This window comes from Arvicola amphibius, chromosome 2 (assembly GCF_903992535.2).
Source record: "Arvicola amphibius chromosome 2, mArvAmp1.2, whole genome shotgun sequence".
Lineage (NCBI taxonomy): Eukaryota > Metazoa > Chordata > Mammalia > Rodentia > Cricetidae > Arvicola > Arvicola amphibius.
The window spans coordinates 96,299,889-96,371,977 of NC_052048.2; positions in this window are offsets into that span (position 1 = coordinate 96,299,889).

The following is a 72,089-nucleotide window of genomic DNA, read 5'->3' on the forward strand; positions in this document are numbered from 1 at the left end:
AAAAACAGTCAATCAAAACTTAACTAACTTATGTATGATCTATAACAAATATTCCAATTCTTTTCTTCTACTGAATGAGTGCCATTTTCACCACAGTGTGCCAAATTATTCTTACTTACACCACTAGCTCAGCATCAAATAAGAGGTCTTTTTACTGTTCTAATGATTATTTTTCTCTCAGAACATGTTTGCACAATGACTAACATTGGCTTACCAGAATGTTTTATTTGTAATCAGTGAAAAGATTTTGAAGAGTATGACCTATTGTCTGTTCACAAAATGTTAATTATATCAATAATTCATTAAAAATACATAATATGTCATCAAGTTATAATAGCACACTCATGTTTTAACAGTCCTGGGAGGTAGAGACAGGAAAATCAATAGTTTAATCCAGTATTCACTGCAGAGCCAATTCATCTTGGGCTACATGAAACTGTTCCTCAAAAAAAAAAAAAAAAAAAAAAAAAGCTGAAAGATAGAGGACTTGCAGAGCATGCACAAGGAAGGGAATCTATCTGATCCTCACTATCAACATTTTCAAATTTAAGTATTTTTTAGATGCCACTTAAAATTCCTTCAAAGGGCCGGGCGGTGGTGGTGCACACCTTTAATCCCATCACTCAGGAGGCAGAGCCGGGTGGATTTCTGTGAGTTCGAGGATAGCCTGGTCTATAAGAGCTAGTTCCAGACAGGCTCCAAAAATACAGAGAAACCCTGTCTTAGAAAAAGAATTCCTCCAAAAGACTGTGGTTTAGATTTTGAAAGATCATAGTTAAGAGTAGTTAGTGTAGAATGTCAATTAATCTTCCAAAGAACATCAAAAATTAATTTTTGAACTTTGACAATAAATTGAAATTCATATGAATTAAGAAACTTGAAAGTTCCTAAAAATGTGAACATTATAAAGACATTATGATACCAAATATTCACAGATTTCTGATACCTTCAACAAAAACTATACACAACAGTCTGGGCAAAGTCCATAAGGCAACTGGGCATCCTGGCATTTCCTACAAGGTTTTAGGAAACATCTAACCTGATTTGGGAATGTAGAGTGAGGTTGCTACACATCTGTCTTTATTTTTCTTAGAAATAAGTATGAGAATAATTTGTATTAAGAAAACTCTCCACTACAGAAACACAGACTTAGATTATAATGCCTTATAATCAGATACTATTAAAAAGACTATTCTATGAGGTTTGTTTTTTAATACAAAGTTATTTACAATTATTTTGTGAACAGATTTAATTTTAGGGCAAGTTTAGATTTATATAGAAATCATAAGAAATATAAATAATACAAAATTTGCATGAAAAACCTGGCCTGATGAAATAGCACAAAAGATAATTGAATTTATCTTGTCACCAAGCTTCATTATATCAGCTCAGCCCTTAGGAATGTCTCCTGTAAGTTGTCCTCTTATGTCTCCTTTCTCATCATGAAGTAAGGACATATACAAACAATATAAATAAATAAATAAATAAAAATTAAAGAAACAAAGCCACTATTACATTGCCCTACAGAAGACCTTTAAGGCCTTAAAATTACTTTATGATCACTATGATTCTCTTTAGCATTCTTTCCTCTTTCCATGCTTAAATAACTGGGGCTATGATTGCTGGACTATAGGGTAAGATTATGTTTTGCTTTATTGCCAAACTGTCTTATAATTTGGCTGCAATTTTTGTTCCTGGCCTGGATGAACAGCTTATGTTGCTCACACCCTTGACAGAAATTTGTGTTCCCAACAATTCATAAAGTAGCTGTTGTCATTGCAATAAGAGTTGTCCCCTATAGTCTTGAGTATTTGAACACTTGGTCCCCAGCTGGCAGTGCTGTTCAGGGAGAGGTTTAGGTGGTACAAGTTTGCTTTTAATCCTGTTCTGCCATTGGGAATCATTTCATTTTTAATTTTACAATTTCCAATTCTGCTGTTTCAAACTAGGTTTCCAGAAAAGGAATGACTTCCATTGTTCAGCATCAGAGATATCTTGAAGAAGAAATTTAACTCTGGAAGACAGTCTGGGCAAAGTCCATAAGGCAACTGGGCATCCTGGCATTTTTTTACTAGGTTTTAGGAAACATCCAACCTGATTTGGGAATGTAGAGTGAGGTTGCTACACATCTGTCTTTATTTTTCTTAGAAGTAGTAAGTATGAGAATAATTTGTGTTAAGAAAACTCTCCACCACAGAAACACAGACTTAGAGCATGTTGATTGTTCCAGTTTCAGAAGGCAATATGGCAAGTAGGGCTGGGTGCACAGACACAGATAATACCACCAATAACCTTGGCAATACTGCTTGGTGCCTTCAACTTCTCTATCCTCATTTGTAAAACAAGGCTTTCTACACTTCACTTACAGCATTTCAGAAACAATTAAATCAATCCATGCATTAAATCATCTGGTAAATATTAAGCACTCAGCATGTTTCTGCATTGAGGGTTTATATGAGGTATTTAATAGCTCCCTCTTTTACACGTGAATTCCTAAATGAAGATGCTTACCTCATTACCAACAAGCCCTCACAAAATGTTCATTTGCTTTCATCAGTGCAGTCCTTAGCACAGAGCTAAAACTGTCTTTTCTTTCTTAAATCTTTCTTTTCAACAAGATATTTTATATTCTGAAGTCTCATGGGTAATTTCATAAAAATCAAGGTGAGAATTCACCCATAACTCCAATGAATCAAAGCTTAGAGAAGTTTAGGGCTGATTAACCATGTAGAAAGACAGTGCATGAAGCTAAAGGAATTCTGTGATATATAAGAAATGGTGGCTGTTTAACTGTGAAAGTTACAACCATCTAATATTTTTTTAAAATCCATAAAAGATAACTATTTATCACCAATAGTACTATTTAAATAGAATTCTTCCAATTGAAAATGAATATATACTATTATGTTCTTTTCCATGAACCATGGTGTTAACACGGCAGGTCACTGGATCAAGAGAAAGAAGTGTGTGTGTGTGTGTGTGTGTGTGTGTGTGTGGCACATTTTTATATTATATATGTGTGTGTGATATATAATATATGATAAATTTATTATATATACACATTTACAGTAAATTTACATATGGTATACATGTGATATATATACATAGCACATTTTATATATGTTAAAATACACAGTGTTTAGAAGCTGATGTATTTAATTTATCTAACTATTCAGTTCAAGATATATGATGGCATTCAGTGTACAGCTCAGGGGAGTACTTGCTTAGCATGCAAGATGCCCTGAGTTTGAGCCCCAGTGAATTAACAAAATGAATAACAGTCAGTGAAGTGGGAAGTAGGAAGAGAAGCATGAGGGAACAAGGCATGCATTTATTTCCTATTTATGAAAAAAATGAAAAAAAGGAGTATTGAAATTTCTTTCCTGTGACCTTCTCTTTTTCCCTTTCTCTTTTCAAGACAAGGTTTCTCTGTGTAGCTATAGGTCTTGCAACTCACTCTGTAGACCAGGCTGGGCTTGAACTCAAGGAGATTCACTTGCCTCTGTCTCCCGAGTGGTGGGAATAAAGGGATGCACCACCACTGCCAGGTAAGAAATACTTCCCTCTTTAGGCAACTTAAAGTATAAAAGTTTAATTCAACCTAGGTGTATATTTATACATGCATATTGTAGAAAGAAGCAGCGGGGCTGCGTCCTGCCACCCGGCTGCTGGCTAGCTTTACACCCGAAATAATTACACAGAAACTGTATTCTTTTAAAACACTGCCTGGCCCATAGTTTCAGCCTCTTATTGGCTAATTCTTACATCTTTCTTTAACCCATATTTAGTAATCCATGTATCACCATGAGGTGTGGCTTACCAGGAGAGATCTTAACCTGCGTCCATCTCAGAGAGGAGAATCATGGTGACTGCATATCGCGACTGCCTGAAGCCTCTCCCCACTGTCTGCGACCCAGCATTCTGTTCTGTCTACTCCGCCTACCTAATTTTCTGTTCTCTTAAAGGGCCATGGCAGTATCTTTATTAATAATGAAATTAACACATAGACACTCCTCCATCAGCATATAATAGTATTGCAGAAATAAATTAGGGTAGAAACTCTAGTTATGAACCATAAACTTTAGGACACTCAACTTCTAGAAGCCTACTGGGATAAAAATAGATTTTCATTGTTTAGTTCTTATTTTTCTTTTCTTCTATTGGTTTAGTGTCACTCACCTTCTTGTAGCCTAAATACTGCTTCTGTGAGATTTAGTCAGATATTCCAACAAATACATAGTGTTCATCCTATGACCTCACCAGGCAGGCCCCAGATTCCATCCTTCTACTAGAAAATGATTAGGAGCCAAATATGAGTTCTAAAGTTTTATCTTCCCAAGGACCCTGTATAGTTATATTTTACTTATGTTTGATAAATAAAGCTTACCTGAAAACCAGAAGATAAAACTAAACCACTAGCAGTGGTGTCATACACTTTTAACCCCAGGATTTGGGAGACAGAGGCAGATGGATCTCTATGAGTTCAAGGCCACCCTGGGTTATACAAGATCAATACAGAAACAGTTCCAGGTGGTGGTTCCGCACACTTTTAATTTCAGCACTAGAGAAGGATATGAGTCAAGAAGAGACAGGAACTTTCTTTCTCTTTCAGTCTGAGGACTGCTTTGTTTTTCTGATCTGCAGGTTGAGTTCCAATGTCTGTCTCTGGGTTTTTATTATTTGTGCTACATTTGGCAACAAACATTTGGGGTACAATTTCATGAAAAAGCCATTTGTCTGAAACAGTTTAGCCACCACCACAGGCTAGAGTTTCAGGTGGGGCTCCTGCTGAAACTACATGAGGTGTTCCAGCCCCACCCAGGCTGGGTTTCTTTTCTTTTTTCCCCCAAGTCTTGAGGGAACGTTTAGGATTCTCCTGTTGTAACTAGCATCTCTGAAACAGTCTCCAGCTACCATCTAAACTCCAGAAGCACCTGGGCTCCAAATTAACTGGTTCTGCTTTCATCCAGCCCCCTGCCTGGAAATCCAGTCAGGCTTTTACAGCAACATTAACCCTCTCATCTTCATCCATATCAGCAGCAGACATTTGGTAAGACAAATGGGAATTCTTAAAGGGAGGAATTTCTTAAAAGAGAGCTTTTTTTTCCCCAGATGAAAAATAGGAAAACTATTTTAATGGAGGGATTGGGTGTCTGTGTGATAATATGCTAAACAGTTTGAAAATGGAATGATCAAATGAGAGTATATCTAATTTAGTTGGAACGAATGTAATATCAATTGTAAACATTATCAGCATTATCATTTTCGTCTTATCACTAAAAAAGTTGGTTAATCAGAAGGCTAAGATAAAGGCCTTAGAAAAAGCTAATAAAACAGATCAAATACAGACAGATGAATTTAATGTGGTCAATTTTAGCATTGCATTATAAGAATAGAGAGGAACAGCCTAAGGTCTTCAGACAACCAACTTTAATATACCCAGCAACCTTACAGGAATTGCGAAATGGCAGAGGCTCTGTTACAGCTAACGGGACTCATATGCCATTGTTAGATTTAAGAAGGTTCAAGGAAGCAATAGTCTCATATAGCATGCATTCACATTTTGTGAAACAAATGTTAAACTCATGGTCAGTTTGAAATAGAATTACCACTAAATACTGGGTAGATATGATTAAAGGTGTTTTAAATCCTGATCCAAATTACAATGGAGTGCCTGGTTCAAAGTAGAGGTTAAGATTATTGAACAACAAAGTAAAGCTAGAGGTAGGGAAATATCCCAAGACCAAATTTTTGGAGAAGACTAAGCTACTATGGAAAGGAAGTATGTATATGATGATCACACCCTGGATTTATGCCACACAACAGCTTTAAATTCTTGGGACAGAATTGGAGAAATAGGAAAGAAAATCGAATCATTTACTAAAGTTATTCGGGGCCCAAAGGAAGCCTTTACAGGTTTCTTACAAAGATTGATTTCAGAAGTAAATAGAGATAACAAATTCAGAAGCTAGACTAATAACAATTGAATCTATGGATTTTAAGAATGACAGTTCTCTATGAAAAGGGGAAATTAGGTTGTTAAAGGCAAGGTTGGTACCTTTGGAGAATGGATCCAAGATAAAATTAATATTGAATCTCATGAATGATGATGCATGGATAGGAGAGGTGATTTCGAGAGGTTTGAAGAAAAATTGAAATGTTAAATGTTATAATTGTGGCAAACAAGATTAACTTAAAAGGGATTGCAGACAGGGCATTCCTAGAAACAATTATTTTTCCAAGAATAATCCATTCAGAATGCCCTTCCCTTCTGAATTATAGCAAATGTATGGCAAAGGTAGGCATTGGACAATTAATGTAGGTGAACAGGAATATCCATGGTAATCCTTTTCCATAAAACTCTGTGAGGGGCCTCTTGTAGGAACCTATACCAAATCCAGTTCAGTCATTTCCTGCCAGCATAGAGGAAACATTTTCCCAGAGCGATTAAAGAAACTAATTCCTATTATTAAAAAAAAAAAAAAACATACTGCTCTCAACAATAGAACAGCTATTGAAAAGAGAACAAAAATTCAGGGGAAACCATAAAGTGAGTATTTTGACAAACTTCTGTCAATGAATATAGACCAAAACTAAAAAAATATGAAGAAAAGACATTGTCATTGAAGGTCTGATAGATACAGGTGCAGATATAACAATAATTTCACTAGAATCTTGACATTTAAATCAGCCTCTTCTCTAGGGCCAGGTTTCTGGTAACCCCAGATTGGCTCCCTCAATCAAGATATATCTCTCCTTGCTCTCATCTCTGTCCTTTCTCCATATTGACCATCCCATTCCCTCAAGTTTTCCTCTACCCTCTTTGTTTCCCTTCCTCTTCTCCTCCTTCCCTCCCCTCCCCTCCCCTCAGGCTATAGAACAGCTAGTACAAGAGCAACTAGATGGTCAGCATATTGAAGGATCAACCAGCCCTTGGAATTTTCCTGTATTTACTGCTAAAAAGAAATCTAGAAAATGGAGAATTTTCAGATTTAAGATCTTTTAATAAGGTGATTCAGCCAATGGGCTCTCTACAGTCTAGCATTCCTTTGCCTTCTCTATTACCTAAATGATGGCCTCTCATAGTTATTAATTTAAAGATTGTTTCTTCACTATGCCTTTACAAGAAAAAGAGAAAATTTTGCCTTCACAGTGTCTATTTACAATAATTCACATAGTGCTAAAAGATATCAATGGAAGATTCTCCATAGGGAATGTTAAATAGCCTCACTCTGTGCCAAAATTTTGTTAAGTCAGCAATTGGAAATGATACATAAGCAGTTTCCTGAATCTATAATTTACCATTACATACATCACATTTTGCTATCTGGCACAAATGTAAACACTTTAGAAAGAATATTATAAGAAGTAAATAAAATTCTGCCTTTTGAGGGATTAAAAATTGTTCCTGAAAATTACAAAGAGGAAATTCTATTAATTATTTATGTTATAAAATTGGTTTAAAAAATAGACCACAAAAGGTACAAATTAGGAGAGACTAATTGTAAACTCTAAATGACTTCCAAAGATTGCTATGAGACATTTCCCATTTATGGCCCACTATTGGGATAGGTTTTGATGACCTGATTGATTTAAACAAAAATCTTAGATGGTGACAAGGACTTAAATCATCCAAGGGAATTATCAGCTAAAGCTGAGAAAGAATTGATTTTGATAGAAGAGACATTACAGATGGCAAATGTGGATCATGTAGATCTGAATCTTAACTGCATTTTGGTCATATTACCCTCCATACCTTCCCATGTAGGAATTTTCATGCAGAAGGAAGATATTATCTTAGAATGGTTCTTTTACCACATAAACCAAGTAAAAATGCAAAATTTATGTCTCTAAGTTAATTCTAAAAGTGAAATTGAGGCTTTGTCAATTAACAGGAATAGGTCCAACAGAAACTATAATACCTTTTAATAATGATGAAACTGACAAATTATGGGAAGAAAGTGAACCCTGACAAAGAGCTTATAGGAGAGATTAGCAAAAAGTATCCCTAAAGCAAAAAAATTCAACTTATAGAGAGGAATAGCTGGATCCTTCCTTGCATTGGTTTGTACAGGACACAATAACTGGAGCCCCTACATTCTATACTGATGCAAATAAATCATGAAAGGCAGGTTACAAGTCAGATAATTAAAATAAAGTGGAACAAAGCCCTTGTAATTCTGTCCAAAAGTCAGAATTATATGCTATTATCATGGTACTAATGTATTTTAAAGAACCTCTCAACATGGTTACTGATTCATAATATGCAGAAAAAGTTGATTTGCATAATAAAACCACTGAATTTATACCAGATGATGCATTATTGACTTTATTATTTTTAAATTACAAGATAAAATCAAGACTAGGCACCATCCCATATACATAACACACATCCAATCCCATACAGGTCTGCCAGCTCATTCAGCACAAGGTAATGCAGAAATCAATCAATTATTTATTGGAAATGTTCTGAAGGCTTCTAATTTCATGAAAAACATCATGTCAATAGCAAAGGGTTAAAGAAGACTTTTCCATCATGTGGCAACAAGCCAAGGAAATTATAAAGGAATGTCCTACTTATTCTTTGTACAACTGAACACCACTACCTGCAGGAAGTAATCCAAAGGGTATTCAAAGGAATGAAATATGGCAGATGGATGTGTTCAATTTTTTAAAATTTGGAAAACTAAAATATGTACACCACACCATTGATACCTACTCTGGTTTTCAATGGGGAACTGCTTTGAGTTCAGAAAAGTCTTATTTGGTAATCACACACTTGCTAGAAGTTATGACCATTATGTATGAATAAAGACAAACAATGTTCCAGCATATGTCTCTAAGATGCTTATTATAAAAAAGGCATATTACAGATATATTACACAATCCTACAAGACAGGCAGTTTTAGAAAAATCAATCAAACCCCATAGGATATGCCAAATAAACAGAAAGAAATAAAAAATACCTTCAGAAATAAGTTGAATAAAAGAGATTAGACACACAGTTCTTCTTTTGAAAAGATAAAAAGCAGACTACATGTATGGTAAGAAAAAAGGGTAAAATCTGCTTTGAAAAGAAAAAAGGGATGATATAGATAAAATATAGAAAGGTAGATTATTGAATCTATCTTTAGAAAGAAACTACAAGTTTTAAATGTTTTACATTGGATTGGACTTTTGTATTTTGCATACAAAGTTTGTATACTGACACAAATTTGATATTAATTTTGTTAGAACATACTATACATACATTTCTACTTTTGTTCTGAGGTATTGTATCTATATAACTCATTTAACAATGCAATACAAATTTATAGTCATTAAAAGTTATTACCAATATGTAAGATAATAATGAAATATAGGTTAGTAATTAGTCACCTATTACAATTAAACTTGTAGTCACATTTGGTATGTTTTCAAGGTCAAACAAAGGTATATTTTTTTTTTTTTTTTTTTTTTCGTTTTTTTTTTTTTTTTAAATTTCCATCTCCTTCCCTCCTCCTCACCCCTCCCTCCCCTCCTTCTCCCCTTTCTCTCCCCTCCTTCTCCCCCTTCCCTCCCCTCCCCTCCACCCATACCTCCCCTCCCTCCCTCTCAAGGCCAAGGAGCCATCAGGGTTCCCCACTCTATGCTAAGACCAAGGTCCTCCCAACTCCCCCCAGGTCCAGGAAGGTGATCGACCAAGCTGAGAAGGCTCCCACAGAGCCCGTCCATGAAGAACAATCAGAGCCCAGAGCCATTGTCCTTTGCTTCTCAGTCAGCCCCCGCTGTTGGCCACACTCAGAGAGACGGGTTTGGTCGCATGATCCATCAGTCCCATTCCAACTGGAGTTGGTGATCTCCCATTAGTTCTGTCCCACCGTCTCCATGAGTGAACGCACCCCTCTCATTCCTGACTTTCTCCCTCATGTTCTCGCTCCTTCTGCTCCTCATCGGGACCTTGGGAGCTCAGTCCAGTGCTCCAATGTGGGGCTCAGTCACCTTCCCCATCTGTCGCCAGCTGGAGGTTCCCTCACGGTCCTGACTTTCTTTCTCATGTTCTCTCTCCTTCTGCTCCTCATCAGGACCTTGGGAGCTCAGTCCAGTGCTCCAAGGTGGGGCTCTGTCATTTTCTTCATCTATCCTTTCTAGCCATGATTAAAGGACATCGAGCCTATAAGTTTGGGATCCTTGAGAAGATAATAAGAAGGTGAACTCCCAAAAAAGATATAGTAATCCTCCTGGATATTGGAAGTAGACACGATCGCCAGGCAAAATTGGGAACTTGAGGGTTGGGCAAGACTGGGCCAAGGGAAGATGGGGAGAGAAAAGTGTGAAGGGGAGAGCGGGGGGAGCTCGGAGGAATGGGGTGCTTGGGATATAGGAAGGGTGGATATGAGAGCAGGGAAGCATATATCTGAATTTAAGGAGCTACCTGAGGGTTGTCAAGAGACTTGACCCTAGAGGGGTTCCCAGGTTTCCAGGGAGACGCCCCCAGTTAGTTCCTTGGGCAGCTGAGGAGAGGGAGCCTGAAAAGGCCAGTTCCTATAGCCATACTGATGAATTTCTTGCATATCACCATAGAACCTCCACCTGACAAAGGTATATTTTATACAGACAGGTCATCTTCAAACACTTCAAAGATCTACAGAATATAGCATTTAAAGTGTTTTAATAACACAGTTTTTTTCTTTTATTATTACATGAATACATGTCTGCTTCTAGCAGCCCCAATATACTTCAGAGAAGATAATGGGCATCAAAGAAACTCCACATGGAGTTTGCTTTCTTTGTGGCAAAAGTAAGTCACTGGCCAAGGAAGTGTTCTTACTTCAACTGCTGACTTATGCTGTCCTAATGGGACAAGCAGTACACAAAATATATGAACTGTCAAACCTAGCCCAGACAAGGCAGGATGGTTCTTCAAAAACCCTGCTTTTCAGGATTGTAGGCTGGAGATGGATGCCCTAATGTTGCAGAGGAACTTTGAGTGATTAGCCAGGTAGTCAGCTGTCTCTGTCATTTCTCACATTTTTGAAAGTTGCTTGATTACACTTCCTGCTTGTTTGGTTAATATTTCCTTCTTGGGTCTCTGAAGTAGTTGAAGAATAGATAGTTATAGTTTTCATTGTTTACAAGACTCATAAAAGATATTCACTAAGTGTAGAAGGAGCTGCGGGCAGGCCTGCTTTTCATCCCACCCAGCTCCCGCATAGCTAGCTTAGTCCCAGAAATAAAAACACATAAACTGTATTCATTTAAACACTGCCTGGCCCATTAGTTTCAGCCTCTTATTAGCTAATTATCATATCTTGCTTTAACCCATATTTAGTAATGTGTGTAACACCACAAGTGGTGTCTTACTGGGAAAGATTCAGTATGTCTGACCCAGAGAGGAGAGGCATGGCGATTGCCTGAAGCGTCTTGCCTCACTCCCAGCATCCTGTCTGTCCACTCCACTCACCTATGTTCTGACCTATTGGGCCAAGAAGTTTATTTATTAATTAACCAATAAAAGTCCTCCATCAACTAAGGAAATGTAAATATCTATGGTTAACAGTTATCAAAAGATATTTTTGGATGGTAATGCAAGCTATGATAGAAAGTAAATTATGAACAAGATGTTGGACTCACCAAGATAAGGTAGATATGGAATATTTTCTCTGAATTTGTTAAAAGCAAATGGACTAGACATTGTTGATATATTTATTGCTTGTATGTTGTATATAGTTATTGTGCTTATCTAGTTTTTCTTATATTAGTTATAGCCTTTTTATTTTACATTTTTATTTTAAACAAAAAGGAAATATGGTATTTTACTTATGTTTTATAAATAAAACTTGTCTGAAAACCAGAAGGTAAAAGTAAGCCACTAGAGGACAGGCAGTGGTGTCACACACCTTAAATCTCGGGATTTTGGATACAGAGGCTGATGGGTCTCTGTGTGGTCAAGGTCACCCTGGACTACACAAGATCAATGCAGAAATAGATTCATTCAGGTGGTGGTGTCTCACACCTTTAATCCCAGCACTAGAGAAGAATATAAGTTGGGATAAGACAGGAACTTGCTCTCTCTTTCTTTCTGAGATTTCTCAGTGGTAAGAATAATCTAGTGACATGAATGCTTTGCTTCTCTGATCTTCAAGTTGAACCCTAATACCTGTCTCTGCATTTTTATTATTTGTGCTCCTACACCCCTGAGACTTCTTCTGTTCTCAATATTTTCTTTCCCTCATTTTGTGAATCCCAATCTTTACATGTCATTACCACCAACAGATATGCACCATTCCCAGCAAGCAAAGGCAGCTAATGTTACAAAGATGCCTTAACCTAAGGTCTCCAACATGTCTCTCCTTGTTTCTCCAACTGAGGCCACAGTCTAATTCCCTGAACAATAGACTCAGGGCAGGTATTTATGATTTTTAAATTATGAATTCTAGATGCCTTTACTGATTTGGAGTAAGCTAACAAAGGAAAGTGTGTGAAAGACTGAGAATTGTAGAGCAATTTCTGCAATTAATGTATGTTTTCTAACTCTATTGCTGGTTAATAGAAAATTAACCTATGAACCACTGAAATGTCAGAAAAACTATATAGAGTCTGTCTGTTATTTATCATTTTTATCAATTATCTATCTCTATCAATTTTCTTTTTTCCTCTGTATATAGCAACATATCCTTTTTATGGTGTAGAGGAATTGTCTATATTCTGTCAATCATGTTGTAAATAAATGCTGGTTGGCCAGGCAGGATGTATAGGTGGGAAAACCAGACAGGAAGTAGAAATGATGTAAGGAGAACAGGAAAATTCTGGGAAGGAGGAAGTTGATTCCTCCTAGTTCTGCATAGATCACTGAGGAAGCAGGATGTGACCTGTCAGCTGAAAAAGGTACCTAGCCAAATGGCAAAAATAGATCAGAATAATGGGTTAATATAAGCTACAAGAGCTAATAAGTAGCCTGAGCTAATGGGCCAATTAGCTTTATAACTTATAGAGATCTCTGTGTGATTTTCTTTGGGGCTTGCCGGCTGTTGGGTACCGGACAGGATAGAAACCCTAACAAGCCGGGCCCTCGTGTTTCATTTTTATGGATTGGAGAAAAAAAGAAAACCTCTTTTAGTATGACTCTGCCTTTATCACAAAGAATCAAATGTATTTCTTAGCTTTTATACATAAATTACACACAAATCACTTCCAGAAGAGAGAACCCAACACTCTACCAACTCATATTTCCCAATACAGATAACAACTGAAACAAAAAGTTTAGGAACCAACATTACCTTTCACATAAGTACATGTGACACTGGTCTATATGCAGGTGGCATCCAACATGCCAAGATGAGAAGCAGTTATTCAATTTCCCTCTCTGGTAAGAACTCCTATGATTTATCTCTGGCTGTTGGAAACTTATCTCTGATGTCATGGCATCAGTACCTTGCCCTTGCTCTTTTATTGTGTGAAGTACCAGCCATTTTAGGATGTATTTAGATGTACAGACCCATTGTAGTTATACCATGGAGGTCCTATGCATTATTATTATTATCATTATCAGATTATGTCATTTCTAAAAGATTCTGTATGTAAAGATCATATCTATTAATGGGTCATTTACATATCAAGACTATCTCAAGTTTCTAATTGTCAACAATTTTGACCTGCACTTAATGTCTCTTTGGCAACACATTTCCAGGAACAAACAAAACAAAATCATCACTCCCTCTCTGAGTTTTGACAAAGGCAGTTTTAAGGTGTGTCCACTAATCCTTACTTTCTTCTATTATACTAAACAAGTTAACTCATCTTCAAAGTACTAGACTTTTGTTTCCCTCTTTCATAATAAGGCCATGCCTAGTTCTTGTTCTTCAATGTTTGTAATGTGATATACTGCCCATTTTCTATTTCTGTTGCATGCAGGAGGTCCTGTGCTCACTCTACTAAATGAAAAGTAAATAAATAAGGAAGTAAAATCTGTCTGTGAAAATTGTAACTGTTTTCATCTTTCCATTGCCGTCTATTGGTTCAGGTGTCTCACTTAGATTGAGTTTCCCTAATTTTCATTGCAGCAGCTGACCTTTAATGGAAGCCTTCCTATTCTGTTTATTAAGCAATGGTTCCCTTGGTCTCATTACAGATTTATTTTAGGATGTTATTGCTGACATTGTTCCATGAAAAAAAGGGTGAGATACTTATCCATATTGTTATGGAAGCCAAAATAAGGACACATCTCCCATTAATCAGACTCTGCTCCCTTAAAGACATGTATCTCCTGCTGTTTGTGAAAAGATTGGACTTTAAGATGCTCACTCAGGTAAGAGGAACAGCAAGGGCTAGCAGAGATCCTCTAGTGGTCTATGTTGACAGAGAGTCTTTCCTACATTGCTACTCTGTCCATTGGTGAATGTTCTGATACTATTAGCTCTCAGTGCACACTTCTCCTGCCAAAACATCGACAGATCTCCTGTTGCCACCACCTAAGAGTAAAGGCTATGATCCATCATGTTCTCTATTGACATAGGGAGGAAGATAGTTCATTACCACTCAGCATAGATATGACTTTCAGCCTCTACATTAGCTTCTACCTAGTGCTATGAAGTAAGTCTTAATGCCCTTCCAAATGTCAAAATCTCAAAGCTTATACAAGGATCCAAATAAACATGTGAAATAATTTCTTAGAATCTATTCTTTCTGTTGGAGCTTACTTAGGAATTCCAAGCCACCATAACTGTCCCTGTTGTTCTAAATTCAATTATGAACTCCATGCTTTGACCTTTAACAAGCTTGTGGAGACATATAAAAACAAGAAAACATTAATAAGTTAAGAGAACTGTGTTTATCTGCAAGGAAGAAATATCCTTCCTTTTGTTTACATACCTTCTGATATCATGCTTCATATAACACCAAAGGTAATATTATAGTCCCTTAACTCCAGATGATGTTTCCTAGGGTTCTGCCTGAAACACTTGGTCATCAGCTGCTTCAGCATCTGATCCCCAGCAATGGGATGCTGACTCTCCATCACTGTAACCATGGTTACCCTTTTATCTCTCTTCCTCAAGCGCATCTTTTCTTTGGGCAGTTTTATTTGTTATAGTAGAGACTTTAGAGTGGGCTTTGACTCTCAGAAAATAACCTTGTGCTTTGTTTCTTTATTGTATCTTTCTTGACTTTAAGTGAACTTCCCTGCTTTCAGTCACTCATCTCTAGAGCAATATTTAACGAAAAGTTTTCCTTTGCAACCTGTTCGTATATTTCCTAAGTTCTCCCAAGCCATGTATAGTCTTTTAATATAGTACATCTTCACTCATAAACTTTTAACATTTAAGCCATTTTAGGATGTATTTAGATGTACAGAACCATTGTAATTATACCATGGAGGTCCTATGCATTATTATTATTATCATTATCAATAGTTAGGAATGATAATCAGTAAACCAGTGTTAATACTTTATTATTAATTTATACTTATATCTATAAATAATCTTACATCTCTACTCAAATCGTTTTATTATTTTTTAATGTCCGTATATTCTCTTATTATTCTTATGTCTTTTCTTTAAATGTGCATTTCGTACTCTTTTGGTCACTAGTTATGGTCCTAAATTTACCTTAGTAATTTCCATTATTTCCTTCTTGACCTTTGAAGATTCTTGAATTGAAACCAATTTGAGGAGATTATTTGAACTAAATTTCTAAGGTATATAATTATTAGGGTATATAATAATTATTAGGGCATTTTCCCTTCAAGATATTAATACAGGGGCTAATGTACATGTAAAACTGTGTGGTCAAGCATGAGAATGTAATTACAATGTTTAAGAAAACAAAGGCACGTTCTCAGGTGTCCTGCTCCTGTTCTAAGGCCATCCACCCAAAGGGGTCAGACTCTGGCCTCCAGGCAGGTCTGAGGATTCCTGTGGAGGGGTGCGGGCTCCTTCAGATTGTGCTGCCAGGTTCGCTGTGTGGTATTCCATCCCGCCCTGCCCCCACCTTGGCCCTTTTGTCTGGGCTGCGACCCTGGGCTGCCTGGAATCCCTGATCCTGTGCCCTGACATTCCATCTGAACTGGTGAGTGAATGCGGACCTTGGGGCAACCTGCCCTGGAAGAGAGCACAGACCCCCTACCCCCACTTCCCTCTGCAGGCTTGTGTCTCCCAAGCTTTCCCTAGTGTTCTCAGGTGTCCTGCTCCTGTTCTAAGGCCATCCACCCAGAGGAGTCAGACTCTGGCCTCAGGAAGGTCTGAGGATTCCTGCAAGGGAGTGCGGGCTTCTTCAGATTGTGACGCAAGGAATAGGTCCTCCTCTGGCACTGGGGAGATCCAACCAGTTTCAGTCACAGCAAAGATTGGTCTAGGACACCAAATGCCTCCGGGCTCCTTTTGAAGGAAGAGATGGGCAGGCGCCAATGCAGGAGCTCCTCCAACAACATGAAAGGCAACATGACATCACCACAAGCCAGACATCCCGAAACAACAAGAATTGAATACCCTACCCCAGAAGATATAGAAGAAACCGACCTTAAACAGTACTTTATGAAAATAATAGAGGACCTTAAACAGGAGGTAAAAAACTGCCATAAAGAAATGGAGATGACAAACAAAAAGGTAGAGGAAATAAATAAATCTCTCAAAGATACCCAAGAAAAACAAGACAAGAAAAAGCAATCAAGCAGGTAAGGGAAACAGTACAAGACCTGATAAATGAAATGGAGGCATTGAAGAAAACACAATCTGAGGGACGACTGGAAATGGAAACTCTGAGTAAACGAACAGAAACTTCAGAGACAAGTATTTCCAACCGAATACAAGAGATGGAAGAAAGAATCTCGGACTCTGAAGATACTATAGAGGAAATAAACTCACAGATTAAAGAACTAAACAAAGCTAACAAATTCTTAACACAAAACATTCAGGAAATATGGGACACCATGAAAAGACCAAACCTAAGAATAATTGGGGTAGAAGAAGGAGAAGAATTACAACTCAAAGGCCCAGAAAACATATTCAACAAAATTATAGAAGAAAACTTCCCCAACCTAAAGAAGGATGTTCCTATGAAGGTACAAGAAGCCTACAGAACACCAAATAGACTGGATCAAAAGAAAGCATCCCCATGCCATATAATAATCAAAACACAAAACATACAGAATAAAGAACAGATATTAAGAGCTGCAAAGGAAAAAGGTCAAGTAACATATAAAGGGAAACCTATCAGAATTACACCTGATTTCTCAATGGAAACCATGAAAGCCAGAAGAGCTTGGATAGATGTGCTACAGACACTAAGGGAACATGGATGCAAGCCTAGACTATTATACCCAGCAAAGCTTGCATTCACCATTGATGGAGAAAACAAGATATTCCAGGACAAAAACAGATTTAAACAATACGCAGCCACAAATCCAGCCTTGCAGAAAGTAATAGAAGGAAAATCACAAACCAAGGAGTCCAACAACGCCCACAATAACTCAGGCTTCTAGCGACCCTTCACCAGCACAACTAGAAGAAGGGAAACACACAAACTCTACTACTAAAAATGACTGAAGTTAACAACCACTGGTCATTAATATCACTTAATATCAATGGACTCAATTCACCTATAAAAAGGCACAGGCTAAGAGACTGGATACGAAAACAGAATCCAACATTTTGCTGTTTACAAGAAACACACCTCAACCACAAAGACAGACACCTACTCAGAGTAAAGGGTTGGGAAAAGGTTTATCAAGCAAATGGCCCTAAGAAACAAGCGGGTGTGGCCATACTAATTTCCAATAAAGTTGATTTTAAACTAAAATCAATCAGAAGAGATGGAAAGAGACACTTTATACTCATAACAGGAAAAATCCATCAGAATGAAGTCTCAATCCTGAATATCTATGCCCCTAATATAAAAGCTCCCACTTATGTAAAAGAAACACTTCTAGAACTCAAGGCAGCCATCAAACCACACACACTAATAGTTGGAGACTTCAACACTCCTCTCTCACCAATGGACAGGTCAATCAGACAGAAACCTAACAGAGAATTGAAAGACTTAATGGAGGTAATGAACCAAATGGACTTAACAGACATCTATAGAACATTCCACCCAAATAGGATAGAATATACCTTCTTCTCTGCGGCTCATGGAACCTTTTCGAAAATTGACCATATACTTGGTAACAAAGCAAACTTCCACAGTTACAAAAAAGTATTAGTAACCACCTGTGTCTTATCGGATCACCATGGATTAAAATTAGAATTCAACAACAATGCTACCCCCAGAAAGCCCACAAACTCATGGAAACTGAACAGTCAACGACTGAACCACACCTGGGTCAAGGAAGAAATAAAGAAAGAAATTAAAGTCTTTCTTGAATTTAATGAAAACAAAGACACAACATACTCAAACCTATGGGACACAATGAAAGCAGTGCTAAGAGGAAAGTTCATAGCACTAAGTGCCCACTTAAAGAAAACGGAGAAAGCACTCATTGGTGACTTAACAGCACACCTGAAAGCTCTGGAAAAAAAAGAAGCAGACTCACCTAGGAGAAGTAGAAGACTGGAAATAATCAAACTGAGGGCAGAAATCAACAAAATAGAAACACAGAAAACAATCCAAAGAATCAATGAAACAAGAAGCTGGTTCTTGGAGAAAATCAACAAGATTGACAAACCCTTAGCCAAACTAATCAAACGGCAGAGGGAGAACACGCAAATTAATAAGATCAGAAATGAAAAGGGGGACATAACCACAGACACAGAGGAAATTCAGAGAATCATTAGATCTTACTACAAAAGCCTGTATGCCACAAAATTGGAAAATGTAAAAGAAATGGACAGTTTTTTAGATAAATACCATATACCAAAGTTAAACCAGGACCAGATAAATGCTCTAAATCGTCCTGTTAGTCGCGAAGAATTAGAAACTGTTATCAGAAACCTCCCTACCAAAAAGAGCCCAGGACCAGATGGTTTCAATGCGGAATTTTACCAGAACTTCCAAGAAGACCTAATACCTATACTCCTTAAGGTATTTCATAATATAGAAACACAAAAGTCACTGCCAAATTCCTTCTATGAAGCTACAGTCACCCTGATACCTAAACCACACAAAGACTCAACCAAGAAAGAGAAGTACAGGCCAATCTCACTCATGAACATTGACGCAAAAATTCTCAATAAAATACTGGCAAACCGAATCCAAGAACACATTAGAAAAATTATTCATTACGATCAAGTAGGCTTCATCCCAGAGATGCAGGGCTGGTTCAACATACGAAAATCTATCAATGTAATCCATCATATAAATAAACTGAAGGAAAAAAATCATATGGTCATCTCATTAGATGTTGAAAAAGCATTTGACAAAATTCAGCACCCTTTTATGATAAAGGTCTTGGAGAGATTAGGGATACAAGGGTCATTCCTAAATATAATAAAAGCTATTTACAGCAAGCCGACAGCTAACATCAAACTAAACGGAGAGAAACTCAAGGCTATCCCACTAAATTCAGGAACACGACAAGGCTGTCCACTCTCTCCTTATCTCTTCAATATAGTGCTTGAAGTTCTAGCAATAGCAATAAGACAACATAAGGGAATCAAGGGGATTCAATTTGGAAAGGAAGAAGTTAAACTTTCATTATTTGCAGATGATATGATAGTATACATAAGCGACCCCAAAAACTCCACCAAAGAACTCTTACAGCTGATAAACTCCTTCAGTAACGTGGCAGGTTACAAGATCAACTCCAAAAAATCAGTAGCCCTCCTATACACAAAGGATAAGGAAGCAGAGAGGGAAATCAAAGAAGTATCACCTTTCACAATAGCCACAAATAGCATAAGATATCTGGGAGTATCTCTAACCAAGGAAGTGAAGGATTTATTTGACAAGAACTTTAAGTCTTTGAAGAAAGAAATTAAAGAGGTTACCAGAAAATGGAAGGATCTCCCCTGCTCGTGGATTGGGAGGATCAACATAGTAAAAATGGCAATTCTACCAAAAGCAATCTATAGATTCAATGCAATCCCAATCAAGGTCCCATTAAAATTCTTCACAGAGATTGAGAGGACAATAATCAACTTTATATGGAAAAACAAGAAACCCAGGATAGCCAAAAAAATCTTATACAATAAAGGTTCTTCTGGAGGCATTACCATCCCTGACTTCAAACTCTATTACAAAGCTACAGTATTGAAAACAGCTTGGTATTGGCATAAAAACAGAGAAGTTGACCAATGGAATCGTATAGAAGACACGGATCTTAAACCACAAACCCTATGAACACCTGATTTTTGATAAAGGAGCCAAAAGTACACAATGGAAGAAAGAGGGCATCTTCAACAAATGGTGCTGGCATAACTGGATGTCAACCTGTAGAAGAATGAAAGTAGATCCATATCTATCACCATGCACAAAACTCAAGTCCAAATGGATTAAAGACCTCAATATTAATTTGAACACATTGAGCTTGATAGAGGACAAAATGGGAAGTACTCTACAACAAATGGGCACAGGGAACCGTTTCCTACGCATAACCCCAGCTGCACAGACTTTAAGGGCAACATTGAATAAATGGGACCTCCTGAAGTTGAGCAGCTTTTGTAAAGCAAAGGACATTGTCACTAAGACACAAAGGCAGCCTACTGACTGGGAAAAGATTTTCACCAACCCTGCAACTGACAAAGGTCTGATCTCTAAAATATATAAGGAACTCAAGAGACTAGACGGTAAAATGCCAATTAACCCAATTAAAAAATGGGGCACTGAACTGAACAGAGAATTCTCAACAGAAGAAGTTCAAATGGCCAAAAGACACTTAAGGTCATGCTCAACCTCCCTAGCTATCAGGGAAATGCAAATCAAAACAACTTTGAGATATGATCTTACACCTGTCAGACTGGCTAAAATCCAAAACACCAATAATAACCTTTGCTGGAGAGGTTGTGGGGTAAGGGGTACACTCATCCATTGCTGGTGGGAATGCACACTTGTGCAACCACTTTGGAAAGCAGTGTGGCGGTTTCTCAGGAAATTCGGCATCAACCTACCCCAGGACCCAGCAATTCCACTATTGGGAATCTACCCAAGAGATGCCCAATCATACAACAAAAGCATATGCTCATCTATGTTCATAGCAGCATTATTTGTAATAGCCAGATCCTGGAAACAACCTAGATGCCCTTCAGTGGAAGAATGGATGAAGAAACTGTGGAATATATACATGCTAGACTACTACTCAGTGGTAAAAAACAATGACATCTTGAATTTTGCAGGCAAATGGATGGAAATAGAAAACACTAATCTGAGTGAGGTAACCGAGACCCAAAAAGATGAACATGGGATGTACTCACTCATAATTGGTTTCTAGCCATAAGTAAAGGACATCGAGCCTATAAATTTGGGATCCTTGAGAAGATAATAAGAAGAACCTCCACCTGACGATAGATGAAGAAAATGACAGAGCCCCACATTGGAGCACCGGACTGAGCTCCCAAGGTCCTGATGAGGAGCAGAAGGAGAGAGAACATGAGAAAGAAAGTCAGGACCGTGAGGGAACCTCCAGCTGGCGACAGATGGGGAAGGTGACTGAGCCCCACATTGGAGCACTGGACTGAGCTCCCAAGGTCCTGATGAGGAGCAGAAGGAGCGAGAACATGAGGGAGAAAGTCAGGAACGAGAGGGGTACGTTCACTCATGGAGACGGTGGGACAGAACTAATGGGAGATCACCAACTCCAGTTGGAATGGGACTGATGGATCATGCGACCAAACCCGTCTCTCTGAATGTGGCCAACAGCGGGGGCTGACTGAGAAGCAAAGGACAATGGCTCTGGGCTCTGATTCTTCTGCATGGACGGGCTCTGTGGGAGCCTTCTCAGCTTGGTCGATCACCTTCCTGGACCAGGGGGGAGTTGGGAGGACCCTGGTCGTAGCATAGAATGGGGAACCCTGATGGCTCCTTGGCCTTGAGAGGGAGGGAGGGGAGGTATGGGTGGAGGAGAGGGGAGGGAAGGGGGAGAAGGAGGGGAGGGAAGGGCGAGGAGGAGGGGAGGGAGGGGGGAGGAGGAGGGAAGGAGATGGAAATTTTTAAATATATATATAAAAAAAAACCATGAGGAAAAAAAAAAAAGAAAAAGAAAACAAAGGCAGGGTTTCCAAGAATTCAATGCAGCTTTAGAGGCACAATGATTTTTAGGTCAGCCTGAGCTATATAAGATCCTATATTAATATTTTTAAAAAGAAAATAAAAGAAGAATAAAAGGAAAAAAGCTATACCATGAATAATTTATTGAAAGGATCAAAATTTCAGGTGACTGGATAAATCCCTGAGCTATTGAGAGTACTTGTTGCTCTTTCAGAGGACCCAACTTTGGTTCCTATTGGCTTACAACTGCATCTAACTGCCTCTAACTCCAGTTTCTGATGATCTGGTGCCCTTTTCTGGCCTCCCCCCCTCTCCATATGCACACACATAGGTACATATACCAAAATAATAAAAAGTCACTAAAATTTATTACTTGTATACAGGTAAGGTTTTAAATGAAAAAGTGAATAAAATATTATTATTACAAGATTTTTTTGGGTATGCAAACACTCTCAAATCTATAAAGCACACTACACGGGAGGGGTAATAATAATTACTATAGCACAGTACTGTCACTGAATGCTAATGTTTCTTATTACTGAGCTTCAGTAGAGGTATCTTTGAGTGACTGGATTATAACATTACTGTTCATACAAAGACTACAATGCAGGCAAAGGTCACTAACCCCCAAAATACTTGGACTTCGTCTGTTCAGTGCTCCCACCACAGTATCCTCTCCTAGAACTGGCTACCAGTCATCTGTGATTTCTTCCAAGATTGTTTGTCCTTCCAGGGTATTATATTTTAGGAATTTTCCTAGATATAACCTGTGCAAAGTATTCTGTTTCACATAGCATTGTGTATGTAAGTAAGTTTGTACTGTGTTATAATTATGGCCTGAGAGTCTATTCATTTTTGTTGAAAAAAAAAAAAAACCTTCCATTATATGGATATACCACCACCTATCCGTTCATTTCTTGAAGTTCAGTTTTGGTGTTGTTTCTCCTTTTGAACATCGTATATGCATGTCCGTGTGTGGATGTGCTTACCTGTGCATGAGCACATGGATTCGAGGGATCTATTTCACTTTGTATTTCTTCTTTTACCATATTGCAGCTTAATTTCTGAGATGGAATCTCTTCACTGAATATAGCAGTCATCATTTCGTTACAATGGATAACCATTGAGATCTTCCTGTCTCTGTCTCTCCCCCCACTTGCCCTCCAGTGCTGAGATCACAGGTGTGTGCTGTCACTGCCAACTTTTACACTGGTATTGGGGATCTGAACTCGAATCCCTGTGCTTGTACTGCAAGCACCTTATCCACTAAGTTATATCTCCTGCCTATGTCTTACATGTTTTCAATGTTTTTAGATAAGTATTTTGTATAATATTCATAATTGGCAAATCTTTTTGAATACGCTAAGCTCCCTAAATCAGATCTTGTAAACTTAAATAGGACTGCTATAATCTCACATTTCTCTATGCCATTCTCTCTTAGGAAGGACGGTTATCAATAGAGATGTCATTTCTTTTCTTTAGACTATATCTTGAAAGAGTCCTACACCAGCAGCAGACACAGGCATAGAGTGTTGTGTCTGTCTTTGTGTTCTAAGGTCCCAAGGAGCCAAAATTACCTTTCCCATTCAAGAAAATGGCTGTCTTTGGAGAGATAGCTGAGGAGGAGGTGGGCTAAAAGAAAAGGGTCATGCCGGTGAGTCACCATTTTCTTGGATCTATTTCAAAAATGACTGCTGAGTGTTTACTGTTTTTATTTATATACATATTTATTTATTTATTTTTAGATGTATGATGTGATTCAGACCTTTAGGAAATTGTTTAGGTTAATTGGACAGCAACTTTACAAAATGTAGTCAGAATAACTTGACAATTACTTTTCTTAAGTGTCTCTGTGTGTCAAAGTGAGTGGATTTTTATTTCTATCCTCAATTTAGTCACATTTTATCCAAACTTGACAATTTACCTTATTTGGTATAGGAGGTTTTTATAATGTTTGAAGAGAGGTTTGTAACTAGATTCTAATACTCTTGTAAGAAATTACGTTTTGCCTTTGATACATCATTTACTGTTTCAATAATTGTTTGACCTAATCAAAATAACTCACAGCTCCCTGTTTTAGAGATTTTACCATATGTCATTGCTTTTTGGATATAGTACACTATAATTATCTGTTGGGATATCAAAGTCTATTTTTCTATGAGTATTTGAACTGTAGGTATTAAATTTCTAAGAATTCTTATCAGCTAGCACATATGGATATTTAATAAATGTTCAATTGAGTGTTTTATTCAAATAATGAAGATAGTTAGCATGATATTATAAATTAGAGAAAATAATTTTCATGACTAATTTTGTTAAAATTCCTCATAGTGGTCACATGCCAGAGGAATGATTGCTTAATAATGAAATTAAAATTTAATCCTCACTATTTGCCAACACACAGTCCATAGTTAGATGTAAACAAATTCCATGTGATTCTCAACATAAATGAATATATTACAATATATGCCATTTTTCTCAATATTTGCCAAGTTTTTACAAAGTTTTCCAGTAAATTTTAAGATACCATCAACATCAACACTGTCATTTGTATTCCTGAATAAAATCATCCAGAAAGAACTGGGACTCTAGAATTTAGTAGGAAACACCAGAGAGAAATAAGATCTTTAGATATAATTATTAGACACAGAAAGCAGACAGATAAAAGGGAGGATTATGATATACTCAGATCACCAAATATAATTATAATGTTAAAGACCATTTCAAATTTATTCGATTTTCCATGAAGCACAAAGGACCTACAACAACCCTGAACAAAATATATTCTAGGCATCATGGTAGGGATTATTGACATATTTCATCTCACACTGGTGTCATACTGGTGAGGTAAGCATTGTATCACAATTAGTAAAAACCCAGGGACAGAAATTGGGGTTCAACCTGAAGGTCAGAAAAGCAAAACAACCAGCCACTGGCTCTTACCTCTACTTCAGTCTGAAATGGCGATCCTGCCTCCAGGAATCTCAGAATAAGATGTCTCATTCCATCTTATATTCCTCTCTAGTGCTGGGAGTAAAGGCATGCACCATTACCTCCTGGTTTCTATGGCAAACTAGTGTGGCTGTTGGGACTAAAGGTGTGTGTCCCCACTGCCTGGTCTGTAAGGCTGATCAGTGCAATTGTTTTACTCTCTGATCTTCAGACAAGCTTTATTTACTAAAATACAAATGAGATATCACTATAAAGCACAGTTATTAGAATATAAGAGAATGGGGCTTTATAAATTGCCCAGTGATTCAGAATGCATACTACTTTCATGGGGGTCCCATGATCCTTTCCCAGCCCCCTTCTGGGGTAGTTTTAACTGCCTGTAACTCCAGCTCTAATGGATATATCATCCTTTTCTGGCCACTGTGGGCATTGCCCTCACAAGCACATCATCACAGACATATTTATTAAAATATTCATAATAAAAATATTTTAAAGGCAGAGAGAATGACTCTCAGGGATGGATCTGTGGAGTGCCTGACTTCTTCTAAATCAGGGGGAGTATCATTTTTCCCAGAACACCACAGTTGACACATCTTCTAGGCTTTCCCTGGCTTAAGTATTTTCTGGAGCATTTCTACACTTTCATAGCAAGCTAACTATAAATTAGCACATGGTTCTCAAACTGTCTTGAATTTGAAAATTAATAGACATATCAGACAAGTACAATGCTTTATTTTATGAGCTCCCATAATCTAGGGCAGAAAAGCTAAATGAAATGAAGTATATAAATGAATCAAACTATAAGTTTCCCTGAAAGTTTGTTGAGCAAGATACACAGGAACACTGGTACACAGAAAACAGCAACAAATTTAGTAAATTATGCCAGAAGGGAGGAAACTATCTGAATTAGAATATCAAGGTTTTATTTATATAAATATATACCTCAGCATCTGTCATAAATCTGAAATACATTATCTCTATTTCCAGTAAAATTACTTTTAAGTTTGGGAGAAAGCTAAGTAAGAATTTTATTTATATATGTAGAATGTGATTTTTAAGTTAAATTAGAGATAATATAAGAAATATCTTTTCTAAAATGTGAATGTTTATATGGTGTTTATCTAATATGATGCATATACAATATTATTTACATATATGATTTATTCCAAAAATCACATATTTAAAAACCATGTAGTTGTTACAGCATAGTTTGTATGTATTATAAAACACACATAACTTTCTGTGCTATCCGTACTGTTTATTATATCCTCTTTTACTTTAATATATATTAGAATGCTGTGGAAAAATTCTTTTCTACACTATGAATATGTATTACTCTCATTCATTGATAAAAAGCTGACAGGCTTGTAGCTGGGCAGGAAGTAAGGCAGGAAAGCCAAACAGAATTATAGGATGAAGAAAGGCAGAGTTAAGAAAGATACAAGCCACCCACCTAGGAAGCAAGACATGACAGAGCACAGATAATGCCACAAGTCCTGTGGCAATAATAGATTAATAGAAGTTGGTTAATTTAAGTTGTAAGAGCTAGTTAGTAATAAGCCTGAGCTATTAGTCAAGTATTTTTAATTAATATATAAGCTCCTGTGTGGTAATTTGTCATATGTCAGCCAGATACTTGGGACTAGGTAGTTGGGAGGAGAATATTTAATTACATATCATGTTCCAATGTGGCATACATACATCTATCCACATAGAGCCTGAAAAAGTTTTTAAAAGAGGGCAGGGTGGTTACAGACACACAGAAATGACCAAGAGCAGCTTCCTACTTCCTGTCTTTCACATGGGCCTTGGTACAGAGATCCATCCACCATCTTCTGTGGGCTTGAGCTAAGCAGTGTGGTGGGTCCTGCAGTCTTTTCCATGGGCCACAGAACAGAGAAACTTCTTCCAGCACTGCCTGTAGACTTGAGAGATCACCAGCTCGCTACATGGCAGGTTAGGGGTTCTGCTTTTGTAGGCAGAAAAAGGTTACAGATATGCAGTAAAGAAAGATTTGGATGGAAAAAACTCTAAAGAGGTTACAGTGTGCATAAAATATACATAGGCTTGGGAAATAAAAGGAGTAGAAAAAGTCCTTAAAATATAGTAAAAAAATAAAATAAGCCACATAAAGATGAAAAATACACAGAGTATTTCTTGTTCAATGACCAAACATCACATTTAGAAAACAGACTATCACATACTAAGAGTCCCGCCTTGAATATTTGAGCTCTGTCAGATTAATATTTTGGGGTTTTTCACCTTAAATTTGTCTTAGGACACTAAAAGAAATCTTGGATTGTGTATAAAAGTGATAGTCACTGAAGTGTGTATGCATGCAGAGGTTCAGCTGGGATATTCCTCGCTGACAAAAACAAAGGACATACAGAAGAGCATTTGAGAAAAGCATGATCAAAACCCAGTGTTATTGTCCTTGGCTTCCCTAGCCTTTTTAGATGCTCACCTTTCTAGACCTGGATGGAGGAGGAAGGACCTTGAACTTCCCACAGGGCAGGGAACCCTTACTGCTCTTCGGACTGGAGAGGGAGGGGGAGGGGAGAGGAGGGAGGGGGAAGGAAATGGGAGGCGGGGAGGAGGCAGAAATTTTTAATTAATAATAATTAATAATAATAATAATAAAAGAGAAAAGCATGAACCATATTTTTGCTATCAACTTGATATTCTGTTGCTGTGTGCTAAAAATAGCCATTATATCATCTAATATTTCTATGCACTGTGGGGAGTTTAGCACCATATTGTAACTATACCCACTAAACTGCCAGTAGGAATATCCCAGACATAATAATCAAACTTATGTTGAACATCATCAAATACCTCTGTAATGGAAGGCAACCATTTGTTTAAAAAATATATGTGTGTGTGTATCTTTAAAAATAAAAATAAATTATTTTAGGTAAAATGTTCTACATAAGAAAAATAAATTCTCTTGGCCCCAAGCAGTTTTAACCACCTCTATGGTTAACTGTCCTCTAGGTGACAAATGACAAATAGCCTTTACTTAATGAACAACCTTTCTGGATGAGTTATGGAGACAAGGCATAAAATCTGGGAAAAGAGTTGTAACGTGGTTTTATGACAGTATCTGCACAGATCCATTTTTTTCTTGACTGATTTTATTAGCCATTATTTTAACAGTTGTATTCTAGGCAGAAGATTATTTGTGAGTGTGTATGTGCATGTGAGTTTGTATGTGTATTTGTGTGAGAAGGGGAGGACAGAGTATTGTCCTAGGAAAGACACATCAGTGTTGTGATACTCTTTATTGTGACTATATTACAAGTTCACAGTGTTAGATGACCAGTTGCTTGATAAGGTTTCTCTTCCTGCTTATTAAAATGAATGATTTTTCTGAAACCCCGGAATCCAGGCATAATGGGAATGAGTTCGGTTTAAATACTCCATGGCATACACCCAATTGAGACCTTTCCCAGGGCTTATATCAAATCCAGACTTGAAGAATTAAATTAATTAATGATTATTAAAGAAAAACGTCTCATGACCTTAATGGAGAAAAGAAACAAGAAAGATCAAGAAATTGCCAAGTCATCACCCAATCTAGTCATGGTCCTATAAGATCTTAGGTCAGAGGTCATTACACTCATCATCACAGGCAGAGAAGAGATGAACAAACTGAAAATCAATAAACTTTTCTGGCTCTGTCAGAGATTCCCATTCATGTGGCAAATTGCCAACCTGATATTAAGAGAAACCAAGTAAAGACAGAGAATTCAGCCAAGATGAGACTATGCCAAGTAAAGTAAAAACTACCAGTATAATAAGGAGGCAGGAGCATCCTAGCAGTATTCTGATAAGCATGAGGAAGCTCCATAGCAAGAAACCAGGCCATAGTCTTAGGAAGTTCTTACACTCTTAAGAATCTTAATTCTTAAAATCCAGGGCTTTGAGCAGTTCTCAAGTGGTATGCAAAGGTCTCTGGAGGGGAAGCAAAGACGTTGCCATTTGAAGTGTTCTTGGTATGTTCTTCTAACAAAGACCATATCTACAGGGAAAGACCTTGTTCAAAGTGGTTCAAGGACAGTCACTCAAATGAATCTTGCTAAACATCATTCTTGTCACCCAAGCAAAGGGAGTCAATCCAAAATTGATGCTCATACTATCTCTCTTATTTCTTTATCAGTGGACTTCAGTGTAAGGACAACAGACCTTAGCGGGAAAACTATAGGGCTACTTACTTACTACAGGGCTGTAAGCCTACTTTAGAAGGAATTACTAGAAAAACCCGAAGTAAAAGAAGAAATCGTCCACATTAGAGTAGTCATAGCTCCTGTGATGGCATTGCAAAGAACAATAAACACACCCAATTCAGAGCCAAATCAACATAGACTCTTATAGCCAGAGTTGTCTATCCAAGACTGTATAACTAATATACCATGTAAAGCCTTCATATACAAAAAACAAATCAAGCCTCAACATGAAGGAAGCATTCTAAGAGAAAAGACTAGGCTCAGGTAAATTAGGAATTATAAGACAATTAAATTAAGACAAATGTGATGAATGCAATCAGCACATGAATATATAAACATGACAGCATTAAAGGGCAATGCATGAGGTCAGCAGTAAGGAGGAAACACAGGAAGGAAAAATAGTAGAAATAAAAAATGCTAGAACAGAAATGAGGAATGGTTTCAAAAGTAGGCTAGCTCGGTAGAGATGGCGTTTTCAGTAAACCAGAAAAATGAGCAGGAATTGTTCAAGGTCAAGAAAGCAAGGGGAAAACAAAGGAATAAATGCACAGAATGAGCACTGAATCCTGTGTATGAACCCCATACTCACAGATTATTGTAATTAGAACATCAAGAAGGAAATGTAAAAGAAAAGCTGGATAAAATATTTAACTATTGATAAGAATTTTAAAGTAGACCTCAAACCACAGGACCTTCAGACACAAGGCAGCACAAATAATAAAATGAGATGAACAACAAAACAAAATTAAACACAGAAATAGGAAGAGCAACTAGTAGTCCTATCATGCTGACAGAAAGACAAAAAAAGAGGACAATATCCTTTAAAGACACAGGAAAAATAAAAACAAAGGCACATGGCATTCTATATAGGAAAACCAGAGACTATAGTCCAGTCTCTCAGCAACTGAGCTACCAAAACAGTAGAATGGGATTCTCAACGTGTTGGGTGTGGGGTGGGGCCGGTAACCATGTAGAGTTTGTAACAAGGAAAAAATATCCTTCAAGAGTAAATTGTTCAGCATGAAGTTGTTTCATAGTGAGAAGATGCTGAAATCCAAAGTCTCAGGGGACTCTGAAGTTTTATTGATTTTTAATTCTAGGATTTTCTTTCTCATAGGAATGAGCAAGGGAAAAACAAAATCTTTATTAGGAAACAAACAGAAATGCCATGGGAATTCATAACCGAGTCATATTCCCCACATAAAATGTTCAGATTTCTCCGAGGGGAAGAAAAACTATAGCGTTCACAGCATTGATCCACATAAAATGTCCAAAAAATACACTAAATAAGTCAGACAGAAACATAGTATTATTCTTAGGAAGGGGAAGAAAACAACTGTGAGGGAAGGGCTAGTTTGTAGAGAAGTTAGGAAAAAGGATGAGAATAGCTGAAGCATAATGAAGGTATTCCTGGAAATTAATATTATAAAGTAATAACATAAAAAATGAATGCTGGAAATTATAGAAATTTCACCACTAAGTGAAGTATTAATACATTTAATAATATATTTGAAATAAATTATTAATGCATCTAATATAGACCAGTTTTTATAAGTTAATGACAGTATATTTAGGCATCATGGTAGATGAATAAGAGATCATAATACTTATAATACTGCAATATCAGTGGTTTCTTTTAAGGAATTAACACATCAGATATTATCTAGGTAACTGTAACGTGTGGCCATAGGACAAATAACTAGAATTATTTCTCTTGAATAAATAAGTGGTGATCAATCTGGAAGAAACGAGAGGTAGAGGAGGATTTTATCTTGCTATCAGGAAGGGGTATACACAGAAACTCGTTTACTATTGCATGGCATCATCATTTTCATTTGGAAACATGCATCAGTTTATTAGAACAAAGAGATTTGTTCAATTAAAATTACTAACTAAAAAATTAGGCTTTATCCACCACAGACTGAGATGTGATTCCTAAAGTTCCTAAATAAACTGAATGTAAAATTCCAGAATATAAATGCCAGAATATCAAGCAGCTGTTAACACAATCATCAAAGAGTCATGAGAAATGAAGAATTGAATCTCATGACCATACAAGTGAGAGTCCTAGAAACCAAACATGTGTCTTCTGCACGAGTCTATTCAGTGGCAAAAACTTCAGCAATGAATGATGAGGAGCCCTGAGATTCTCAGCCACCCCAACCTACCTACTGGTGTGGCCATTGCTCTGCAGACACAATGTAGGCAGCCATAGCTGTTCTGGGTTCAAGTGTGAGATGCCTTCAGAAGATGGATTTTTTTCTAAGCTCTTCTCTCTACTTCCTAGGTTTAACAATTTTTTTAATGATGCTTGACCCAGCAACTTGCAGAACAGATTTTTAAATTAAACACTGTAACACAATACAATTCAAAGATATAGTAATTTGATTATTGCATGCTAAAGAATGGCAATATGAAAATATAAAAAACTCTTTACTTTTTGTAATTGTTTCTATGAAAACAAAACTCTGTGTAAACAGTAAAACCATCGATTGCAATTCATAACATAGAATCTTCCAGGTCTGAACCCAGGCATCTCAGGCCATGTGATGGCTTGTGTGCCAGTAATTACAGTGCAAAGAGTTCATTTGTTGAGTGACGTTTCTGGCACAGCATGGCTGAGAGCCACTAGTAATGCCTTTTATTTCACATTTAACTTTAAATTAATTTTTGGACCTGTGTATTCAGAAACCTTTTACTGTTGCCATTCATTAACACTCCACTTGTTCAGTTGTGCAAACCCAGATGGCACTGCAATCCACAGTTTGAGAAACTGGGAAAAGTGTGTGCATGTGTGTGTGTGTGTGTGTGTGTGTGTGTGCTCACGCGTGCATGCACGTGCATGTGTCCATGAATGCATGAACACATAAATATAATACATATAAAGTTATTATATCCAAACCATTATGGTTCTGCTCTGAAACCAGAAGATCATATTTTGAAGGTGTGGTCCCCAATGGAACAATGTTTAGAGGTTTAGAGGTAGTGCTTTGGGAGAGAGATTGAATTGAGGGCTCTAACTTTGGCTCATAATTCAATGAGCTAATGAGAAAGGATGGAAATCTGATGCTCTTTGAAGGTAATAGGTCACTAGAATTGTTCCCTTGGTGGTTCCATCTCTGTCTTGTTGGCTCTCCCTCTTCTCACTATCCCGTGTTGGTCCCTCTGTGCTCTCAATGTTTTCTCTGTCCTATATTTCTCCCCTCTCTCAGGCTATGTGTCTTCAGTCTACTTTCCACTTATCCCCCCTCTCTGTTTCTCTTTCTCATTATTTTCCCTTCTTACATTCTACCTCCCCATTCCCATTTTGTCTCCTTCTCTCCCATGGCTCACATAGTGCGAGTTGCCATTTGTGCCATGTGCTTCTGCTACCATGCTGTGGGATTCTCCTATGTACGCTGTGAATATGTGTTATTACCATTGGTTAATAAAGAAGCTGCTTTGGCGTATGGCTCAGGCAGATTTCTATCTAGCTCTTATATCTTAAATTAACCCATTTCTATTAATCTGTGTATCACCATGAGGCTGTGGCTTACTGGTAAGTTTCTAGCATCTTTCTCCTTCAGCAGTTATATGGCATCTCCCTGACTCTTCTTTCTCTCTGCATTCAATTTAGTTTTCCTGCCTAGATCTATTCTGTCCTGCAATAGGCCAAGGCACCCATTTTATTAACCAATGGTAATAAAACAAACTCAGAGCATACAGAGGGGAATCCCATATTACCAGTATGGTTTTGTTTAAATCCCAGGTCCAGTGTCATCATGGAATAGAGTCAGATAATTTGGGCTCACCTCTGAAACTGAGAAGTAAAATAAGACTTGATATCTTTCTGAGTTATTGCAGGCATTTTGTCACAGCTACACAAAACTGAGTAATACAAAAACATTTAAACCAATGAATAATAATTTTATACTAAATAATACCATAATCTTTATCATTAGGAATGTACATACTTGAAACATGAATTATAAAAACTCATCTGTTTCCTTTATATTCAATTAATGAGCAGCTCATGTGTATGTAATATATAGGAGGAATAATGTTGAAGGCTAAATGAATCTATTTTGTTTGTCTACCATTTATGCTCCTTCAAGGCTATAGGTTGGATATGTTTCACTTGTGATTCCATCTCTGTCTTGCTGGCTTTTCTCTTCTCTCTTTTTGATCTTCCATAAAATCCATTTATGTTGTTTATGTAAGTAGGGAAGATGCCAAGGACTTGACTTTGCTTAGTAAGCATCATATCATTCAAAGCAGATTAAAACTTTGTGTTTCTTTGAATCAACATATTGAATTTGGAATGGTTGGCTTGGCTAATTAGAAGAAAGCTTTCCATGCTCTGCAAGGTCAATAGTTAGGCAAGTTTGTTTTGCATTGCTAAAGAAAATTAATTTAGGTTGAAAGGTGTCCTTTTAATCTCTCTATTTCTTGTTAACTCATTTTAATGTGTGTGTGTGTGCCTATATGTATATATGTATAAACACCACCTTTGTGTCTGGTGTCTATGGGAATTCAGAAGTGGGAATCAGATCTCATGGAACTGAAGTTAAAGATACTTAGTTATAATTGGTGAGAATCCAACGTGAGTTCTGTATCAGAAGTGCCTCTATACACTGGGCCATCTTTCCAACCTTCAACTTTTTAAACTTCTATTAAGTAAACTTTCAACCTAGATTAGTATTTAATAAATGGTAGATCATTTAAGGATATATTCTTTAATAAAATAACAGTCTCTGCCAGTTATATCATTCAAACCAGCTAATCTAAGGTTGATAGAAGATTATACTATATCTATCTACAGCAAATATATCATCAGAAATACAATGGCCTGTTAAGTTAGTTGTCCAGTTATATTCAAATCAAGATCTCTACATCGTAATAAATAAAAATCTGATGTCTCATTTTCAAACGTATCTTGTGCCTGCTTAGGCCTAGCAACAACTTAATAGAAAACATTAGAACCCTGCTAATGTCTGCCATTGTTGCTACTTCCCCCACTCATGTCTAGCTAGGCTATTCACCTAGATTAGAAATGTAGAGTGGAAAATTACTAACAGTCAGTCTTCCAGCCAAGGTTGCCTAAGAAGCTTTAGCATAAATCTGGCATGAAGATAGAGTTGAAGCCATACATAGACTTTGTTGAAAAATAAATAAAAAAGAAGGTAAGGTGAAAAACAGAGAGGAAAATGAGGGTATAGCTGCTGTGGAAGATGTCTTTTCTTGGTTACTCAGCCAATAAGGAATGAGAGAAAGGGGCTGCATTAGGGTTACAAAAGCTGTCCTCTGTGCTGCATCAGCAAGCTTTCCTTTCTAGTCTAAAGCTTAATCTTGCAAGGCATGTAAGAAAGTGCTTTCTTTTTGCTACCCTGACTCTCTCTGTAGTAGTACTTTATTACAAAGAAATAAAGTTTCTCACATACATCTCAATTCCATTTTTAATTAACAAGTGCTTTCCTTTCCATGTTGTTGAATGGAGTTTTTTGAACGTCTTGGTTCTAAAGCCGTCCCTACTCATGACTAGTTCTTTGCTGAAGTTTCTTTAAACAGATTCAGGTAAATAACTAAGAATGGTTTATTAATACTGACAGTCAGCCAGGGAGTAAAACTGTCTTGAGAGCTGCTAGACAAGAATAATAGAGGAACATAAATATGCAGACATATGATGATTTCATGGTGCTGGGGGAGAAAATAATGAAGAATAAAATCTGTATACAGACACTGGGCATAAGAAGATTCAGTAAAGGAAGAGAAGTAGTATGTAGAAGGAGCAGCAGGCTGTGTCCCGCCACCCGGCTAGCTTTACCCAAAATAATTACATGGAAACTGTATTTATTTAAACACTGCCTGGCCCCTGGCCCATTATCTGTAGCTTCTTATTGGTCGATTCTCACATCTTGCTTTAACCCATATTTAGTAATCCGTTGTAGCACCACAAGGTGTGGCTTACCAGGAGAGATCTTAACCTGCGTCCATCTCAGAGAGGAGAATCATGGAGACTCACTATGGTGACTGCCTGAACCATCTCCCCACTGCTTGCTACCCAGCATTCTGTTCTGTCTACTCTGCCTACCTAATTTTCTGTTCTCTTAAAGGGCCTAGGCAGTATCTTTATTAATAATGAAAGTAACACATAGACATTCCTCCATCATAGCAGGCAGTGGGGAGACGCTTCAGGCAGTCGCCATAGTGAGTCGCCATGATTCTCCTCTCTGAGATGGACGCAGGTTAAGATCTCTCCTGGTAAGCCACACCTCGTGGTGCTACACGGATTACTAAATATGGGTTAAAGCAAGACGTGAGAATTAACCAATAAGAGGTTACAGATAATGGGCCAGGCAGTGTTTAAAAGAATACAGTTTCCGTGTAATTATTTTGGGTAAAGCTAGCCAGGTGGCGGGACGCAGCCCCACCGTTCCTTCTACAGTAGTAAGTAGAAGTAGTAAGTTCAAAGGAGGGGAAAATGACCATCATTTCAGAATCCTTTGGGGTAGTAGGAGTCCTCAAGAACAATACCTGTTTTTCTACAGAACAAAGAGGAACAAAACTGTTGTTTTTCCCTATAAGGAAATCAGATGCATCCAAGAAATGAGACTGCAATGTGCATATGAAATTACCTTCCCCCCAAAAGCTTATGTAGTGAAAGTTAGAACCCAGCTGACTGTGTGACTGAAAGCTGCCTTGAGACATCATTAGTTGAATGTATTAGTTATTTTTCTCTCATTCAGGAAGAAAATTCCTCAGAAAAGCAACTTAAGAAGGAATAGATTGGTTCCATTCTCAAAGTAGATATAGAATTCATCCTGCCAAGGAAGGCATGGTGGCAAGAGGTTGAGCTGGATGTCCTCATTAGGGTCTCAATTAGGGAGCAAAGAAAACTGAGTGCTTTCTCCTTTTGACTCATTCCAGGATCAGATCATGGAATGGTGGCCTCCACATGTAGGACACATCTTTCCACCTTACCTAACCGAATCTAGAAATGCTAGCACAGGCACCTCTGGAGCTTTGTCTCTTAGGAAATTCTAGATCCTGTCAAGTTGACAGTTTTAACCATCCCAATGGATAACAAAATGGGCAGTTGGTATATCTAGGGTATTTATAGGAAATAGGTCATTGAAGATATGCTGCATTGGTTCTGAGTGAGAAATGTATGGTGAAATACCATTCCTGGAACACTTAACCCCCAGTTGGTGATGCTGTTCGTGGCCGTGTTCTATTTCCAGTTAGCTCTCTGTTTTATGCTTGTGGTTAAAGATATGTGCTTTCTCAGCTTCCCGGTCTGGGTGCCTGATATTATGCTGTCCCCACCATTAAGGACTCTAACCCTCTGGAAGTGCAACCCAAAATAAACTTGCCTGTACATTGCCTTAGTCATGATGTTTCATCATAGCATCAGGAAACTAAAATGTACCATAAGAGAGAGTGTATCTTGTCCCATCTATTTCTCTCTTGCAATCTTCGTGCCGCAGTGGCTGGAGCACTGGAGTGACAGGCATTGCCATCACACCCCAGCATAATGTAAGCTTCCAAATCCTAATGTTTATCTCCGAAGATTAAATACCAACTACTCCTAGACAGATCTTCTGAAAGAAGCCTGCCTTTCTCCTGAAAAAACATTTCACTTTGTAGCGAGGGATTAGATGTATTGGGTGTATGTAGTTTTTACAATTATATCACCAAGCGTACCAAATTTCTATATAACAATGTGTCTAAATTACAAAGTTGCAAATCTGTCTCTGTCAAAACTGCATAGATCAACACCTACATACACATGCACATAAAAGAACCCAGTATCAAAAAATTAACAAGAATTTTCAGTTTCAAAATTCTGTGAAGTGAAATTGAGTGACACAATACATTTCTTAAAAGTAGCTAATTTTTCTAAGAACTAAAAATTAAATAGCAGCCCGTGATTTGTGGGATTATGCCTAATTTTCCACTGTGGAACATGTGATATAATTACCAGGTAAGGAGCTTAGGTCTATAATCAAAAGATACCCACATTTCACATTTTAAAATCAAGAAACAATTAAGCTGTGAATTTCATGTTACTATTACCTCTAGCATAATTGCCAGACAATTTTCAGGCCATAAATAACCCTGCAATTACTTAATGCTTTTTATGGTCTGTAGTCTAGATGGCAACAATTACATTATTACAGAATAATTACATGAATTACTTTATTTGTAATTGCCAGAAAAAGCATTATTCCACCACTTTGTTCAATTCACAAAGACTGAGTTGAATACATGCAATGCTGTGCAGTTGATTTATTATTAGGAAATTAAGCCTCCACCCTTTATCATATATTTGAAGAGGCACATACACAAGTCTCAGTGGGTCATCAGTCAAATGTTCTTTTTTTGTGCTTTAAACCATACTTGGTAAAGCAAGACAAAGAAAATTCCTTAATTCATTTCATTACAATTTTCTTCTACATGTCACGGTGTAAGAAGGCTGTATAAGATCATTAAATGCTATGAATGTGGTTTTAGAGACACATTAATTATAGACTTTGTATTACCATAAATAGGCTCCAAATAGCTAGATGAAACTATGTTAATTTCCACTGATATTTGAATGGACCTAAAATTTAAAGTATAATTCTATCAGAATATAGTTTGATTAATTTTAATAAATTTAAAAATAATTGTTTTATGTAAATTAGATATTTGACGAATCAAATGAGGAAGAGCCAGAGGGAAACACTGCCTTTTATGTTGATTTAGCAGTCATGTTTCTGTTATAACCATAATTTTGCTGTAGAATAATTTCATTTGGTTGTTATGAAAATTTCTCTCTGTGGGAGGAAGGGTCCCTATGCCTCTCTATGGCAAAAGAAAACAGAACATGATGTCAAGTCTAAATGTTGACAGATAACAGAGTGTTGGAGGAGGGGATACTTGTTTGTCCTGGCCGCCCACCTAGCTTAGCCCCAAATAACCACACAGAAATTCTATTCATTAAATCACCTTTTGTCCCTTTAGCTCTAAATTCTTATTGGCTAACTCTTATATCTCAGTTTAACCCATTTCTAATCTGTGTAACACCATGTGACAGTGGCTTACCGGGAAAGATTTGGCACATCTGTCTCTGGCAGCTCCATGGTGTCTCTCTCACTCTGCTTTCTTCCTCCCAGAATTCAGTTATGTCTTTTTTGCCTACCTAAGTTCTGCCCTATCAGCAGGCCCAAAGCAGTTTCTTTATTAACCAATAAAAGCAACACAAAGACAGGAGGATCTCCTACATCAGCAGAGGTTCACTCTTAGAAGAGAGAACTTTGATTGTACTGCAATCAAAGTTACCCTTAAATTATTGTCCCTGAGATTAAGAAGGATTTTCATTTTAAGTCATTGTATTAGGCAAGGTCCTAGGGGATCCAAAACCAAGCACATCTATGCGTATGTAAGTCATTTTGTGTGCATATTTATGCATGTGTATGAATAATATATGTACATGCACACACATATATAAGTATAGTATAATATATGTGTGCATGTAAATGCTCTCTCATACACACACACCCACACACACATACACACACATACACACACACACACACACACACACACACACACACAATTGCAAGAGAGTCAATCTCAAGGGCTACAAGTTTCAGAATTCTCTTTTGCCCAGAAGATGACATATTTATTCTAGTCACATTTTCTGAAGACTTGGTAAGGCTTAAATACTGACTGGATAAAGTTTATTCACAATATGTATAGAAATCTGATTTATTTCAGTGTTCACCTCATTTAAAAACATATTCATAGGAACATTTGGGAAAATGACCATATGCCTTGCAGCCATGGTCCAGCTAAGTCAATATATGAAATTACCACCACAGACCTCTGATTATAAAATAGTATATAACATAATTATTTATAGTAATAATAATATTTATAATAGTAAATAACAAATGAGCACAAGGGAAGTATGTTTTTACAGTGGGTAAAATATAAATGTAAAATATATGCACAACAACTTTTGTGTTGCAAACCTCCATACATTTGTACATAAACCTCTAACAAGAACACTGTTTTCAGCAATTTGGACATGGGAGCGATAAGAATGCCTATGTATAGACCTTTGTCTCAGAGTGAAGACAAATATAATAGCTACCAGAAAGTGATTCTGAAGTAAACAAACAAGAATTTAGACATAGCTCCTGAAATAACAAACTTTAAGTAGGCATTACATTTTCATCATCTGGTGTAGGATGTGCTGCTTTTATTGGTTGAATAAAGAGACTGCCTTGGCCTTTAGGATAGGGCAGAAACTTAGGTAGGTGGAAAAGACAGAACTAGATGCTGGGAAGAAGAGAAGAGTCAGGCAGATGCTATGCTTCTCCTGCCTAAGAATGACTATGGTTAGACTCATCCAGGTAAGCCACGACCTCATGGTGACGTACAGATTATTATAAATGGGTTAATCAAGATATGAGAGTTAGCCAATAAGAGGCTAGAAATAATGGGCCAGGCAGTGTTTAAATTAATACAGTTTCTGTGTAATTATTTCAGGGCTAAGCTAGCTGGGCAGTGGGACACAGCCCGCCGCTCATCCTACAACAATCATCTTTTTAAAATGGGAGCACCTATTATGTATCACAATTTATAATAAATTTACTAACATTCTGGAAAAAAAGAGTGCCCTAGGTGTTAGGATACTTTGAAGTACTTTTAAGAATCACATCTAGTATTTCATTCAGAAAGAATGCCATGCCCTGCCCTCTATCCATCAACATGCTTCTACCTATTAGAAGCTCTGGCCCTACAGAGGATACAACAGAAATGTGTAGCAGAACTGCTTATAAGACTGAAGACTGGGGCTAGCGCATCTGATACAAGAGCTCTACACCAGCCAATGTGTCACTGCATTGTTTAGTTTTGTGTTTCCAAGTGACAGAGCCCCTAGCATCTGGGTATTGATATAACTGGTCTGAAATCCTAGCATTTAAGATAATGTACCAAAAAAGTCACAAGTCTGAGGCAAGCCTGAACTATGTACTCAGTTGGGTATAGAGTGAGACTCCCTTTCAAAAATACAATAAGTAAATGAAGTATATAGTTTGGACTTAATCAGAAAGAGGTAGAATATGGTCAGAGAAAAACAGGCAGCATGACGTCTTCTATACCCCACACTCAGAAAGTCAGGGAGACATGTAGGCACAAGGAATATGTTGGGATCAAATATGCAGCAGTGAAAATAGGCTAAACCTTTTAGAGGTGAAAAATAACAGCAGTATACCTGCATGGCAAAAAAGGTAAGAGACCTTCATGTTAGGTGTTGATGGAGAATGAATTGGGAAAATTGACAGGTCCATTTGACCTTCACTTCTATACTTAAGCCTTGCCACCTCTGAGAAGTCTGTTAATTCACTGAAACTCAGCTGAACTCTAAGACCTGGTTGAAAATATACCACATGAGTCTTACTGATTTCCTGAAAATAAAATCATAAATGTTCCTCACTTAAATAGTCCCTGAAACAATTGTGGGTGAGCTGAGTGATGAGGGAAGGATAGAGAGAATGAGACAAGTCGGACAAGATACCTTTACAATCCATGAAACTTGATGACCATATGGGAAAAACCAGATCAGATAAGCACACAAAACCTTACTGCTTAACTGTTTTTAATCTCAAATGCCAAGGTCTGCCTTTACCTCAGACCTTTGCCATCTTGTTAATGGGCCATGTGTCCAGATATAATGATTACCTGAATGGTGTGCTGAAGAGAACGCACCTTCAGATAACTTTGCTGGCTAGTTATAATAACCATGATCAGTTCTAAAATCCCACATAGCACTAGAGGCACTGTATTAATTACTAATAATCAAGACATCCATCCGGTAGCCAAGTCACACTTTATTTAAGGCACAGAGTATGTGGTCTCTCTGGGGTTAAGTATTTGCCCTGCCTCAGATAGATATTGAAAAGTAGGGCCTCATTCGGTGTAACCACAAACACTGTGCCAATTTTAATTTCCCATAGCATTCCCTAGTGATTAAATTTGACACATACTTCTCAGAAAGGATTGTAAAGTTAGCAGGAATGGGAAGCAGAAAATAAATGCTGCTGTTCTAACAAATACAGGGTATTGATTATTATGGATCTGATTACAAAGCTTTCAGATGAGCTGTTATTTATATCCACAGATGTTTCCTCTTTACAAACCACATCAAAGAGCCTTGCAGATAATGTATGCAAATTTCTATAGCCCCTTGTCTCATAATTTCCAAGAACACACTGCTGATAGAATTTCAAATATACTTGTTTTTTAAGTATATGATTTCAGAAATTTCTTTCACAATATATATCTGTATAAAGTTATACTTTATCATCTGTCTTTCAGGAATCACTTGCTTCTGAAAATGCTTAAAAATATGCTTGGAACTGAATATTTTATGCCTTTGTTTTTGAATGAAACTGATACTATAAAGCACAGCATGATTAATGCTTTTCTTAAAAGTATGAGGAGTTTTTATTATTCTTGTCTGTCATTTGATATGCAATTGTATTTCCAGTATTCACATTTTAAGACAATGCTATATTCCATGGTTCACCTCTATTAATTTTCTTTCACTCTATAGGAGATGGCCACTTTTATAAATTCCTATAGTGTCATCATTCATTTTAATTAGCAAAAATTGTCATATGAAAAAACACAACTAGTATACTGTGCCTCTGATTCTCATGATAGGTATCTTTTTTTTTTTTTTGCACTGGTTCTCAATCTTTCTAATGCTGTGACCCTTTAGTATGGTTCATCTTGTTGTGGTGACCCCAGCCATAATATTCATTGCTACTTCATAACTGTAATTTTGTTACTGTTATGAATTTTAATGTAAATATCTGTGTTTTCTGATGGTCTTAGGTAACCCGTGTGAAAGAGGGGTTTGACCCCCAAAAGGGTTGGGACTCACAGGTTGAGAAACACTGCTTTAGAGACTGGCAGATTGACACCTCCATTTCATCTCAGTCTCTGCAGATCCCAAGGTCCCAGATTCCCATTCCTAGACTTTTTGAAACTGTAGGGATTATAGGCTTAAAGATAAAAATTTACCCTGACATGCTAGCACCAATAAAATTCCATTAAAAAGCTTGTTTCTTTTGTTTTATTTATAATATTGTGGCCCAGCAATTTCTTTTCTTTCCTTGAAAATTGTAGCCGTGAATAACAGAAAAAGTTTTGTGTTTCATTCTGCCTGCCTTTGAAACATATTGCAGTGGAAATGTTTCTAGACTATTCAGCCGGTCACCACGTAAAAACAGAGTCCCCATTTCACAGCTATTGCCCATGCTCCTCAAAGTACTGGGAACTCCGTCCAAGCAATAACCTGTACACATTTATTTTTTTTTTACCTCTGCATGTTTTATGGTATTTCAAAGGGTAGCTGTAAAACACATATTAGCACTGAGACAATGCACCACAGTGGCAATGCCATCAACGGAGTGATAAACAAGTTTTATGTGTGTATGGAATAAATCCAACACTTGCCGATTTTGTGAGGTAACCAGTAACTGCATCTTGCTTAAATTTTCAAATTATTTGAATTGGGCAATAAGTTAGGGCAGCTCCACTTGCTAATAAAGAGTCAGCATCTTTTATAATAATCATGTTTGATGGATACAACCAAAGTACTTTGAGCAAAACCTCGAGTAGCTTGGTGGCCTCACTGAGCTCAACCTGTAGCCCTATGGCCACAGGGCTTGCTTTTTATGAGAAGAAAGTAATGGCCATTTAGTGAATCAACCAGTTGTTAATAGTTGTGAGAGAAATTATTCTAGAATAAAAAAATCAGCTGACTTCATGTCTGTGACCAAATAGAATATTTAAAATACAGACTTGAATGAGTTTTCTTTAGAAACAGTTATAGCTTTTGCGTTATTTTAAAAATTAAAATTAAAATTTCATAATATATGCCCAACATTGGCAATTTGGATGCAGCTGAAACTTCACAGGGCAGGATAAGGTCTTTCAAAACTAGACTGTCCATAATTCTACAGATGAGATCTATCAAGGTCAATAAAGGAATGGCATGCTGATTCCCTGCATTAAATGGAAAATAATTTATCCAATATATCACATTGACACAGGCCATCACAGGTCAAGAGAAGAGTGTCTTCTGAAGAGGATTTGAGGAATAAATATTCTTTATGTTCAAATAACCTTGTTTTTGATGGCTTCATCTTATTTCTATGTCATAACAGTGCTATAGTGTGCTGAGTTTGGAATATTAATTTTCATGTCATTTTCTGTGTGTGCTATGAGTGTGTGTGTGCTGTATGTGTGTGTTCTGTGAGTGTGTGCTGTGTGTGAGTATGTGTGCTGTCTGTGAGTGAGTGTATACTGTGAGTGTGTGTGCTGTGTGTGTGCATGCTGTGAGTGTGTTTATGCTGTGAGTGTGTGTGCATGCTGTGTGTGTGCTGTGTGTGCTGTGAGTGTGTGTGCTGTGTGCTATGAGTGTGTGTGCTGTGTGTTTGTGCTGTGTGTGATATGTGTGCTGTGTGCTATGTGTTTGTGTGTGCTGTGTGTGCTGTGAGTGTGTGTGTTGCTGTGAGTGTGTGTGTGCTGTGAGTGTGTGTTTGTTGCCTGTGCGTGAGCTTCTTGCTCACATGGAAGCCAGAGCAGTATGTCAAGTGTCTTCCCCTATAACTATCACCTTTTTTAAAAAAATTGTGTACAAACATAAATGTGCTTTACTTACTGTTTATTTATTCTTTGAGAATTTCTTGGTTCTGAACCTGTCAGCCCACATTCCTCCCATCACCTCCCAGATCTCTTCCTTCACATGTCCCTATGTTCATGTCCTATTCTTGATTATTTTAAACCCCTGAATCTAATTGATGTTGTTAATAGGCACATGGGTGTGGAGTTGTCGGTGAGCCTTGTCTATCTTGTTTATCTTACTTTTTAAAAATACTTTTCTTCACGAAACTCAAATATAATTACACCATTTGCTCCTTTCTTCTTACTCCAACATTTCCCATTTACAAACGCCCCTGTTCTCTTTTTAAATGCATGGCCTCTGTTTCTTTAGTTATTCAAACAACATTTACACACACACACACACACACACACACACACACACACACACACAGGTTTACAGTTGAAGAAGGGAAGGAAAGATTGTAAGAGCCAGAGGGACAGGAAGTTTCCTGTGAGATTTTTATCTTCTAGAAATGTCAGGGGAACTACTCTAAAGAAGACCTGAACAAAGATAGCATCGTTTTATTTATCTTTTTTTCTCATATTTTTTATTAAAAATTTCTATCTCCTCCCCTCCTCCTCCCCCTTCCCTCCCCACCCTTCCACCCATACCTCCACTCCACCCCTCTCCAAGACAAAGAGCCATCAGGGTTCCCTTCACTATGTTAAGTCCAAGGTCCTCCCAGCTCCCCCTAAGTCCAGGAAGGTGAGCAACCAAACTGACAAGGCTCACAGTGAGCCCGTCCATGCTGTAGAGTTCATGCTCATCGCCCTTGTCCTTGGTTTCTCAGTCCTCCTCCACTGTCAGCCACATTCAGAGAATCCGGTTTGGTCCCCTGTTCCATCAGTCCCATTCCAACTGGACTTGGTGGTCTCCCGTTAGATCTGTCCCACCGTCTCAATGGGTAAAAGCACTCCTCACGGTCCTGACTTTCTTGCTCATGATCTCCCTCCTTTTGCTCCTCATCAGGACCTTGGGAGCTCAGTCTGGTGCTCCTATGTGGGGCTCTGTCATTTTGGGATCTCTTGCCGAATAATGGAGCACAACTTTAGAATTTCTGTCAAAGAAGATTTTTAATACTTTACTCCTTACCTGACCTCTAAAGGTGGGTCCTAGAAGTTTTCCCAAAAGAAAGAGTTTGCACTAAAATTATTTTTCAAAGCAGGAAACAATAAGACCACTTAAGGAAGCAAAGCATATTTAGAAACTTAACCTTTATTGCTTTCATTACAGACTTGGGTCTATATAATAATTCTATTCATGAGCTACTCATAAACTTAAAAAGATAAATGCACAGAGAGAATCCATTTTAAGAAAAGCATATAGTAAATATGTAAGAATAAAAAGCAAAATAGGGTTTTGCTGTATATGAACTGTAAATATCCTAGGTTGTTTTTAATGTCATATTACTCATGCGTTTCATTACAAGAAAATAGCTTTAACATGATGTCATAATATGAAGTTATTACACTCCATTGTTTTTTCGTAAGTTCTGGATTTCCCTGGAGCTGCATTAATAATTATCAGATATTGAATTTTATGATGCCTACAACTGACTGCCTAAAATAGTTCTTAATTTAAAACCTAATTATCTCTGCTCAGAGATGCTTGAAAACACTAGAACAAGTTTTACTAAATGTTGACTAGTCTGTATTTCACTTATACTCATGTTGTTTCTTCATAAATAATTTAGGCTAAATTGATGCATAGGTAAAGAATTTCTGTTCCTGATTTACTTTTTCTAAGAAATACCATATGAAGTCATTGCATTCATACATTATTCTTCTATATCGAAAGGCAGCAAAATGGCAGGCCCTATTAATTTCATCTCTTTATTATTCAGAATATATATTTATTTAATTAAAATTGGAACCTCATCCTACTTTTTCCTATTCAAGTTACAATATTTTAAATTTGGATATACAAGCTCAAGGTAATTAAATTCCAATCTGTGATTTGAGCATTCATATCTTTATATTCTCTACTCATCCTTTGCTTTGGAAACGAAAAAAATATCTTAGAGATCTCATGTTTGTAATCTTTGTTCTCAGAGTTCCAATTTGCTAAATGTTCCTAAATTAATTTGTGTGTGTGTTTCTATTTCTTAAGTCGTTTAAGATTCCTAATGGACCTGGGAGACGATGTAAAGAGGATTGATATAACTTCATTAGAGTTTGGCTATTGGAAATCATTTAGATGAATTCAAAAATGATTATTTCAAAAGTATATATTTTCCAAAAATTCAATTTAATTTGAAAACTACTTTCTGAAATTATCTTTAAATTGTTTCCTGTATGCTCGTGGAGAGTACCCTGACATTATCTTTACTGCAGTATTTTACAATTCAGTTTATCTCTAATTTTTAAATGTGTGCACGAAACAGAGTTTTTGATCATTGCATTATGTACATATGTATAAATGTATGTAAACATGCATATATTTATTTTCCATGTGAATATGTGTAGTAAGCAAGTATGTATACATGGTACCCTATGTACAAGCACATATATGTGCATTGATTCATACATACATGCTTTTAGATGGTCAAATTTGATGTCAACTGTTGGAATCTTTTGCTGAACTCAAAGGTCATGGATTATTGCCAGTCTGATCTGAGGAATCCCCTGTCTCTGATGCTACATATACTGGCTCTTACATGGGTTTTACAGATTCAAACTGTGCTCATAATTTGTGTGCAACAAATCAATGTTTCCGCTGATCCATCTCCAGAGCCCTACAGCATACAGCTTCATTCACAGTTTTATATGTCACTGTGTACTAGGACAAAGTCATAAACTTCATATGCATCAAAACCAAATCTTAATAAATGAGATGGGATGTTTAGCTTACTAAGAATATTGTTTTGTTTGGACATGCTGATACATGTTTTCAGAAAATTACACACTCTGGTTCCAGTTAAAGTGTCGGTCAGGGACAATGTTTGCTTTAGCAAAATCAATCTAAACCTAGGCTATCAATTAGATGAGTTTTAAAGAATGAAAATGTGGGCTGGTCAGTGGTGGTACACACCTTTAATCCCAGCACTTGGGAGGCAGAGGCAGACAGATCTCGGTGATTTTGAGACCAGCCTAGTCTACAAAGTGAGTCAATGGCAGAATGCAAAGGTACACTGTAGACAGAGACTGCTCTTTTGTTCCCAGCCACCCAGACCTGAATAATCACACAGAAACTATTGCTCGGCCCATTATGTCAGGATTCTTATTAACTAACAATTACATCTTAAATTAACTCATTTTTATTAATCTGTGTATCAGTACAAGGTCATGGCTTCCTGGTAAGGATCCACCATCTGTCTCCTTCGGAAGCTACATGGTGTATCTCTGACTTTGCCAATTCTCTCTATATATCTCTTACAGTCTGGCTATATTCTGTCCTGCCATAGGCCAAAGCAGCTTTATTTATTAGCTATAAAAGTACATCCTATATAATCTCCACCTTTCTGTATAAATATAAAGGAAGGTTTTAATTTTAACATAGTAAAATTCCATATACAAACCAGTTACCAAGCAATAATTATAGTTACAATATTTAATCCATTTACATTTGGCAAATTAAGGAAAACAATTTATCATCTATCTTTGTGAGTCTAGAGTTTTAATCTAATTTATTTTTATCATAACTAAGAAAAGCTATAAATATAACTATCTATTCTTCAATTCCATCAAAGACCCCAGAAGGATATAATATTACCTATGTAAACAGAGAGTGTATTTCAAGCAACTTTCAAAACACTAGAATTGACAGAAACATCTCGCTGCCTGGACCCAAAGATATTCTGTAATGTTGGGGCATCCATCTTCAGACTACAGGTCCATAGTATCCGGAAGACATTTCCATGAAGCAGGAAATTTGAATATCTGTTCTGCCTTGTAATGACAAAGTTCATCAGTTGCTTTCTTCTGTGTCCAACATAATGTCTGGCAGTTTCTTCTATGAAGTGGAGAACCATTCCATCTTTTGGCAAGTTCAGCAGTCACTTTTCCATGGATCCTGCATGTCCATTTTATACAGCATACCATTAAGCAGTCCAGGCAAGAGGAGTTTCTTGCCCAAATGGCTAGACTTGTCACATTGACTGCAAATTCCCTAACAAGTTTCTTCAGTGTCCATCAATGTTTCTGAAGTAATTGGTGCTGCCAATTACTGTTGAGAAAACTTTAAGTTTTTAAAACACTTTAAATGCCATATTCCATATGTCTTTGAAATATTGAAGATGATCTCTTTAACTAAAATTTATCTCTATATATCTAGAAAACATAGTTAACATTACTACATGTTTGATAATTATAATGACTATTAATCTGCAACTTTTAATTATACATTTTAAATGATCTGCATAAACATTAATACCTTAAACAAGAGCAGAAATACATATACACAGTATAGCAAATCAATCTTAAATTTGCATCAATAGATATTCCAGAACAATGTTAAGTATTCATCTCTATATCATATTCCCCTTATAATTTTTTTGTAATTGGCTGTGACAATTAATGATTTATACCAAATCCTTTTTTAAATGAAAACAAACATTTATAAACAATCATTTTGGATATTTGGATATTATTTTCTCCAAACTGCTTCATGCTGTTTGTTGGGTGAAGTATTTTGGGGGTTCACAGAGAACTTTTAGGGGATCTTGTTCCACCAAACCACATTAGCCTGGACGGAATCACCAGGTTCTCATCTTCTATGGAAACAAAAGCAGAACCTCTTTTCCAAAGTAGCATATTTTAGAATCAAATTTTGAAGTCAAGATAACTTTATGTTATTTAACTTAGCAAAGCCAGAATCAAATGTCTCTTGGATGTCAAAAAATTCAAAGAAAACACAATAATGTACATAATCCAGACTCTCTGTGTATATTCCATCTTTATGTGGCTTATTTTTCTTTACTCCTTTAATCTATGACTATATGTACTCTTTTATACTACTTTTACTGTCTCTTTAAAAACTTTGTTTTATTCTTTTAAAACTATTTCTTTTTATAACTGTCTATACTTTTTTCTTCTCTCTCCAAAGTCTACATGCATTTTTTGAACACACTATGTCTCATTTAGAGGCTTATTTTTGTCTTAACCTGTCTTTATTGCATGTCTGTAAAAATTTGCTGGAGAGGTTGTGGGGTAAGGGGTACACTCATCCATTGCTGGTGGGAATGATCACTTGTGCAACCACTTTGGAAAGCAGTGTGGCGGTTTCTCAGGAAATTCGGCATCAACCTACCCCAGGACCCAGTAATTCCACTCTTGGGAATCTACCCAAGAGATGCCCAATCATACTACAAAAGCATCTGCTCAACTATGTTCATAGCAGCATTATTTGTAATAGCCAGATCCTGGAAACAACCTAGATGCCCTTCAGTGGAAGAATGGATGAAGAAACTGTGGAATATATACATGTTAGAATACTACTCAGCGGCAAAAAACAATGACATCTTGAATTTTGGATGCAAATGGATGGAAATAGAAAACACTATTCTGAGTGTGGTAACCCAGACCCAAAACGATGAACATGGGATGTACTCACTCATAATCGGTTTCTAGCCATAATTAAAGGACATCGAGCCTATAATTCGGGATCCTTGAGAAGATAATAAGAAGGTGAACCCAAAGAAAAACATATAGTAATCCTCGATATTGGAAGTAGACACGATCGCCAGGCAAAAATTGGGAACTTGAGGGTGGGGCAAGATGGGGCCAAGGGAAGATGGGGAGAGAAAAGCGTAAAGGGAAGAATGGGGGGAGCTCAAAGGAATGGGATGCTTGGGATACAGGAAGGGTGGATATGGGAGCAGGGAAGCATATATCTTAATTAAGGTAGCCATCTGAGGGTTGTCAAGAGACTTGACTCTAGAGGGGTTCCTGGGTTTCCAGGGAGATGCCCCCAGCTAGTTCCTTGGGCAGCTGAGGAGAGGGAGCCTGAAAAGACCAGTTCCTATAGCCATACTGATGAATTTCTTGCATATCACCATAGAACCTCCACCTGGCGATAGATGAAGAAAATGACTGAGCCCCACATTGGAGCACCGGACTGAGCTCCCAAGGTCCTGATGAGGAGCAGAAAGAGGGAGAACATGAGAAAGTCAGGACCGTGAGGGGTGCGTTCAACCATGGAGACTGTGGTACAGAAGTAACAGGAGATCACCAACTCCAGTTGGAATGGGACTGATGGAACATGAGACCAAACAGGACTCTCTGAATGTGGCTGACGGTGGAGGCTGACTGAGAAGCCACGGACAAACGCACTGGGCTTTGATTCTTCTGCATGGACGGGCTCTGTGGGAGCCTTCTCAGCTTGGCCAATCATTTTCCTGGACCTGGGGGGAGTTGGGAGGACCTTGGTCTTAATATAGAGTAGGGAACCCCGATGGCTCCTTGGCCTGGAGAGGGAGAGAGGGAGGGTATGGGTGGAGGGGAGGGGAGGGGAGGGAAGGGGGAGGAGGAGGAGGGGAGGAGATGGAAATTTTTAAATATAAAAAAAATAAACAATAAAAAAATTTTCTGACCAGGAGCACTTTGTTTTATTTTAATGCTAAGTAGGCACAGCGAGGACCAATTCTGCAGCCCTGTCATTTGTTCCACCCTGTTCAACATGGTGGAGGCATGCACACCACCCCAGCTCCAGGGACACAGCACATCTATGTGACCATTAAGCAATTTGTAACATTCTGCTCACAGACCTTATTTAAGTGCAGGATCTCCCTAAAGAGCTAGAGTTGGTTCTTCTAGCATGAACCAGGAAGCTGGATCTTAAAGAAATCGTGGAATTTTTTTTCTAACACTGAGTCAGGAAGACTTCTCTTAAAGGAGGCATGCCTCTGCTTGCTACCAGCAAACAGAGTCTATCTGAAAAACTGTGGCAACCAAGAAGCTGTGCTTAAATCTGTTTTCTACCTAGAATTCCTTCCCAAGGGAGAAAACTTCTCAAGTTTTCTCAGTTTTTTTTTTGTCATTTACTAACATGGAAACCAAACATAATTTATTAGTATGATTCCTATGCTGTATTATGGTTAGAAAGTATGATTAACAAAATCTTTTTATAATTAAAACTCCTATGAAATATGCAGTAGGTAAAATCTTGTTCTGGATTGCAATTTTGAGACCAGATTATTTGATGAATCAGAAGAGTAAACAGTAAGAAATGGTACAAAATAAATGTGATTTTGACTTATTTCATGACTTTTTACCTGTTGTGTCTACTACTAGTTACTCTGAAATAAGAAGTCTCTAAGGTGAAGCTTGATAGTAAAGAATACAAGTGACCGTCTTTTAGATTATACTTGGTTCAAGTTTAAATCCCAAACTTTCACAATTATAGAAAATCTGTTCAAATAGCATTATACATTGTAAAGAGCAGCATTGAAGTGACCATATTGGGAGTCACATGCCACAGCACCAGAGAAGCACTACACAGATAGTTTTGCATGCCAACCTTAAACAACATCTTCACTTTTCCCTATGCTAATATAATTTTCTCAGTTTTAATGTGGATGCAGTTGCCCTGTGTTGGCACTCCATTTGTTGGTAGAGACTGCCCTTTTGTTCCTGGCTGCCTAAATCCAAATAATCACACAAAAACTATATTAATGAAAATATTGTGTGGCCTATTAACTTAGGCTTCTTATTAACCCATCTTAATTTAAATTAACCCATTTCTCATCTTAAATTAACCCATTTCTATTAATCTGTGTATCAGCATGAGGATGTGGCATACTGGTAAGAATCTGGTGTCTATCTCCTTTGGCAGCTACATGGCATCTCTCTGACTCCACCTATTCTCTCTTTATATCTTTTCCAGCCTGGTTATATTTTGCCCTGCCATAGGCCAAAGCAGCTTCATTCATGAGCCAATAAAGCAACACATATACAGATGACATCCCACATCAGTACACAGAGAAACCCTGTCTTAAACCCAGCCCCCCCCCACACACAAAGAATGGAAATGTGAAAAGGTGAACTCTTGTGTAAAACAGGAGGTAGTGCGAAGAATTCCCATCATCCTTTAAAACTATGGGAGCACAGAGAACAGGACACTGGGATTATTATAACTTTGGGTCCTACAGGAAGATTAACACAAAAGAGGGGAAAGATATGGTGGCCAGAAGGGACTTCTACCTAGAAAAATAAATCAGGCATGGAAAAAGTGGTGTGTACTGACTAGGACTTTGTTTCTTTGTTTTGTTCACTTGACATGAACTATAGTCACCTCAGAAGTGAGAGCTTCAATAAAAATCCCTTCCATTTTCTTGAGTGATCATTGATGTGAGAGGGTCTAGATAACTTCAGTGAGGAAACTTCTGGTCTGATGGTCCTGGGTTGTTTAAAAACACGGGCTGAGCAAGTCATGCAAAGGAAGCGAATAGACATATCATCCGTTCCAATCTGCTGCAGACGTGCTTTCTCTGTCAACGCAATGGCCTGTATCCTGTGACTGTGCACACCATGAACCAAGACATCCCTCGTCAGGTTCTTTTATGACCTCACTGAGAGATGTAACTAGACAGTAGTACTTGTCCAGGGACTATGTCTTTGTAAGATAATTAACACTATAGAAAATAATTTTAAAGTTGAAATGTTATCAAGTAATATTTCCAAAGTAACAAGGCAAGGACAATGATGTGTGACTTTATATCTATGGTTAGACTCTTTCTTTGGTCATCATTCTACTGCTATGAAGACAAGACACCATGAACAAGGCAATATTTACTGAAAAAATTATAAGCATTTAATTGGAGGCAGACATGGCCTGAAACTGAGAGCTTTAAACCGTGATCCCCTCCAGCAAAGAGATTAACAACAGAAATTATGTGAGCTTTTCCTTTCTTTCTTCTTTTTTTTAGACAGGCACCTTGACATAGCCCTAGCCATCCTGGAACTCACTCTGCAGAACAGGTTAACCTCATACTCACAAAGATCTGCCTGCTGTGCTTCCTGAGTACTGGAATTAAAGGCATGCATCACTAGTGCCTAGCTGGTATGTACTTTTCAAAGCCTCAAAGCCCATCCTCAGGAATATTCTTTTTCAACAAAACCACCTTATCTAATCCTTCTAACCCTTTCAAACAATTCTGCTCTCTCACCAGAGACTCCACATTTACACATATGGGCCTATGGGGGCTTTTTTTATTCAAACCAACATATTTCTTCATTTTGTTTTCATGTGTATTTCACCCCATCTATATCCTCTCACATTTTCAACTGTGCTGTGCAGTTGGCAACCTGACTGACTGGATTTGTACCTCTCAGCTGAATGATACAACACTGATATGTGATAAGGGGATCAGTATCTAATCCTCTACTAGGAGACAAAGGTTAGTAGAAGTTGTTTGTCTCTAGCTGTGCATGCCAGGGTATACTCCTTTATCATATGAATTAAAATGAGGAAACAGTTACTTTCACTTGGGAAAGCTACTGAAGAGATGCTCCTGACCAGCTTGTCTCTGTGTTAACTGGGAAATCAGTCCACTTGTGTTCATCTGGGTACAGGATCCTAAACTTGGGGTAATCTGAGCAATGTTAAATATATGTCAATTTTACTCACAGAAGTTTGTCTTAAGAAGAATGGGGATGTAACCCTGCTTAGGATTACAGAGAATCTAAGAACAGCTTATGATCCAAACATATCCATATCTGTTGGCCACTCATGTCATCATCCTCCCATTCCTCCCTGTGACGACTGAATAAAGTGTCTTAGTGTCCCCTAGGAAACTGCTTGTAAGGGGAGCCTTCCTGCATGTAAATATGAGGAGGGGAAAACAGATTTTCCTCCTCTCATTTTATGTTGAGAACATTAGTTACTCCATCTTTACATAAAGAAACTTACAATGGTAGAATATTGTCATTATGTACACATTCCTAATCCCTTTAAATTGACAATCAGTATTAACCACAGGAAACCCCAAAACTGCAACTGAGATAAGAAGTCCTGAGAATACTTTGCCATCAGGTAAACCATGTCCTTATCAAACTTGGCTGTAAGCAATTCACAATACATAAAAAGTTATAGCATATTACACATATGCATATAACGAATGCAGCGATAGATACCAGAAAGGAATATCTAAGAGATAAACATTTTTGTCAGATCACTGGGAAAATATTATTTTCTTTTCTCTGATCTCAGTGTTTCCCCAGTGACAGTGATCAGGAAAGTAGCTAGATTAAATAAGGTTGCTTCCAAGTCCAGCATCCTGAAAACCAAGAAAGTAAGTAAAATAAATATGAAAATATAGCAATTGGCTTTGAATTACAATAATAAAAACATAGGGGAGTAAGTCTATGAGAATTTGCTTCATTTCTGGACATACATGATACTTTGAAGAAGGTGGCTTAAAAGAAATCCCACATTAGCTCCAGAACTGAGGATAATAGAGGGTTATTTATTTAGGGGTGGACTCACAGATCACAATCCTCTGCTGGAACAGGAAACAGCAATCAAATCACACCACCGGAAGAGAGGCAAGATGTGGTCTGTGCATGGCATATATTGTATAAGAGGCCATGCCCAAATGGGCAGGTAACTTAAAGGCTGCTGGCAGGAGGAATTCCTACAGCAATACTTTATTCCTAGTCACTGTGTCAGAAGTGATAGGGAAGGAGTCACAGCTCCACAGTCATGACCTTTAACCTCCTGGTAATCTCTATTCTAATCAAATTAGATCCTTGGCTTCTAGGCAGAGAAGAATCTCAAGAGATAGCCAGTATGAAGCAGAGTTGGAGTTTATTGAAAACACATTTGTAACATAGGCTTACAGGAAGGGGTCAATATAAGCCAAACCTGAATGCCTATGTGTTGGATCATATGAGAGAATGTCACATGTAATTGTCTTCATAGCAATCATACATAGGGTTTGTGTGGACTCTGAGGCTGAGAAATCTATCTGAGATCACTTGAGAATCCCTCAAGTACTCCTGATAGAATTCCAATTGATCAAGCAAAACTCTCTAACATAAAAACATAGGATATCATTAGTGTAAACAAAACTAATAGCCATATTTGAGAATCCTAGAAAATGTCAGAGGAAAAGAACAAAGAATGAGACCCTTCCCAAAGTAATATATATTCCTACCTTAAGCCTGGGTCATTGTTCTTGTAACTCAAATACTGTCATATGAAAGAAGGATGTTCTCTATGTTGGCCAACTTCACAACTCAGAGAGGCCTCACTCAGAATCCTTTTCTTCCCATAGTCCCATGCTTTTATACTATATATATATATATATATATATATATATATATATATATATATATGTGTGTGTGTGTGTGTGTGTGTGTGTGTATAGTTAAACTGTAGGAGCTTTTTTCTGTTTATTGTCTTTCTCTGGAGAACTTTCCTGTTGCTGAAGAAATGCTTAATGAGAATAAGTGATCCTGGCCTGGGAAGATGGGAGGGAAGCTGAGGGAACGGTGAAACAAAGGCTGGGTTTGAACAGTGACATATTCCTCCATACCAAGAAGACTAGAAAAGAGACATTCATCCAAAAGAAAAGAAAAGCTGGAGTATTCTAGCCCGTGTATTTATCTAGTCATGACTGACTGACTCTTGAGAGTCATGTGTAGATGGGGTAGAAGAGCTTAGAGCTCAATAGGGACCAATACTTTTGGAGCTTGAAGCTATGCATTATAACTTATGATTCCTCCTTCCCTCTTTTCCTTCTTTCCTCTCTTCTTTTTCTTTTGTTCTCTTTCTTTTTTCCTTCTTTTGTTTTTAATTTAATCTTGAAAAAAGAAGAAGGAAATTTCCCTTTGTTAGAAGTTACTTTGACAATCTTATTACAAGGTGCATAAAGAGACTACAACACAATGTGTGTGATTCAACCACCTGCAAGCACAAAGAATGCAAATAGTGTTGGTGAGAAACATAGTAATAATAATAGCAACAACCATAAATAGTCAGATGTCTAGGTGGTGAAAAGCCTCCCCAGGAAGCCACAGGCTCAGAGCACATTGACATTCAAATAGTTGGTAATAAAAAGAATGCAGGTTATGACCCCCATTGCATTCATCTCTTAAAGAGTTCTGTATGCCACTGTTTAATGCAGAAGTCCATTCTTTAAAATCCAGAGGTACTAACATTATCTAGTTCTAGAAACCTTGGCGACAAAAGACAGGGAGGCAATTCTTTGCCTTTTTGTCACAGTCTAATTGTTAATGCCCTTGGAGAAGCAAACTTCAAATGTCACGGTGCTTTTAACAGGAGAACTCCAAAAGGGATATTATTGAGTTGTTTTTCCCATTTCTTTTTCTATACCCCAAAGGAAAATAACTTATTCTCTTCAGAACAGGTGGGGGAATGTAAACACACTTGCGTAGGCTTTATTCAATTTATGGGGGGACCATTTCAGCCTGGAATCACATAAAGGATGGAGAGTTACCACTAGTTAGTAGATGTGGTGAGTGGGCAGTATATTTGGAATTCATACTGTCAGGTGATATGGTCCAGTTTGGCCAGTCATCAGCTATGTCACATTCAGTCTTTATGAGAATACACACCTATGAGAATGAGCTTTGCCATACATCAATGTTGCAGTCAGCATAGTGTTAATCATATAGGTGCCTCATGCAATCAACTTAATATTTCTCCAACATATGTCTCTTATTCCTTTCCATATGATCTATTCAGTTTTTATGCCAGTAAAATACGGAAATAGCAGGCCTACTCAAAAGAGAAATAATTTTTATCTTATATTCAGTGGCTAGGGTGCGCATGATCAATGGGCACCAAAGTCCCCATGGACCAATGACTTCTAGGTACCTCATCTTACAAATTCAAGGAATGAATTTCCCAGAGAGTGGGTTTTAGAAATGGCCTTTATAACAAAGGAAAGCTTGCAGCACTTCTGGGCTGAAAGAGGGGTTCAAGAAACTCATTTTCATTTAATCTCTAAGCATCAAGGGCTTGAATGTGACTAAAGAAGATAACAATTTCTCCAATATTCTCACTGATGGAGCCTATTGCTGTGATCAGATTCAAATTTTCCATTATTGGAATTGTCAATTGATAAATGCGTTTGCCACGAAAATGTTCACAGTCTAAGCTGATGGAAATTATCAGCTATTTTAAGAACAGTGAGTGACATGTTTTCAAGTACCTCTTAATTTGTTCATAGTACACGTTTGTGTTTTCCACTATTTAACCTTTTGTTTTATTTTTGTCAAAATAAACTTAATTTACAAAATCATACATGAAGAAACAAAGAGGTTTTCTATAAAAAGAATGAGGCACAGGACTTATCCTGAAATAATCTTTCTTTGTTTTTACAAACACATTAACCCTAAATTCTCTCTATATATATATAATTGCATATAGAATTATATATTATAATGTATAACAGCATATTATGTTATTATAATCATATACTATAACAATATGCTGTTATATATTATAATTTTAATATAGTACATGATATTCTAATATCACACTGTCTATACATAACAATTATAATATGCTATAATTGTATATAAATATAACTTTCTATTTATTGATGTGATTGTATATAATATGTATAATCATGTATGAATACACAGTGTTTTATATATGGCATATTGCATAAATATATGTTATATGATTATATGTGTCATTATATAATATATATTATGTGATTATATATTAGTGATATATATTAATTATATACATATAATGTTGGAATAAATTTTAAAATTTTTCTCAAAATTGTTGATCATATAAAAATCTGAGAGTAGAAAATTAGTTAATAGCATATGGGAAATTTGTCAATTCAGTTCACTAGAGAAGAATAAATTTTGGTGTATTCCTGAATAGTAGAATGAGTATAATTAATAATAATTGTGTATTAAACATTATCAAAAAGAAAATTCCATTGTGTCCCTTCTTAAATGAAATGAAACCCATTTAAAGTGATAGATATATTAATGTTACTTACTCTAGATTTGTAATTACATATTATAAACATAAATTGTAACCTATCACTCTTACCCATAAATGCATATTATTCTTATATATAAAAATAAATATAAAATTATTTTAATACCTTCATTCATTCAATAAGGAAAAATGGTTTTATCTCAATGCTACGCTCATGTTATTCTCATGGTTTATAGGACAAACTTTGGACATCAGCTTTCATCTTAATCTATAGCTTCATCAACCTCTTACCTTTTATTTCTCATGTTCCCTATTTTGCTAGTTTCCTTGTGCTCTATCTCTTTCCATTTTCTCACTGCTGTTAACTATGAACACTATACTACAGGTGTCTATACTATTATTTACATTCAGTGAAAAGTGGCATCATTCTATGTGTTAAGAATCGATCATTCTACATGCTGATATCCCTTTACGTCAGCACCGTTTGTTGAATATGCTTTCATTTTTTCATTTTATATTTCTATTTCCTTTGTCAAAAATCAGGTGTTTGTAGGTATGTGGGTTGATAAATATCCAAGTCTTCAATTCAATTCTGTTGGTCCTCCTGTCTGTTTTTTGATCAATACTAGGCTATTTTCAGAACTGTGGTTCTATAGTAGAGTTTGAAGTCAGGGATTGAAATGCCTCCAGAAATTCCTTTGATGTACAGGATTGTTTGGCTATCCTGGGGGTTTTGTTTTTCCATATGAAGTTGAAAATTGTTCTTTCAAGGTATGTGAAGAATTTTGCTAGGATTTTGATGGCATCATATTGAAACTGTAGATTGTTTTTGGTAAAATTGTCATTTTTACTATGTTAATTCTACCTACAACTTAACTACAAATGGATCAAAGACCTCAACACATATCCAAACCCATTAAACCTCATAGAAGAAAAAGAGGGAATTATACTTGAAATAATTGGCACAGGAGACCACTTGCTAAACATAACACTAGTAGCAGAGACACTGAGAGCAACAGTTAATAAATGGGACCTTCTGAAACTCAGAAGCTTCAGTAAAGCAAATGGTCAACAAGACAAAACAGCAACCTAAAGATTGGGAAAGGATTTTCATCAACACCACATTGGACAGAGGACTGATCTCCAAATTATAAAAAGAACTCAAGAATCTTGACATCAAAAGAATGAATAATACAATAAAAAAATGGGGACAGACCTAAACAAAGAATTCTCAACAGACAAATTTCAAAGGGCTGAAAGACATTTAAGGAAATGCTCATCATCCTTTGCAATCAGAGAAAGGCAAATCAAAACAACTCTGAGAATGTCCAAGGTCAAAACCACTGATGACAGTTTATACTAGAGATATTGTGGGGTAAGGGAAAAGCTCCTCCATTGCTGGTGGGAGTACAGACTCATACAGCTGCTTTGGAAATCAGTATGGCAATTTCTCAGAAAATTAGGAAACAATGTACCTCAAGATCTAGCAATACCACTGTTGGGTATATACCCAAAGGATGCTTCATCATACCAAGGAGATGTGCTCAACTATGTTTACAGCAGCATTATTCACAATAGCCAGAACCTGGAAACAATGTAAGTGCCCCTCAAAAGAAGAATGGATAATGAAAATATGGTACATTTATACAACAGAGTGATAAAAAATAAAGACATCTTAAAAATTGCATGCTAATAGATGGATACAGAAAAAAATATTGAGTGAGGTAACCTAAACCTAGAAAGACAAATATAAAACGTATTTACTCATAAGTGGATTCTAGACATAAAACAGGTAAAAAAAAACAACCTACAGTCCATAATACCTGACAGCCTATATAACAAAAAGGAACCTAAGAGAGACATTCATGCATCTACATAGGAAGGAGGAAAAAACAAAATCTCCTGAGTAAATTGTGAGTGTGGGTGTCATGAGAGAGGGTACAAGGGGAAGGGAAGAAAGGGAGGAGAGCAGAGAAAAATGTATATCTCAATAAAAACAATAAAAAGTAATATTAAAAAAGAATCAATTATTCACAACCTTCATACTCCTCCAAACATACTAAAGACAAACAATTTTTTGAACATGGCTGTAGAGGGGATAACAGAAATGATATTAAATAATAATTAAATAATATATAATATGAATAGTGTATTAAATAGTATATTATCAAGATCTTTTAGAATACATGCAGTTTAAATTTTAGAAGTACCTGGTTCCCACATACTAAAAGTCAAGGGAATTAAACAGGTCATTTTAATGCTTTTTTACTGCCCTTATCCACATTCTTATACTCTGCTTATCATTAGCTTTAATTTCAGGTGAGTCCTATCTGCAAGGAGAATATTGCATTGCACGGTAGTTCATGTTATTCTGGGTGATATCCTTCCAGAGGTGTCCTGGTAGAGATGCCACATGTGAAACTTACTGTGCTCCTTTGGAACTTGCTTCCCCTTTGTTTACCATCCTGCATCATTGACATCTTGTCTTTGAGCAGATGCTCTGAATAATGCCTTTGGTGTGCTAATAGGTTTTATGTTAATCATCCAGACTGTCTTCATTTTTTAGAGTGTTGGAAACTAGAGATTATTTTTCTCTCAGCATTTTTCAGACTTAGTCACCTTTACGTTAAGATTATTTACATGTCAGTTGAAGGGAATGAAGCCTAAAGATGATATACAGGCAGTAGGCATAAGTTCAAAGAGTCTTCTCACCAACCAGTTTTCTGTGTTGTGTTATATCCTGTTGACTTCAGGGAATAACATCATAAACACATAAGTATGGTACTGTCATGAAAACTCAAAGGACAGAATTTACCCTTCCATGTTGCCAAATAGCTCCATTGGAGAGCCTACTTCCTGATTTATTATTTCTCCATTTTGCTCAATGGTCCCCAGTCCTATTTTCAAGTACATTACAGAGGCTATGGAGGATTTATGTCCATTGATTGGATGTTTTCCTTCATAGTGATATGTACAGGGTAATAGCATTGCCTACCTGAGATGAGTCTGGTGTATTAATCCATTGTTCAAAGCCACAATGGGACCTGCACTTCCTTAAAGATTTTTCACTTTCAGTTCTCTTCAGCATATAAACGGCTATCCTTGACTTAAAGTTTGCTCTTTACTTTTCAACTTTTTTAAAAAATAAACCAAACAAATCATGCACCAGAAGATAATAAATCTGAAAAAAACTGGATTATTTCCTTATTAGTTTTCATCATCTTTCTTTTAAATACAAGCTTTATTAGCTAAAAGAAGGCTCCAAGGAAAGAGAAGATATAGGACAATAATTTTCTAACAAAATATATGTTGCATGAAAATATGAATTGATGTCTTGCCTCTATTACTTTACTCCAGGGCTAAAATTAATTAAAATAATAAAAATAATATTTTTCTCTATAAATTTACCTAGAACCATTGTGTTACTTAAAATATAAATTGATTTTTCTATTCCAAGTCAATGATTTTTCCATGAAATTCCAATCTCACCTTCTCTTGATTTATTTATACTTTTATATGTGTATATATAGTGTCATGGGGGAAGAGGAGATGCTATATGTGTCCCTGGAGGCCAGAAGAACTATCTTAGGAGCCTCAGTTACAGAAGGCTGGGAGCCACCTGATATGGGAGCTGGAAACTGAGGAGCAGCATGCGGTCTCATGGCTAAGCTGTACCTCAACCCAATTTATTTATTTTTTTTATTAAATGTAACTTTTGACAATTTTATAGCTGCATATAATGTATTCTGATTAATCTGTCCTCATACCCTTACTTATCTTTCAAGCCGGCCATGGGTAAATTAAATGAATAACAACCAAAATTATTCTTAACTTTTTATGGATTGTTATACAAGCCTTAAAGAACACTAAATATTAATTGTTTAGAATTGCAAGCATGCATTATCAGATTTCATGGAGAATGGAGCTAACAATTATTTGAGGCTCTTTCTTATGTGATGGCTGTACAAATTGCCCTCCAACCAAAGCCCGCTCAATAACTGCCTTTCACTTCCGATGTGTGCAGACTCTGGAAGACGTTGCGTGTATATGTGTGCAGAGAGCCCAGATCTCATTTGTAGTCAGGATACCCTGATCCTGCATGTCAAAACTGAAAGTTTCAATATGAGTTAAAGCCTTGAAAAAAATCAAAAGTGATACCACTTTTTAGTCATAATTGGTGAGTTCTCAAAGTTTACATTACTAATTAGACCCAAATGTGTCACCACCATGAAGCTGTCACTGTACTGGAGATATCAAGGCTTGCCTTCAAGGCTCTACAAAGTTTCCAAGAACAACAATTGGCCTTAATATCAACAGGAGATTATTTCTAAAAAGCCCAGTGTGTACCAGAATCCTCTGCTGTTCAAATCACTTCTACAAAATGATGTAATAGCTACATATAACTTAGACATCCTTTAATAGACATAAAATTACATGCAAATCACTTCACAGGGATTCCAATTTAAACACACTTAACTAAAACTTAAATGTGGCTTCCAGTTGTGAAAAAGCAGGTGAGGTATTGGGTCTTTCTTAGTTTAGGATGCCTCACAGAGAATGATTATTTCCAGCTCCACCCACTAAGTTGTGAGTTTCATAATTTTATTTTTTAAGACAAGAAAATATTCCATTATGCAAATGTGCCATATTTTCGTCATCTATTCATCAGTTGATGGACACTTGGGCTCTTTCCATTCACTGGTTATTGTGACTGGAACAGCAATTAATATGTGAACGTGTGTCTCTATAGTTGCATATAGGAGTCCTTTGGGAAAATACCCAGAAGTTGTGTACCTGGGTCATATTGTAGACCTATTTCTAGCATTCTGAGGAACATCCATATTGAATATATAATGGTCTTATTTGAGTGGGTGTTATAATGTATCCTTTAGGAGATAATGTTAAGGGAAAATGTTCACAAATGTTTGGAGAGTTTCTAAAAATGTTTTTCAGTAGGATATTTTAATCTGAGGATGGGGAATATGGGGATATGTTGGGAAGACTATGACTACATGTTCCTCATTGTGATTATCTTTTTCTGTTTTTTAATAAAAATTCTCCTTTACACAGTAAACTTTTCCAAAGTACAAAGGCTAACTGCCATAAAATTTGTATGTAGGATGTCTGGAAAAAATAGGCCTGTCATTCTTCTGATTCACAGTGATATTTTTGGATTGTTTGTTATCAAAAAAATGACTTTTTTGATTGATGCAAGAACACAACAAAAAGACAGCATAGTTTGTAAAAATTCTTGGATTCATAGTGTGATCATCTTGATTTCAACTTTCTGTCCTGCCTCCAGCACTCACTATTTAACTCCCTAGACTGTGCTTTGTCCATTGTAGACCAAAATATTTTAAATGTCTGTATCATTTTCAGACATTTGAGCAAGAATAATGAAAAAGAAATGGAAAAAATAAAGTTGTAAAGAATATCACTAGTGATTTTTTTAGTACTAGTAAAAACAGAATTATATTTGTGCATTTTTCATAGTTTTTCATGTTTTTATAAAAGTAATATGACTTTAATTGGATACTTTTTTCATAAGAATAAGTGTTCTGCTTTTGTTATTTCTAGTTTTTACAAAAATCTTAGTAAGCAGACAGTACTGCCATGGTTTTCTCGATGAGGGATAGAAAAATCTGTTAGTAAAATATCTGCAAGTCAAGTCTGGATCTTTCTGACTAAAAATGACTTGGCCTTTTAAAACATCTTTTGTTTATGTTGCCATGAATCATCCCTCAATCATCATTTATATTTTCTGTACATAGATATTATATACCTGTAAGGATAGACAGTGTGGAATTAAGTATACAGTATTTCCAGATACTGTCTTATCCTTGTGACAGAATTAGTCATTACCACACGAAGGGGAAAGTGAGGCTTAAATGGAATAAATGATATTCTAGAGTCACCCAACTCAAAAGGTTCAGATGTAAAGAATAATGCTGTGGGAAGTCCTTCTGTGTGTGTTGCTTTTATTGGTTAATGCATGAGAAGCTTTCACCTGTATCAGAGCAGAATAGAGTAAGACAGAGAAAATTAAACTGAATTCTTGGAGAAAGAAGGCAGAGTGAAAGAGATGCCATGTATCTGCCACAGGATACACACACACCAGACCATTGCCAGTAAACCACGAGCTTCATGGTACAATATAAAATATTAGAAATGGGTTAATTTAAGAAATAAGTGTTACAATGTGGCTGCTTGTTTGTCTTTTGGCTGATCACAAAATAATCACACAAAAACTACATTATTTAATTCACTGTATGACCCATTAGCTCTAGCTTCTTATTGGAGTTTTCCCTGCCTACTTTTTTACTGCCCTGCTCTGCTATAGGCTCAAAGTAGTTCTTTATTAATCAATGGTCTGGCTTCTGTTTCCTCACAATAAATTGACACCCACATGGCCGACTAAAATTCACTTAAAACCTGAGAGGACTTGGTAAAGGAATTCTACATTATAAAAAACCAAAGTCTAGCTGCATTTATTTTCCAGAATGGGCTTTGCTTGATAGCAGCATGCTGTGACACCTTTAAGAGAGGTTTTCCTGATTGAGTGGTAGCAGAAAAAAAGTGGTGTTGTTTTGAAATGACTTCCTGGGCCATGCTACTACTACAAAGTCTGACAAGGTCCAGCTATGGAGCCAATTAATGGGGTTTGTAAGCAGAATGCTACAATTTGCTTAATGCCAACATAGACCCTCTGTATACCTAAAACTTGGGCAATGCACATGACTCTGAGAGGCAGCAAACAACTTTGCCATGCTGGACTGGGTAGGGCAAGCAGGCAGTGCCATATATACATTAGCAATGCTGTAGTTTAGATTCTTAAGAGGCGCTTAACATTTTAAGAAGCACTTCTGGTCAGAAAATAATTACAAATATGCAATAAAGACAGATCCAGATTTTAAAATAAATACCTCTAAATGGGTAACAGTGTTGGATAAATGTAAGTAGGCTTGGGAGAAAAAAGAAAAAGAGTATAGAGAGTTATAAAAAAAGTAAATGTGCCGGGCGGCGGTGGCCACATGCCTTTAATCCCAGCACTCGGGAGGCAGAGGCAGGCGGATCTCTGTGAGTTCGAGACCAACCTGGTCTACAAGAGCTAGTTCCAGGACAGGCTCCAAAGCTACAGAGAAACCCTGTCTCGAAAAACCAAAAAAAAAAAAGTAAATGTTTTTTAAATGTAAACTCTTTAAAAAGACAGAGTACAGACAGTCATAGATTAAAAGCAGTAAAAAAAGCAACATAAAGATGAAATATACACAGAATGTCTGGATTATGTATATTATTATGTTTCCTTCAAATTTTTTGACTGTGAAGGAGGTAAGCATAAAGAGACATTTCATTGTATAGGTGGCAAAGCTAAACCAACAAATATATCCTTAAAGGTATCTTGTTGGAGGAAGGGCTGCTTGTTCGTCCTGGCTGCCCAGAACTAAAATAATCACACAGAAACTGTATTAATTGAATCACTGCTTGACCCATTAGCTCTAACTTCTTATTGGATAACTCTTACATCTTAGTTTAATCCATTTCTCGTAATTAATATATCACCACAGGGTTGTGGCCTACCAGCAAAGATTCAGTAGGTCTATCTCTAGTGGTGGATATATGGTGTCTCCTGACTCTGCGCTTCTTTCTCCCAGCATTCAGTCCAGTCCTCCCACCTACCTAAGTACTTAAAACATTTTAAATACCATATTCTGCAGTCTTTGAAAGGTTTTGAAGAATACCTATCTGTCTGAAATACATCTTTATATATCTAGAAAATCTAACTTACATGACTAAAAGATTGACTATTATAGATGATTCTATTTATATTTCTCAATTTTATATTACATTTTAAAATGAGCTGCACAATCCCAATACCTTAATCAAGAGCAGAAATGCATGTATGTATAACAAAATTGATCTTAAATTATCAGTAAAGCAAGATCCATACCAATGTAAATTTCTATAGCATATCCCCATTTAAATGTAAACAAACATTTATAAACAATATTTGGGAATTTGGGTGTTCTTCGCCAAACTGCTTCCTGCTTTTTATTGGTTGAAGTAACTTTTCAGGGTGTTCAAGGATATGTTTCAGCTGTTCTTGTTCCATCAAACCACATTATTCTGGAAGGATTCCACAGATTCTCATCCTCTGTGGAAACAAAAGAACCTCTTTTCCAAAGCAACATATCCATATATTCATATTTTGAAATCAAAAAACTGATGTGGGAGTCCCCTCTGTGTGCTGTGATTAGCATTAGTGAATAAAGAAACTGCCTTGACTTGTTGATAGAGTAGAACGTAAAACTTTTCATGACAGTGAGACACATCTGCTCCTGGAAGTACCAAGCTACTTCAAGAGCAAATACCAAAGAGGGCACCTTATGGAGTTGGTTAGCCATTGGGCAAGAAGCTACTCTTGCCTGGACTGCTTGATGAGCTGGACATGCAGGACACAAAGAGAAATGACTGCTGAACTTGCCTAAAGGTGAGATGATCCTTCAGAGTTCTTGCTTCATGAAAGAGTCTACTAGACATTCGGCAGTACACAAAAGAAAGTGACTGACAGACTGCCAATATGGTTGGAACTGTCTTTGAAATTTCCTGTTTCATGGTAAAGTCTTATAGATACTATGGTCCTATAGGTAGGCTGAAGATGGATGCCCAAAAGGTACAGAAGAACTTTGGGGGACTGTCCTGGTAGTGAGACGTCTTTGTCAATTCTAGAGTTTTGGAAGTTGCTTACAATGCATTTCCTGTTTACTTAGGTAATATTATATCTTTCAGGAGTCTTTAATAAAATTGAAGAATTTATAATTATAGTTAATGTTTTCTTTAGTTATAATGAGATAAAGTATAACTGTCTTATTATATGTAATATTACTATGTTAAAGTTAAAAGCCTTCCCTTTATTTAAACATAAAAGGGGAGGTACTGTGGGATTCTCCTCTGCATGCTGTGATTATCATTAGTGAATAAAGAAAACTTCTTTGGACCTATAACAAGGTAGAACTTAGCTAGTCAGGAAAAAACTAAACTGAATTCTGGGAAGAAGAAGGCAGAGTCAGAGAAAAGCCATATAGCCCTGTCAGAGAAAGACCCTGAGAACTTTACCTGGTAAGTCGCAGCCCCATGACAATACACATATTACTAGTAATGGGTTAAATTAAGATATAAGTGTTAGCCAATAAGAAGCTAGAGTTAATGGGTCGACTAGTATTTTAAATAATAATATAGTTTCTGTGTAATTATTTTGGGGGTCTGAGCTGCCAGGCAGCCGGGAAACAAACAAGTGGCCTCCTTACAACATACAAATGCTAGCTAGAAATATTCTTAAGCTATTGGCCAAACAGCATTGCAAATAATATGGTTTTTGTGATTATTTCAGTTGTGGACAGCTGGGATAGAACAAGCAGTCTCTGCCAACATATGTCCATGATGTATGGATGGAAAGCCTTCTGTTACATCACCTTAAATATTGTGTTTCAATTTTTGTTTATACACACAAATAATTTCTTTTTCTTTTGCCCAACTGCCCAACTATGTGTTCTTTTTATTTGGCTCCTGTGTTCACTTTATTAATTACATTCATTGTTTCTCGTTTGGGACCATGAAAGTTTAGTGAGTTAGAGCTGAGCAGTGACAAGCTGCCATTGTCAGCAGGCAGCTGCTGTGTGCCAAATCACCAATGATCGCTCATCAGGCTGTTCTCAGCAGGCTCCACTTGAGTCTGTCTTGTAGATCCATTAAAAACAAGAAGCAGCATAAATTCTACTCCTTGGAAAGAAGTGGGTTGTTTCCTGCACTCTTTAGAACAGCCTTGTGCATCGAGCATATAAGGTATGTGGTGTATTTGACTTCTTCTGAATGAAGATCAGATGTTTCAGAACTAAAAGAGTAATCTGGTTATAATAATACATACCTAGTAGTCCAAAGATGGGTGTGAATAGCATGCCTACTGCTGAATCATGCCAGAGAATATAATAACATTCCCAAAGTCTTACTTATTCAGAGCTGATATTTTCTATTAATGACCAACTTCTATTATATGTTTGTTGCAAATATTGCACATACATGATTACAGTCCTTCCCCACTATGATATGCCTTTATGTATACAAGATAAAATTGATAATTGGACATAGTAGCTACTCTTATGACTGGTATGTTTTTGAATTCTGTGAGATGCAGACATATCACACTGTGGAAAAGTGGAAGAAATACATGTGTGATTGAAAGAGACCAGCAGACTACCAAACAACTCCCCTTCCTATCACTCTCCCCCTAAGCTTATCACTGATATGCAGCAGTTTGATGGATTTGATTGCAGTCTGTTCATTTCCCTCTCCTTAGAGTGAACATTCATATTATTAATTCTGGAGTAGAAGCTATATGTGTACAGAGTCAACTCTTTCTAAAATTGGGTTAGCTTCTCAAATACATTGTCCTCACAGCTCAATGTTATTAGACATGTCATTTTTCTAGTAAAACAGAGCTAGTACTTTCCAATTAGGAAATAGGTTCTACCTTTCAACCTGTGCATGACCCTTATGTGAGGAGAGAGGACCAGTAGGATGTGCAGGCAGTCTGAATCTAAATAAGCATATTGCATTAGCCACCCTCATTTGTACATGTTTCTTTGGTCATGATGCTATATTCTAAATGTCTGCTTCAGAGCACTGGACCAAGATGTGTGTAGTCCAGGAAAGAGTTCCCAGAGGAAGTGTATCATGAATGAACCATATTCCTTCTTAAAGTTCCCCTTTCCTGTAGGAAATGTGATGTATAAAGCGTACATGGTCAAGTAGAATGTATGTTTCTCTTATTTTGTAGACTATAGACTTTTTATTGTATTGTATGTTTACCCCCATGCACTCACAGTGACAGGTGAGGAATAAATAAGGCAAAGTCAGCATATGTACCCTTCTCAAACAATGTTCCTGTTGTTGAAAAACTGTACTCAACATGAATTTTAAGAATTACAAAGCAAACAGTAAGCCCCATGTGCATCCAACAGTTCAGATGGCCAGACTACTGATTCTGATGATGGGATTTTGGCCTACGAGGTATTAAAGGAGCAGCATAGAATTTGGGTAAGCTTTTGAAATTTTGAATTAAATCATAAAAATGAAGTTAGTATTACAAAGGCTATATATGTTTAGGATTTTAAAGATCATTTTTAAAATGAAGATGCACACTTAAGGTAAAACATACAGTATTTATGCTTTATGAGTTTGGATTAATCCATTTTCAATATAACGATATTCAGTTCCATCAATTTTTCTATAATGTTCATTCATTACTTCAAATTTTATAGTATGGCTGTAGTCATAATTGACACAAAATAGAGATAAACTTTTTTTCTGTTAGGAATGATAAACCATGTGGAACAGAAAAAAAAAAGATGTAACTAGGCCTGGTAGCACAAATTTTAATCTCAGCACATAGGAGACACAGGAAGTAAAGCTGAGTTCCAGGAGAGTCAATGCTATTACACAGATAAACTCTGACTCAACACAAAAAATAACAACAAGAAACTGAAAACAACAACAAAAAACCCCCCAAAAATGATAAGTGATGGAGTCAATGCACTGTGCTAAATGAAAGAAGCTAGACTCAAAAAGCTTTAGGTTATCCAACATACGACTGTGACTCAGCCTCAAGGGGTTTTGCTCTGAAACTACCACCTGTATAAACATAGTGCTGTGCTGTGAGCATTAAATGTTGACCATTATAGAAATTGGGTAAAATAAAAATCCACTGTATAAGTTTGTCACATAATTGTTATCAATGAATCTCCTAACAGCCACTTAAACTAGTTCCATTTTGTAAGAATAGTAAAGAAATAAGTAAGGATATGTGCAGTGTCTCTGTTTTATGTTGATTCAAGAGGCTTCTGGATGCATAACAAAGGTTTAAACTGCATAGATTAGATTATAGATGTATGATAGATAGATAGATAGATAGATGATAGATGATAGATAGATAGATAGATAGATAGATAGATAGATAGATAGATAGATAGATAGATAGATTATAGACAGGTGAAGAGGTGATAATATCAAACTGACTGGTAAATTTGTATGTGCTTGTCTTTGGATATGTATTTGTGGTGTATTCATTTATGTGTGTGTTTTTGTGTGTATGTATATAGGTAATGGTACTACATTTTTTAATAGTGTCCTTGTTCTGTATATAATAGTAAAAGTTTGAATATAAATTTTGATTCAGAATCCACTCATCAACTATTTCTTTATAATTTTCTTTTCAGATCAGATGCCACATTCTTGTTAGGTGAATTTCAGATACTCCCTCCCCATTTTGTTAAGAAATTACATAGTTTCAGATTTTTTTGTTTAAGTTTGAATTGAGTGGTTTTGAAAGGAAAGAGGAGTAGGGTAACATCAATCATTTTTTCATGTATTTTATTGATGCCATCATGCAAACAGTTGTAAATTTCAGTTGACTTGCCTCTGAAACCACTCAAATATAATCTGGCTATGCCTTTGAAAGATCATTTTATTTTTGACTTTCCATTTACTTCTGTTATTTAATTTTAATATATATTTAAGTAGAGTGTGTGTGTGCGTGCACGCACATGTGCATACAATACAACTCTCAAACAGCTCTCTTCTGCTTACTGAGCACTGCCCTAGTTGCTCAAGGTCAAATAGTCAGGTTGGCCTTCACTCACCAGTTACAAATCTATTCTCTTGCCTGTACTTCCTTACCTCTCTTCATCTGCCTTCAATGGCCAACCCCAAGCATCAGTAGCTAAAGAAACTAAACCTTATTGCTTATATACTTACCATGATTCTTTTTCATTAATATTTACTGATATCCCACTGATCAGAATAATTTGGATGGCCCTACTCAGAATCATTTCAAAGGACAGAGAGAAAGACTCCACTAAGTATTTTCTAATATAGCTGCAAAATCAAGGAACGTTACTATGTGGATGGAGAAAACAAAAAAGGTATCTGTTTTACCCAGTCAACACTCTCTCTGCTAGGTAGTTTTAAACTCTTCTCTGTGGTATTTTTGTTTTCTGTGGCTCCTCTATGAATGAGTTCTTTAGAAGGCACATGGCACATGAATAAGAGAGAAATCTTTGCAAATGTTTAAACCACTCACTGGAAGAAAACAAATTCTGGTTTTATTTGCTATTGTAGCAATTAATGATAAAGGATTTTCATTATAATATTCCTACTAACTGATTCTCTGTGCCAATAGGTCTCTAGTGTCCCTAGGGACTGCCAATGGCAATTAAGCGTGGAATGGCCTTTATCTGAAGCATTGGTTTTAAAGGGATATTTTCAAGAAACTGGGCTTTACAAATTCCACAAGATAGAACCACAAAAAGTATCATTATTTAAGGTAGTACTTCGTCACTGATGCATGACATTTATTTGTGTTCAATCATTTTATTTCAACATCCTCCTTTTAATTCCCCCAAAATGCTATTTAAGATCATTCTTAGGTAAGCTATAATATCCCTTATCGACACATCTTAGCAAAGAGTATCATATAAAATGATATAAATGATAAAAACAAAGACTATCTCTGTACTGTCTGTCTTTTCACATTTCAATGACACTACCCCTACCAGGAATAGCAATGGAAGGGTGATAGGATGAAGGACAAAGAATATGTTTCTACAAGGATCTCACAGCATATATTGGAAAGATGGTAATAAAAGAAGAATGGGGGAAAACTACGTCTGGTCTTGGAATTATCCTCTAGCTCATTAGATATTCCTTTATGTTTACATGTAAATAAACTGAGAAAATGAAAGCATTTTTTCTTCTAAGATGCTATACCAGTGTGACTTGAGTTTCACTCTTAATTCTCTTTTCTACGCTAAAAAGGAAAAACCTAGATTTTTAAAACCTTAAATGTGTATTATGTTTTCAGTAGGTTGTTTGTGAAACGAATGCTGGTTTGATGCATTTTCCATTATGACAAATTAAAATATTTTGTATATTTATTCTTTAGAAAGCATTGCTATTTGACCTACAGGGATGCTTGGTAAAGGCTCTTGCTACCAAGTTGAACAAACTAAGTTGGGTTCCCTGGACCGACATTGTGAAAGGGAAGAACGGAGTCCCACAAGCTGTGCTCTGCCCTCCACATGCTATGTCATGAGGCAACTCCTTAGCCCCCTCACACTCAAAAGAAAAAGTAAATGGTAAGAACAAGTTTGGTATTATGCTATTGCCAAAGCTAG